The sequence below is a fragment of the Somniosus microcephalus genome, chromosome 3 (genome assembly GCF_052327205.1).
Source record: "Somniosus microcephalus isolate GS21.2 chromosome 3, FLI_Smic_1.0, whole genome shotgun sequence".
In the NCBI taxonomy this organism is placed as follows: domain Eukaryota; kingdom Metazoa; phylum Chordata; class Chondrichthyes; order Squaliformes; family Somniosidae; genus Somniosus; species Somniosus microcephalus.
In genome coordinates this window covers 289001372-289073120 of record NC_140989.1, presented here as the reverse complement: position 1 = coordinate 289073120, position 71749 = coordinate 289001372, and the positions used below count along the sequence as shown (strand labels likewise).

The 71749-nt window shown below is 44.4% G+C and overlaps 2 protein-coding genes across 4 annotated transcripts; one reads left to right on the top strand and one right to left on the bottom strand.

Moving 5' to 3' along the window:
* Positions 1-19804: 19804 nt before the first annotated feature.
* On the top strand, positions 19805-21146 carry insl5a (insulin-like 5a). 2 transcript variants are annotated; one of them, XM_085977718.1, is made up of 2 exons: positions 19805-20114; positions 20638-21146. In XM_085977718.1, the coding sequence occupies exons 1-2, from the start codon at positions 19919-19921 to the stop codon at positions 20883-20885; spliced, it is 444 nt and encodes a 147-aa protein (XP_085833844.1). In that variant the 5' UTR covers positions 19805-19918; the 3' UTR covers positions 20886-21146. The 2 variants fall into 2 exon arrangements, with proteins under 2 accessions (XP_085833844.1, XP_085833845.1); XM_085977719.1 differs by having other exon boundaries at positions 19812-20114; positions 20641-21146.
* A 3979-nt stretch (positions 21147-25125) lies between these two features.
* Positions 25126-69259, bottom strand: dynlt5 (dynein light chain Tctex-type family member 5). 2 transcript variants are annotated; one of them, XM_085982726.1, is made up of 5 exons: positions 69177-69259; positions 66823-66947; positions 35433-35524; positions 32256-32380; positions 25126-27256 (listed from the first exon to the last, which is right to left on the bottom strand). In XM_085982726.1, the coding sequence occupies exons 2-5, from the start codon at positions 66933-66935 to the stop codon at positions 27053-27055; spliced, it is 534 nt and encodes a 177-aa protein (XP_085838852.1). In that variant the 5' UTR covers positions 66936-66947; positions 69177-69259; the 3' UTR covers positions 25126-27052. The 2 variants fall into 2 exon arrangements, with proteins under 2 accessions (XP_085838852.1, XP_085838853.1); XM_085982727.1 differs by lacking the exon at positions 69177-69259 and adding an exon at positions 67699-67794.
* Between the last annotated feature and the right edge of the window lie 2490 nt (positions 69260-71749).

Genomic DNA, 71749 nt, shown 5'->3' with positions numbered 1-71749 from the left:
GAGCGAATGGGCTACACCCATTGTTCCTGTCATGAAGCGTTCGTTGAGCAACAAGCCTGGGGAACCTGGGAAGGTTCGCATCTGTGGCGATTTCAAGATCACTGTTAATCCAGTTCTTCACACGGTGCAATATCCGCTTCCGCGGATTGAAGATATCTTCGCTTCGCTGTCTGGCGGAAAGCACTTCACCAAGATAGACCTGGCGCAGGCGTACCTACAGATGGAAGTTGATGAAGCGTCACGACAGTATCTCACGATCAACACACACAAGGGCTTATATCAGTATAATAGGCTGGTTTTTGGAGTGGCATCAGCTCCAGCGATTTGGCAAAGGGCCATGGAGCAGGTATTGCAGGGAATCCCAGGCACACAATGCTACCTGGATGACATCCTGATTACAGGAGATAACGATAATGATCACCTCGCGAATTTGGAGCAGGTGCTCATCAGATTGAAAGAATATGGGCTAAGAGCTAATCGCCAGAAATGCGAGTTCTTTCAAAAGCGAATCTCGTACTGCGGCCACATCATTGACCAGGAGGGGCTCCATAAGTCCCCTGACAAGATCGAAGCTGTAGTCAAGGCTCCAGCACCGGAAAATGTATCCCAGTTGAGGCCATTCCTCGGGTTGGTTAACTATTACCACAAGTTTCTTCCAAATTTATCCACGGTGTTACACCCACTAAGCACGCTTTTGCAAACGGGAATACCATGGAAGTGGAGCAATGATTGTAAGCGGGCTTTTCAAAAGGGCAAGGCATTGATCACCTCTAAGGAAGTGTTGGCTCACTTTAACCCAACGCTACCTATTCGCTTAGCTTGTGATTCATCTCCATATGGTATCGGGGCAGTGCTCTCACATAAGTTTCCAGATGGCTCGGAAAGGCCAGTCGCTTTTGCATCCAGATCATTGACCTCCGCTGAGCGCAACTATGCTCAGATAGATAGGGAGGCTCTCAGCCTCGTGTGGGGAGTTAAGACATTTAACCATTACCTGCACGGCCAAAAGTTTACGCTGCTGACAGATCACCAGCCGTTGGTTTCCATTTTCAACCCTAAGAAGGGTGTTCCGGTAATGACGGCGCAGAAGCTTCAGAGATGGTCCCTTTTCCTAGGGGCACAGCAATATGATATTGAGTTCAAAGGTACAAAGCAACATGGTAATGCTGATGGGCTGTCGCGCCTGCCACTACCTACAGCGGTAGAGGCACCGGCAGTTGACCCTGTCGAGATATTTCACTCGACCATCATCGAATGCTTACCAGTCACCAATGCGGGTATTGAGAGAGAGACCCGAAATGACCCGACACTGTCTCGGGCCTACGATTTGACAGTGAAGGGATGGCCAGCATATGGCGAACCACTGTTACCAGCATTCTCAGCCAGACGAGAACAGCTGTCCGTATGTCAAGGAACATTGATGTATGGAACAAGGGTGATTATTCCTCCTAAATTAAGGGAGAGGGTTCTACAAGAATAGCACGAAGGTCATCTGGGGGGAGTCAAGATGAAAAGCCTTGCTAGGGCTTATGTGTGGTGGCCAGGTATAGACAAACAAATAGAGGATCTGACTAAAAGCTGCTCAGGGTGCCAAAAAGTTCAGAACGCACCTCCAATTGCACCGCTGCATCCGTGGGAATGGCCTTCAGCCCCATGGCAACGTGTGCATATCGACTTTGCAGGTCCATTCATGGATTCCATGTTTTTGATAGCAGTAGACACACATTCTAAATGGCCAGAAGTGATTAAGATGTCGACCACTACCTCTGAGAAGACGATTGCAGTTCTAAGAACCATATTTGCAAGGAATGGATTGCCGGAGCAAATATGTTCAGACAACGGACCACAGTTCATGTCAGAAGAATTCCAGAAATTCATGAAAAAAGAATGGGGTGAAACACTATACATCTGCCCCATATCATCCGGCTACAAATAGGTTGGCCGAGAGATTTGTACAAACGTTCAAGAAGGCAATAAAGGCCATGAGTGAAGATCATATTCCACTACAACACAAGGTGGACAATTTCCTAATGGCGTATCGAAACGCCACGCATGCAGTGACAAATCAAAGCCCTGCCATAATGTTCTATAACAGAAGGTTGCGGTCCCGGTTGGATTTGTTAAAACCAAATGTGCGACGGGAAGTCGAACACAAGCAATTCCAGCATGTAAATAAAAAGGCCACTCGTAGTTTTGAAATAGGACAACCAGTGTTGGCCAGGGACTATAGGGATGATAAATGGCAACCTGGGACAATTTGTGCACGACAGGGACCTTTGATGTACACGGTAGACGTTGGAGAGAACGTAATACGACGTCATGCTGACCAACTTGTGGAATCGAGAACAAGGGTCGACCCCATGTCTACGGCAGAGACACCAGTTGAAGAACTTATTGAGCCTATAGCATCTACCTCAGACTCGAACGTATTGGATGATGTTGAAACCATAGGAGATCAATTGGATGAGTCACCCCAGCAACGGGAACCAGAGATCCCTGAAAGGCGTTATCCGGCCCGGATCAGGAGGCCTCCTCAGAGACTGAATCTTTGAACAGTTCTTGTGTGTAAATTGTATATATGTATAATATCCATGTAGTGTATTAATTGGGGTGTCCACTGTTAAGCTAAAAGGGGAGGAATTGTAGTGTATGTAACCTGTACTACCTTAAGAGGATACCTTAAGGTGATGGACTACTTTTTAACGGCTCCTGTACATTGTAGTACCGGTGGTGACCACACCGGTATATAAACCCTGCGGAGCAAAGTGTACCTCAGTTCCCGCCCTGACCCTCAATCACTAAAGACCTGTTTACTTACTTCTGTTGTCTGTGTCCTGTTATTCATTATAACTGCACTTGTAAACACAGACTCAACATAACTTGTAGGGTAGATAAAGGAAAATCAGTGGATGTAGTATAGTTGGATTTCCAAAAGGCATTCAATAAGGTGTCACATAAAAGGTTGCTACGCAAGATAAGGGCTCATGGGGTTGGGGGTAATATATTAGCATGGATAGAGGATTGGTTAACGGACAGAAAAGAGAGTAGGGATAAATGGGTCATTTTCCAGTTGGCAGGCTGTAACTAGTGGAGTGCCGCAAGGATCAGTGCTTGGGCCTCAGTTATTTACAATCCATATTAATGACTTAAATGAAAGGACTGAGTGTAATGTATCCAAGTTTGCTGACGATACAAATTGGGAAAGTATGCTGTGAGGAGGACACAAAGAGCCTGCAAAGAGATATAGACAGGTTAAGTGAATTGGCAATAATGTGGCAGATGGAGTATAATGTGGGAAAATGTGAGGTTGTTCACTTTGGTAGGAAGAATAGAAAAACTGAATGGCCTAGAAATTCACTATGGCCCCGCCAGCTGGCTAGCGCCCAAAAGTTAGCGCTGGGCGCGGAGCCAGTTGCACCCGTCAGATATTCAGTTTTTGCGCCCCAAGTCGGAACCGGGCGCTATTCCAGGGTGTGCCCGCCCCCGCTTGGGGCGCTGAAACTGAATTTCAGCGCTCTAGGCGCCGCTGCGCCACCCGCTGCGGAGCGGCAGGCTGTGGTACTGCAGGCCTCCTCCTTCTCTTAAGGGGGAGGTGCCTGCAACGGGGAGATCGCTGCTGGATAGTGCCGGCAAATGAGCCCGGCACCATGGAGAAGTGCCGGGTTCGCGGAAAGCAGCCGGCAATGCCGCGGGGGGGGGGGGTGGAGGAGGCCGGGGAAGGAGGTGCGGGCAGGCGGCCGCCGAAAAAGCGGCCGGCCGCACCTCCACCTTAAAGCGCCCCACTAAGGCTACAGCACGGCCCCGTTTTCTGGTCGCTGTTTGCGGCCGCTGCGGAAGAGGCGGCCGCAACTAAATATGGGGATCGGGCCGGTTTCGGGGCGGAACCGGGGCACTGCGCACACCGATGATGTCATCGGTGCCGGCGCAGCGCTAACGGCTACCGCCGCCATTACCGCTGCGCTGAATATCAGCACAAACTCCTGTATTGGCGCAGAAGCCCTCTTTAGGCGGTAACTGGCCGCTAAGCTGGCAGCACCTTACTGAATTTCTAGGCCAATATTTTTTAAATGGTGAGAAACTATTAAATGTTGGAGTTAAGAAAGATTTAGGTGTCCTTGTACAGGAAACACAAAGTTAGTGTGCAGGTACAGCAAGCAATTAGGAAGGCAAATGGCATGTTGGCCTTTGTTGCAAGGGGGTTGGGAGTAAGGAAGTCTTACTACAATTGTACAGGGCTTTGGTGAGAGCACACCTGGAGTACTGTGCACAGTTTTGGTCTCCTTGTCTGAGAAAGGACACACTTGCCTTAGAGGCGGTAAAGCGAAGGTTTACTAGATTGATCCCTGGGATGAGAGGGCTGTCCTATGATTACAGATTGTGTAGATTGGGCCTATATTCTCTGGAGTTTAGAAGAATGAGAGGTGATCTCGCTGAAACATACAAGATTCTGAGGGGGATTGACAGGGTAGATGCCGAGAGGTTGTTTCCCCTGGCTGGAGAGTCTAGAACTAGGGGGCATAGTCTCAGGATAAGGGGTTGGCCATTTAAGACTGAGATGAGGAGGAATTTCTTCACTCAGAGGGTTGTGAATCTTTGAAATTCTCGACTCCAAAGTGCTGTGGATGCTCAGTTGTTGAGTATATTCAAAGCTGAGATCAATAGGGGGACAAATTTCCCTCCTTTGCGCCGCCCATGGAGGCGTTAATAGGGCGCAAAGACCTTTTTGCCCAGGCGCAAATCTGACCGTGTCCCCCGTCAAATTCCGCGGGAGGTTGATCGTGACATCATCTCCGGGTGCATCACCCTGGTAGCGCCCGGCACAAAAATTCCCCTTTGTCCCCTGCAGCAGCGCCGGGTGATGGCAATAACTACTGCAGGGGTCACGAGCAGGGCGACCGACCGCTAGCGGGGCAGAAGTTCGAGGTGAGCTGGCTGGCCGCCTGAATAAAAGTCGGATTTTTTAAAACCTTTTTTTTGCGCCTCCGGACGCGGGGTCCGTGCCGCAATCAAATTCAGGGAAGAGCCCCTGCAACGCGGCAGTGCCATGCTTGGCCACTCATGGCGCTGCTGAACACATCACCCTGGATGCGCTCCGGGTCATGAACTGCCCTTCCTCTTGCGCTACAAGAAGGAAATGGAGTGCTTGATTTATGAGAAATGGGAATTTTAGAGAGGCTGGAAGAGGTTAGCGCCTGGCTCTAACTTTTCCAGCTTTTCTGTTTTAGTGGGGCTCGAGGCGAATTTCTCCCCCAGAGAGTTTGGATCTAGGGTAATCAAGGGATATGGGGATCGTGTGGGAAAGTGGAGTTGAGGTTGAAGATCAGCCATGATCTTATTGATTGGTGGAGCAGGCTCGAAGGGCCGTATGGCCGACTCCTAATCTTATGTTCTTATGCACAGGAGCTATCGTATTACTAAGAAAGAACTGATGTCATTAAGGGTAGTTCATGGTTACAAACAGAAGGATTCTAATCAAGAACCTGAAAACATCCAAGTAAGAAAAGCTAGGACCAATTTCTGGTGGTAGGTGTGCGTGAATGCACTGATTGAAGACTTCACCAAAAGGTCTCATTTTACTGAAGAGGAGAGGCAGGTGCCTGTTTCAGTTCTGGCATTCCCATGGCATCTGCACATCTGATTTGGGGAAAAAAACTTAAATCCAGCCGTTGGCCTTCCAGGTCCCAATTCTGTTCTGCACTCCATTCCCCCTCCCACTCCCCCCACCCACCCGTACTCCCCATCCCCCCACCCCCCACTCCCCCATCCCCCCCACCCCCCCACTCCTCCCCCCCACCCACCCCTACTTCCCCCCATCACCCCCACCTCCCCACTCCCTCCCCCCACTCCCCCATCCCCCCCCCACACCCCCCCCACTCCTCCCCCCATTCCCTCCCCCCCTCCCCGCAGTGAGACCAGTTGTTCCCTTTGGGAGGCTGGTGCATGTCATCTAGTGGGACGTACTAGCAGGTGCCATGGAGGTTAATGAAGCAGGAAGTCCCTGTCCTTGTCCTCGGCCCCAGCCTCACTCTCTCTCTGACACAGGAACTATGCTTGGGGCAGGCGAGGTTCTACTTCCGGGGCCTTTTCCGTTTCTGTGGGCATGCACTGTGCATTTCTGGAATCTCTGTGCATCTGGCTAGATTTTAATATAAAATTTGTTTTTAACGTATTGACTTTATTTACAGAGGCTGGTGGAGGTAAGAGTGTGTTTACTGTCATTGTTGGATATGTATAAAGGGTTTGTCTGGAAAACAATAAAAAGTTATTCAAATATATTGCTCAGATAGAAACACTCTGTGAATTTAATCAATTTTCTGATTCTGTCTTGTGCTGTTTATCCTTGAAAATTTACAAAAAGAAATATTTATTTGTTATATTTTTGAGTTACTTTAGCCTTTTACTCCATATATTTTTGGCTTCTGTGTTTCAGAGTACTTTCATAGGTAATCCCAAGCTCGTACATCATCAAGACTGTTTCCACTTAACCTGATCTCTCGGTAAAATTCCTAGCATACCTGGGATAAGAAAAGAGAACTGTTTTTGCAGATTCTTCACCTACTGGTTCTATTCTGTGCTTCCACGTGATCCACCCTGTCTTTGAAAGTGGCAGAATAACATTATACTAGATTTTGCTTTGTCAAATAACTTTATTAAGCAGTAATAGAACAAACAAATAGCAACAATAACGAAACATATATTTTTAGTAGTTGCTAAACTTTACTTACTACTTGTATGGTAAAATGTAATGGTTTGCAACTCTTGTGCTAAAACTGAGTAATGATAACTTTTTATCCCGTGATTCTTTAATTTTTTTCTCACCAACTATGGAAGTTGTCTGATTTAATATCAGTCTATCTTCAACGGAACCACATCAAACTTTCTGATTTGATAAGAAATGGGCTGCTAAAGCAGTAACCAGAGCAAGTCAGAATTTAAATAACATATATGAACCAATCACACATCATATTTTTAATTAAATTAAGTAACTTGGCTCCTCCCTTAAGCAAAAGGCCCTGTGACAAACTGAAAATCTTTGCAACTTTGTATTGAGTTAAGCTGGGACACGATTTCTCTGAGTAAAGCTGTTTTTTAAATTAAGTACTATGACAGAATTAAAGGAGCCAAAACCAAGCAAAAGTTTAGACAAAAATGCTTCACATTTCCCATTGTACCTTGTGTATATAGAACAGAAGTGTCCACTTTAAAATCTGGAACAGGCTTTGGATGTTCAGTGTTACTGCAGTGATATTTTTAAAGATGTTAAATATTAATGATTCAGGTTTTATCACTAAGGAAGAAAATGTAATACCGAAGTAAGATAGATTTCCTTGCTTGAAGAAAGTTATTGCAATTTGTGTATGAAGGATTTATTTTTTTATCCAAAGCAACAGTAATGAGTGAAAGCTAATAATTCATGCAAATTATAGGTATTAACTAATGAGGGGAAGAAAAACAATCAAGTAATCAAGCAAAAATAATCTTTTGTTAATAATGGTTAGTAATCCATGTGGTCAGGTGATTATTTAAAAAAAATATTATATTGGAACATTTGATTTGGGACTTCGGAATTTAGATAAGTTGTGAGCTGTGTATATATATAGGACAGACAGAGCATGATCCTCAAAATATTTCCTATTCTTAATTAAATTAAGTGACTTGGCTCCTCCCTTAAGCAAAAGGCCCTGTGACCAACTGACAATCTTTACAACTTTGTATTGAGTTAAGTTGGGATATGATGTCTCTGAGTAAAGCTGTTTTTTTTAACTAAGTACTATAATAGAATTAAAGATGAATGAGTTACACTTTTTGACATCCATTCAGTACCCTTTCTTGGTGATTGAATTTTCATCTGGTCAACTTTTTTCTTTTTGTAAGATATTCATGATAATAATTAGTAGTCCTCTAGTGGCTTAATGGGTACCCGCACAGCATGGTTGTGGCACTGAGTCGTGCAAACCAGGAAGATCCCAGATTTGATCCCTGATCTGTGCTGTTAGTAATCTCAGCTAGAACACTGGTGAAGACACAATAATTAACCTAGGAAGAGGAACAATTCAGTCAGCTGTCTCCATCCTGATCACTACTTTATGGCCACTACTGGAAGATGTAAGTGTGTGAAATTGGGGAAGGACAGGACTAGATTTGTCTGTGATGCCCCACTGCTACAAACCCTGTGCACGCTCACTGTCCAGGTTCACTCATAAAGAATGGACACTTGGCAACTTGGATTAGTGCCTTCAGGAAAGGAGCAAAAAAACAAGGTTAACTTTAAATAAGTGAAAAAGTCTGTTGATTGGATGTTTCATTGGTATTCTTCATTATAATAGAAATCTATTCTTTTATTTACATTTGTTACATGTTTCCATTTAATCATATATTTTGATACTTGGGTTTTCCTAGCACCGGGAGAATACTCTGCGTTGGTTTTATAGTGCTCCTCATTTCCCTTTCTTGTATGCTCCACATTCTTCACCACATTATTCTTCATTGTTCTTTGCTTTAGTACAGCATTATTTTCTCTCTAGGGCTCTTCATTTTATTTATCTCCATTCATCTTTCTCTTTATTTAGCACTCTTCATTCCTCCATCTTTATTTAGCAGAATTCCATCCTTTTCATCTTTATTTGGCACTCCTCATTCCTAGATATTTAGTTCACTTCATTCCTTTTTCTCTTGGTGCTCTTAATTCTCTTTATTTAGCATTTTTCACTCCTCTTCCTTGCTATTTATCACTCCATCCCTCTTTCTTGCTATTTAGTGTTCCTTAATCCCTTTGTCTCATTATTTAGTATGCTTGATTCCTTGCTCTTCATTAAGTACTTTTCATTGCTTTCTCACTATTTACCATTCTTTATTCCCTCTTCCTTGTTCGGCCCCTGGTGCCTTGTGATGGTGCTCTTTCCTAAACCCTATTCGCCCCTCCTCACCCCCCCAATCCTTATCAAATACTTTCTTATTCCATTTCCTTTAAATTATGTTCTAGTCTCTGCCTCAATAGCCACTTGTGGTGAAGCATTGCATGGTCTAATAGCCCTCAGTGCAAAAACCTTCCTTCTCTCTTCCACTTAGTTCTTCCAGTGAGAATCCTCAGTACGGTTCTCTTGTTGCGCATTCGCCCACCAGTGGAAATAACTTTTTATTGTTCACCCCTCATAAAGTCCCCAGGTTTCACTTACCCCTTTACTGGCTGCTCCTCTCTCGATGCCACTCCCACTCACCACGTTGCTGCTGCTGACAGCTCTGCAGGAAATACTGGGCTCCATTCACCAGTCTCCCTCTCTCACTACCCCCACCACTGGAGCCCCAATCCCCCCGACCCCTATTTTCCAGTCTCCTTGTTTTATTTATTCATTCACGGGAGCTGGGCATCACTGGCAAGGCCAGCATTTATTGCCTATCCCTATTTACACTTGAGAAGGTGGTGGTGAGCCACCTTCTTGAACCGCTGCAGTCTGTGTGTTGAAGGCACTCCCACAGTGCTGTTAGGTAGGAAGTTCTAGGATTTTGATCCAGCGACAATGAAGGATCGGTGATATATTTCCAAGTCAGGATGGTGTGTGGCTTGGAGAGGAACTTGGAGGTGGTGGTGTTCCCATGCGCCTGCTGCCCTTGCCCTTAGGTAGTAGAGGTTGTGGGTTTGAGAGGTGCTGCCGAAGAAGCCTTGGCGAGTTGCCTCAGTGCATCTTGTAAATGGTACATACTGCAGCCACGGTGTGCTGGTGGTGGAGGGAGTGAATGCTTATGGTGGTGGATGGGTGCCGAACAAGCAGGCTGCTTTGCCCTGGATGATGTCGAGCTTCTTGAATGTTGTTGGAGCTGCACTCATCCAAGCAAGTGGAGAGTATTCCATCACATTCCTGACTTGTGCCTTGTAGATGGTGGAAAGAATTTGGGGACTCAGAAGGTGAGTCACTTGCCGCAGAATACCCAGCCTCTGACCTGCTCTTGTTGCCACAGTATTTATGTGGCTGGTCCAATTAAGTTTCTGGTCAATGGTGGCCCTCAGGATGTTGATGGTGGGGAATTCAATGATGGTAATGCCATTGATTGTCAAGAGTAGGTGGTTAGACTCTCTCTTGTTGGAGATGGTTATTGCCTGCCACTTGTGTGGTGCGAATGTTACTTGCTACTTATCAACCCAAGCCTGGCTGTTGTCCAGGTCTTGCTGCATGCGGGCACGGAGTGCCTCATTATCTGATGCATTACAAATGGAACTGAACACTGTGCAATCATCAGAGAATATCCCCACTTCCGATCTTATGATGGAAGGAAGGCCATTGATGAAGCAGCTGAAGATGGTTGGGTCTAGGACACTGCCCTGAGGAACTCCTGCAGCGATGTCCTGGGGCTGAGATGATTGGGTTCCAACAACTACAACCATCTTCCTTTGTACTAGATATGACTCCAGCCAGTGGAGAATTTTCCCTCTGATTCCCATTGACTTCAATTTTACTAGGGCTCCTTGATGCCACACTTGGTCAAATGCTGCTTTGATGTCAAGGGCAGTCACTCTCACCTCACCTCTGGAATTCAGCTCTTTTGTCCATGTTTGGACCAAGGCTATAATGAGGTCTGGAGCCGAGTGGTCCTGGCGGAACCCAAGCTGAGCATCAGTGAGCAGATTATTGGTGAGTAATTGCTGTTTGATAGCACTGTCGACGACACTGTCCATCACTTTGCTGATGATCGTGAGTAGGCTGATGGGGTGGTAATTGGCCAGATTGGATTTGTCCTCCTTTTTGTGAACAGGACATACCTGGTCAAATTTTCACTTTGTTGGGTAGATGCCAGTGTTGTAGCTGTACTGGAACAGCTTGGCTAGAGGAGTAGCTAGTTCTGGAGCACAAGTCTTCAGCACTACAGCTAGGATGTTGTCAGGGCCCATAGCCTTTGGTGTATCCAGAGCACTCAGATATCACAAGGAGTGAATCAAATTGGCTGAACCTGGCATCTGTGATGGCGGGGACCTCAGGAGGAGGCCAAGATGGATCACCCCTCAGCACTTCTGGCTGAAGATGGTTGCGAACACTTCAGCCTTGTCTTTTGCACTCACATGTTGGGCTCCACCATTATTGAGGATGGGGATGTTCATGAAGCCTCCTCCTCCTGTTAGTTGTTTAATAGTCCACCACCATTCACAACTGGATGTGGCAGGACTGCAGAGCTTTGATCGGATCCATTGGTTGTGGGATCACTTAGCTCTGTCTATAGCATGCTGCTTCCCCTATTTAGCATGAATGTAGTCATGTGTCATAGCTTCTTCAGGTTGGCACCTCATTTTCAGGTATGCCTGGTGCTGCTCCTGGCATGCACTTCTACACTCCTCATTGAACCAGGGTTGGTTGCATGGCTTGATGCTAGTGGTAGCATGAGGGATATGCTGGGCTGTGAGGTTACAGATTACAGTGGAATACAATTCTGCTGCTGCTGATGGCCCACAGTACCTCATAGATACCCAGTTTTGAGCTGTTGGATCTGTTCTGAAGCTATTCCATTTAGCACAGTGGTAGTGCCACACAACACGATGGAGGGTGTCCTCAGTTTGAAGACAAGACATTGTCTCCACAAGGACTGTGCAGTGGTCACTCCTACCTTTATATAGCGCCTTCCATGACCACCAGATGTCCCAAAGTACTTTACAGCCAATGAAGTACTTTTTAAAGTGTAGTCACTGTTGTAATGTAGGAAACAAGGTAGACAATTTTCACAAAGCAAGCTCCCACAAACAGCAATGTGATAAGGACCAGATCATCTGTTTTAGTGATGTTGATTGAAGGATAAATATTGGCCAGGATACTGGGATTAACTACCCTGCTTTTCTTTGAAGTAGTGTCATGGGACCTTTTACGTCCCCCTGAGAGAGCAGACAGGGTATTGGTTTAACATCTCATCTGAAAGACAGCACCTCTGAAAGTGCAGCACTCCCACAGTACTGCATTGAAGTGTCAGCCTAGATTTTTGTGCTGAAGTCTCTGGAGTGAAACTGGAACCCACAACCTCTGACTCAGAAGCCAAGGTGCTACCACCTGAGCCACAGCTGATACACGCATCTGTGACAGGTAGATTGGTGAGGACAAGGTCAAATAGGTTGTCCCTTGAGTTGGTTCTCTCACCACCTGCCACAAACCCAGTCTGGCAGCCATGTCCTTCAGGACTCGGCCAGCTCGGTCAGTAGTGGTGCTACTGAGCCACTCTTGGTGATGGACATTGAAGTCCCCACCAGTGTACATTCTATGCCATTGCTACCCTCAGTGCTTCTTCCAAGTGGTGTTCAACATGGGGGAGTACTGATTCATCGGCTGAGGGAGGGCCATAGGTGATAATCAGCATGTACCCATGTTTGTCCTGATGCCATGAGACTTCATGGTGTCTGAAGTCAATGTTAAAAACTCCCAGGACCATTCCCTCCAGACTGTACACCGCTGTGCTGCCACCTTTGGTGGGTCTATCCTGCTGGTAGGACAGCACATACCCAGGGATGGTGATGGAGGAGTCTGGGACATTGGCTCTCCCTCTTCCCTCATCCCTAACCCCCATTCCCCAGTCTTCCTCTCAACAAACCCTGGTCCCTTACCCGCAGTCCCTCTCTTCCCCCACCCTAAGTTCCTGTTGTAACAACAGAAAATGCTGGAAAAACTCAGCAGGCCAGGCAACATCCGTGGAGAGGAATTAGAGTCGACGTTTCGAGTGAACCCTTTTTCAAAACTGGAAAGGAAATGAAATAGATCGAAGGTAGGGCTGCGAGTTTTGAAAAAGGGTTCACCCGAAACATCGACTCTAATTTCTCTCCATGGATGTTGCCTGGCCTGCTGAGTTTTTCCAGCATTTTCTGTTGTTATTTCGGATTTCCAGCATCTGCAGTATTTTGCTATCGTACTAAGTTCCTGTTGACCCACTTCCAACCTGCACCTCTTCCTGCTCTGTCTGTCTCTGTTTCTCCAGCAGCTGGTCCCCTTTTCAGTCACCCCTAAGTGGGGCTGGCTCTCTGTGGCGGAAGTGGAGTGATGTCATTGAGTCGGAGGTATCTCTGCAGCAGCAGCTGGTGGTGTCATGTAGTGGGACATAAAATGTAAAGGTTTCAAGTTCTAGCAGCAGTGCCCGGGAGATTCCTGCCCCATTCTGGGAGACTTCAGAGCAATCCGGGATGGTTGGCAACTCTAGTTTATCTACATAATAACAGTAGACAGTACTTCAAAAGTAATCCATTGATTATACATAGATACATAGATACATAGAAGATAGGAGCAGGAGTAGGCCATTCGGCCCTTCGTGCCTGCTCCGCCATTTAATGAGATCATGGCTGATCCTTTAATTCAGTATCCCGTCCCCGCCTTCTCTCCGTAACCCTTAACCCCTTTTGCCCGTAGAAATATATCTAATTCCCTCTTAAATATATTTAATGAGCTGGCGTACACTGCCCTCTGTGGCAATGAGTTCCACAGGTTCACCACTCTCTGAGTGAAGAAATTCCCCCTCATCTCTGTCCTAAATGGTTTAGCCCTTATCCTTAAATTATGTCCTCTAGTTCTGTTCTCACCCGCCAAGGGAAACATTCCTTCTGCATCCAGTCTGTCTAGACCTGTCAGAATTTTATACACTTCTATGAGGTCCCCTCTCAATCTTCTAAACTCCAGTGTGTACATCCCTAAACTACATAGTCTCTCCTCATAGGTCATTCCCGCCATTCCTGGTATCAGCCTGGTGAATCGCCGCTGCACCCCCTCCATGGCAAGAACATCCTTCCTCAGATGAGGCGACCAAAACTGTACACAGTACTCGAGGTGTGGTCTCACCAGTGCCCTGTACAGCTGCAGCAAGGTATCCCTGTTCCTGTATTCTAACCCTTTTGCTATGAAGGCCAGCATACCGTTTGCCTTCTTGACCGCCTGTTGCACCTGCATGCTCGCCTTCAGTGACTGGTGTACAAGAACACCCAGGTCTCTCTGTACTTCCCCCTCTCCCAATCTATTGCCATTTAAATAATAATTTGCCCTCCCGTTCCTGCACCCAAGGTGGATAACTTCGCACTTGTCCACATTATAGTGCATCTGCCATTTATCCGCCCAATCGCCCAGTCTGTCCAAATCGCTCTGGAGCTTCCTGGTCTCTTCCTCTGAGCCCACCCCACCTCCTAGTTTAGTGTCGTCTGCAAATTTGGAAATGCTGCATCCGACTCCCTGATCCAGGTCATTAATGTAAATTGTGAACAGCTGGGGGCCCAGGACAGATCCCTGTGGTACCCCACTTGTTACTGCCTGCCATTCAGAAAATGAGCCGTTTATTCCAACTCTCTGTTTTCTATCTGACAGCCAGTTCCCTATCCACGCCAAAACTTTCCCCTTTATCCCATGAGCCTCAATTTTCCATGCTAATCTTTTATGTGGGACCTTATCGAAGGCCTTTTGGAAGTCCAGGTACACCACATCTACTGGCTCTCCCCCATCTATTCTACCAGTTACTCCCTCAAAAAATTCCAATAGATTAGTCAAGCACGATTTACCCTTTGTAAATCCATGTTGACTCTGTCCTATCCTGTCCCCATTTGCTAAGTGCTCCGCTATTTCATCCTTAATGATGGACTCCAGCATTTTGCCCACAACTGATGTAAGGCTTACAGGTCTGTAATTACCTGCTTTTTCCCTACCCCCCTTTTTGAATAGTGGGGTAACGTTAGCTACCCTCCAATCCATCGGCACTGTTCCCGAGTCTAATGAATTCTGAAAAATCATCCTTAGTGCATCCGCTATCTCTAGGGCCACCTCCTTCAGTACCCTAGGATGCATGTTATCAGGCCCTGGGGATTTGTCCACCTTCAATCCCTTTAGCTTCCTTAACACCATATCCTTAGAGATATTGATTTGCGTCAGTTCCTCCTTTGCCAATGTCCCTATTTTTCCCGATATCCCAGGGAGGTTTTTTGTGTCTTCCTTCGTAAAGACTGACCCAAAGTATGCATTTAGTTGATCTGCCATTTCCTTATTTCCCATTATATATTATGAAGTGCTTTGAGAACTCCTTAGGTCAAGAAAGGCAAGTTCTGTCTTTCTCATCATTTATTCACCTTTCCTTACATTTAGTGTGTTTTGTTCCTCTTTAGTGCTCTTTATCCCCACTATCTCTCACTTCCCTTAGTACTCTTCATCCTGCTCTATTTGGCACTCTTTATTTAATGCTCTTTATATACAGTATCTCTGACGCTCAGAGGCTGTTTCCCCTGGTTGGAGAGTCCAGAACTAAGGATAGGGTCTGCTTTTTAAGACTGAGTTGTGTTAAGTCTGTGTGTTATATTGAGAATTACTACACAGACCACAAGAGTAAAATTTAACAGGTCTTTACTAGTCGAAGGTCAGGGCGGAACTGCCCAATAAATCATTACACAGCACTTATATACCAGTGTGGTCACTACCGGTATTACAGTATACAGCAGCCAAGATAAAGTAGTGCAACCCTTAAAATAGTTCTCTTAAAGGTGGAACGGTTACATACACTACACTCTTAAAGGTGGAACGGTTACATACACTACAATCCTCCCTTTTTAGCTTCACAGTATATATATTCCCCATTAAACATAACATCATAACATATATACACAACTTCATGTAAAAACAGTTCACAGATTCAGTCTCTGCGGCGGCGCCTCCTGCGCTTCTTGACTCGGTCCGGATAACGCCTCGGTGGTGTAGTAGTTTTCGGTGGTGTAGTAGGTTCTTTTGGCAAGGTCGATTCGGCTTGAATGACAGTGTCGGGTTCATCTGGTTGCAGTATCACCGGATCGGAGGTAGATACTATGGGTATCTCTACTTCATCATTAGGCGTATAAAGTTGTGGTGTAGGTTGTCCCTTTTCGGATGACCCTATGATCTGGTCAGCATGGCGCCTTTCAGGGGTCTCTGGTTCTCGTTGCTGGGGTGACTCATCTAATGGTCCTTCACTGGACTTAACAGCTTGAACTTTCGTAACTTCAGAACCAGCATTGCTGACATCTAAAGGCTCGAGTACCTTGGGAAGTTTTTCTACTTCCAGACTGATTTGGCTCAGTTCGGAGGGACCACGTGCGTGACCTGGTAGGGGTGATAATAGTTCAGATGAGTCATCATCTTCTGCTTCCTCTCTATTGTCTTCTATTTCCTCCACCACTTCAGCTTTTGCCTCTGCCACCAATTTCCTGAGTGGCTTATTACTGCTGACACTGCTCACAAAAGGGTGCTCTTTCTTCTTAGCTTTCAACTGATCGATGAATTTGACATATTCCCTTTCTTGCTCAGCTTTGATTCGTTTGGCCTCATCGCGCAGACGGTTTGTGTGTTCCTGTTCCATTTTCTCAATCAGCTGCTTCTGCTGTCTTTCCAGAATCTCCCACTCTGTGTCAAAGAACTTTTTCGTTGCATTCATCTCTTGCTCAAAACGGCGAATCATTTGTTCTAATTGCTGTTGTAGTTTGAAATTGAATTGAGTTCGAGCCCGGTGTTCCTCAGAAATGTGTATGTCTGTAGACTGGACAGACTCAGAATTCTCTGTCAAACTATGTTGTTGTTGTTCAGTGGAATTCTGTTCTGATACTTTGTTCTCTTCTGAAGCATTTATGCACTCCTTCGTTTTTCCATCATTAGTCTGCAAGTCCATTTTAGACTTGTCTTTTGCACATGGGCTGGTCTTACCATCATCAGTTCCAGAGTCTGAGCTGATTGTCTTCACCGAGTTCTCACTCTCTGCTTTGTCACTGTCACTGCTGCATATGCCCTCATCCAGTACTCTGGACAATCGTTCAGGTTTGACATCTTTTCTTTTTCCGGAATCTACCGTCATTGCTTTTAGGGGGTGCCAGTCCATATTTATTTTCCTGATCCACTCCCGTCCCAGAAGTGGTGGACCTCCCTCAGGTAGTACATATATGTCCATTCCTTGGTGTTCTTTGCCCTTGTGTCTCACCTTGACTTTTATCTTTCCGATGGGGTATACTTTTTGCCCCGTGTATGTCTGCAATACTATCTCCGTATCCCGTAGGGGAATATGTGTGAATAACTTTTTGTAATCTTGCTTATTCATGACCGTCAACGCCGATCCGGTGTCCAATTCCATCTTCACGTGGACTCCTGCTATCCGCAGTGTGACCCAGATAGTTTGTCGGTCAGCTTCCTTACTCACATTGTGAATTCTCAGACTACCCAGTTCCTTGCTGTTGGAGTCTGAATCCGAATTCTGTTCATCCGAACTCTTCTCAGCCACCTTATGTACCTTTCTGCACTTTTCCTGCGGTGACTTTTTGTTGCTGGTCTTCTTTCTTGACCGGCATACTTTAGCTATGTGACCAAGCTTGCCACATTTTCTACAGTCCTGGTTTTTAAACCAGCATTGGTTCTGATCGTGTGTTGTCTTCCCACAACGATAACATTTAGTTGTACCCGAAGCCATTTGATCTACGCTGAGTACCGCTGCCTTCAGCTGCATTTCCGCAGTGCCTCTCGCTGCGGCTTCGTGCGATGCTGCAATAGAGACAGCCTTATCAAGTGTAAGATCATTCTCTTCAAGTAGCCGCTTTTGTGTTCCTTCTTTCGACAATCCACACACGAATTTGTCTCTCAGTGCCTCTGTCAGGCTTTCCCCAAACTGACAGTATTTCGCTAGCTTACGCAGTTCAATTAAGTACTCCGCGTTGCTTTCCTCTTTCAGTTGCGTTCTCACATAAAATTTAAATCGTTCCGCTAACATCAGCGGTGTGGGGTTCAAATGATCCTTCAGGACAGCAACAATATTAGCGAAAGTCTGATCCGCCGGTTTAGCTGGTGATAGAAGATGCTTCAATAGCCCGTATGTCTTTGCACCCATTGAGTTTAGTAAGGTTAGTGCTTTATCTTCATTTGATATCTTATTTGCCTTACAATATATCTCTATGCGTTCTACATACGTGGCCCAATCTTCAACATCGGGATCGAAATCGTTGATGTTACCACGCTTAGGCATCCTCGCAATCTTCTTGAGAGACAAAAAGAAATTTTTTCTTTTATTTTTTTTTAAATGGCGGTTTCCCGCGCTCGTCTTCTTCCCCCGCCTACGAAAATGGCGGCTTCCCGCGCTCGTCTTCTTCCCCCACTGGCTGTCTCTTGTCACTCCCGCTCGCTCGGTCTCGGTCTCCCTCGCTCGGTCTCCCTCGCTCAGTCTCGTTCTCCCTCGCTCGCACGGTCTCGTTCTCCCTCGCTCGCTCGGTCTCCCTCGCTCGGTCTCGGTCTCCCTCGCTCGCTCGGTCTCTTCTCTCTCCCGCTCGCTCGGTCTCGCTCGCTCGCTCGGGCTCTGTCTCTCCCGCTCGCTGTAATGGCGATTGCCGTATTGCTGCGTTCGCCCTCCCCAGCGGTTTTCAAATCGTGGCTCCCAGCCCCTCTTGCAGTCCGGTCCTTTCCCCCCCCGGCTGCGGCTGAGGTCTCTGCGGTTTAAAAAAAAAAATTCTCCCACGCTTACGCTGTCCCGGTCGCTGCGCCTCGCGGCCTCGGTAGCTGCCCGGCCTTTTTCACCGGTCGCAGTCGAGCTCTTTCTCGATGCTGTTGCGTCTCCCAGCCCGCTATTTTCTCCCGCGTCTTACGCTGTCCCGGTCGCTGCGCCTCGCGGCCTCGGTAGCTGCCCGGCCTTTTTCACCGGTCGCGGTCGAGCTCTCTCTCGACGCTGTTGCGTCTCCCAGCCCGCTTGTAGCCCGGTCTCTCACTCCGGCTGCGTTTGCATTCGCTGCGGTCTCTCACACCGGCTGCGTTTGCATTCACCGCGGCTTCCGTGCCTTACGCTGCCCCAGTCTCAGCGCCTCTGGCCCCGACTTCTGTCCGGCTCTTTTCCCCGGCCATGGTCGAGTTCTCCGCCCTTATATCCTCCGTTCTTCCCTCCCCTATTTCACAGCCAACGTGGCCGACTTGCTGCTCGTCGCTGATCGGCTTACCCACCACCGTGATAGAAGGGATGATCACTGCCTGTTGCTGATGGAAGGCTTCGTGTCAGAATTCTTCCTTTGCTCTGCAGACCCGAGTCTTCTCTCAGCAGAATGATGAGGGCGGATGCCTCTTCTCGACGCCCGTTAAACTGCCTTGGATGTATCTCTGCCGCAGGGTACGATCGTACTCGTCGCCACTGTTAAGTCTGTGTGTTATATTGAGAATTACTACACAGACCACAAGAGTAAAATTTAACAGGTCTTTACTAGTCGAAGGTCAGGGCGGAACTGCCCAATAAATCATTACACAGCACTTATATACCGGTGTGGTCACTACCGGTATTACAGTATACAGCAGCCAAGATAAAGTAGTGCAACCCTTAAAATAGTTCTCTTAAAGGTGGAACGGTTACATACACTACACTCTTAAAGGTGGAACGGTTACATACACTACAAGTTGTAAAGGAATTTCTTCACTCAGAGGGTTGTGAATCTTTGGAATTCTCTGCCCCAGAGGGCTGTGGATGCCGAGTCTTTGAGTATATTCAAGGCTGAGATAGATAGATTTTTGGACTCTAGGAGAATCAAGAGAAGTGGGGATCGGGCGGGAAAGCGGAGTTGGGGTTGATGGTCAGCCATGATCTTATTGAATGGTGGAGCAGGCTCAAGGGGCCGTATGGCCGACTCCTGCTCCTAATTCTTATGCTCTCTTCACGCTTGTTTAGTTCTCCTGGTTGCTATTTGTTTTAAGCGTTGTTTCTTTTATTGGACCCTCTTTAACGTAGCGTTTACCGAAGTGCTGGGTGCCGATGACGCTTGAGAAAATCTCATTAACAGCACATTAATTAGCAGAGTGACTGCAGAGAGGAACGGGAGGAGGAGGCCAGCCTGAGCAACATGATATAAAAGACGGGCTGGCGGCCACCGGAGCCCAGAGCGCGGCTTTTGCCACACGCAGGAACGAGCGGCTTCTATTTGGCGAGTGTCGGAGTCGGTAACCGGGAAAGCATGCGGTCGATGGCGCTGGCGGGGCTGCTGCCCCTGATGGCGGTGCTCGCCCTCTCCCGGGTCGGAGCGGAGCGGCCGCATGTGGTCAAGCTGTGTGGCCGCGAGTTCATCCGGGCGGTCATCTACACGTGCGGCGGCTCGCGCTGGCGGAGGGAGCCCGGGACCGGGGCGGCGCTTGGAGCCGCCGGGCTGCGGGGTGAGTGAGCTTCAGCTCGACTTTATTACAACCAAAACTCTCCTCATTAACCTGCATGAAATAGTATCTGGTCAGGGGTTGTCATTCATTGGCGACAGTTTGAATCTAACTTTGGCACTTTGAATGTCAATGCTGAAAAATTCAGTTGCTGTTTCATTGAATGTTATAAATAAGGATTTCCCCCTAAGCCTTTATAATGTGTTTTTAAAAACTTGAATGCAATTAGACCAACGATTTATTCACGTTACATTGTTTGAACAAATATCCACACTTGTGCCAGGAACGTTTGTCATGGAACTGAGGAGTTATTGAAAATTTCGATATGCATCGTCCAGAATTTTTCGTAGATTATTGTTTAGATTATATATACGTAACTAACATAAATTATAATAATTTACAACTTAAATATAGTATCGAAGTCATTGCAGCCGTTTTGAATGCGGTGTTCGGATTAAATTTCACTTTTTTAAGACGTTTTTGTCACCAAATCTCTTTAATGTTCTTTTCTGCCCTGGATCACCAGCAGAGGATCAGATGTCTCCGTTTATGGAAATTTCGGATTTCAGCAGCTTCCAAAACTGGTCCCCAGATTCCATCCAGAGATTGGCATCGTCCAGCGAGTTGGATTTGAGTTACAAGCCAGATCTGCTGGAAGAAATACTGGAGGCTTTCCAAAATCCATCACGGGACAAGCGTGAGTTGAGCCAACACCTCACCGCCGTTTGCTGTCAGAGGGGCTGCAACAAAAAGCAACTGAGCGCTCTCTGCTGAAGCATAGAGGAGATCAATGTCACACGCTCTCGTCTCCGGAGGCTTTTGGTGCATGATATGCTTAAATGAGTGAAAAAATGCAAAAGTGATACTTTTTAATAAGTGCAATTAATGTAGACGTTGATTATTTTTATTTAATGCAGATTCTGTGTACGGCAATTATTTATCAAATGCAAAGAAAACGGCTCATTTTAAGATATGAGAATGTGATGTATATATGTTAGATGTCGACTTTAACTAATAAAGTTATTGATAAACGTGGTGGAAATGTCAGGTGCATCATTGAAATCTGCTCACAACTTTTAATTCTTAAGTTGTGATTTTTGACTATATATGCATTTTATCAAAATATGCCAAAACCGCCGACTGATAACTGTCTTCGCTCATTTTCAAGAGCCTTTGACAATGCTGCAAAATATAAATCGCTTTTTTGAACTATGAAACGTTTTCTATTTTTTCCCCATCATCAGCAAACTGGGGCCAATAACTCATGGCACTAGTGAGTTATAAACAATTCATAGGTCAGTGAGGACACTGATGGGTGAGCAGCACTTGGTGTGAGATGGGAGAGAGGCAGTAGAGTTCTGGATGAAGTTTATGAGAGGCTGGCTAGAAGAGCCCTGCAATAGTTAGTCTAGAAGTGACAAAGACAGCCATGAAGGTTTCAGCGTTAGAGGGGCTTGACTAAAGTGGGAAAGACAGTCAATGTTAGGAAGGTGGAAATAGGTGATCTTGGAGAGGATATGGGGCTCAGCTTGGGGTAAAATAGGATGCCAAGGTTGCAAACAGCCTGCTATTGAGCAGAACAGTAAACAACCAACTGGGGTATCGGAAGCCCAAGTTATAAGATAAGGAAGATAGAATAGTTTTCTGTGGAAAAAAGAAAACTTCAAAATGACCTAACTGTTTAAGAATTATGAAAGGAACTGACAAAGTTGATGCAGGCAAATTGTTCACAATAGGGAAGGCACTATATGTTGGGGGTCACACCACTTCCCCTTCGCCCGGCAACTTCCTGTGCAAGCACAGGAGATGCAACACATGCCCTTTTACCTCCTCCCCACTGTCCAGGGCCCCAAACACTCCTTCCAGGTGAAACAGCGATTTATTTGTACTTCTTGCAATCTAGTATACTGTATTCGCTGCTCACGATGTGGTCTCCTCTACACTGGGGAGACCAAACGCAGATTGGGTGACCGCTTTGCGGAACACCTCCGTTCAGTCCGTAAGGGTGACCCTGAGCTTCCGGTCGCCTGTCACTTTAATTCTCCGCTGCACTCCCACTCGGAGCTCACCGTCCTCGACCTCTTACACTGTCTAATGAAGCTCAACGTAAACCCGAGGAACAGCAGCTCACCTTTCGATTAGGCACTTTACAGCCTTCTGGACTAACATAGAGTTCAACAATTTCAGATCATAACCTCCGCCCCTATCCCTTTTTTATATCTCTCTCCCACATGGCAGCTGTCTTTCATTCTGCCAGTGGATTTACACTTCATCTAGAGCCAGCTTTTGTTTCTTAACTTGTCCCATTACCATCTCCTTTTACCTTGCACCATCTCTTAATCTCTCAACGTCTCTTAATCTCGCCTACCTTCCATCCTATCACAGACCTTCCCTTTTGTTCTTTCCTCCCCTCGCCCCTTCATTTGCTTAAAAACCTGTTCCATCTCCAGCTTTTTCCAGTTCTGACGACGGGTCATTGACCTGAAACGTTAACTCTGTTTTTCTCTCTACAGATGCTGCCTGACCTGCTGAGTATTTCCAGCATTTTCTGTTTTTTACTCTATAAAATAAATGGTTCATGGTGAAAACAGACATAGGGTACTGCTTACTACAAACCACACAAACACTTGCCATTCAACCATGGAACATAGTACTGTACATGTATATACTTTAATATTACAAACATCAATTTAAGTGGCATTGTTCCTTAGATAGGTACCTAATGACCTATAGAAATTCTGTCTAACTAAAAGGATCGCAATGATCCACAGCATCTCTAGTAAGGCGATAGAACCAAGCAGCAATACACTTGTGACCTACTGGAGGAGGTATTTTATCGCTTTTTCATCATCAAAATGCAAAGCATTTAATAGTTTTATGATCCATAGTCAAATAGTTAATGTTTTTTAATAGGTTTTTTTCTCTGCCCTTCTTCAAAATACTGGCTAGGCCTTTCCATCATTCCCTCACTCTGAAGCACAGGATGGCCCTCTTCATCTCAAAGTGATCTCACTCTTTAACTACCTTTTTATTATGCGCTTATAAAAAGATCTTCTTTCCATTTTGTTAGTCTTTCATACTTCCTTTTAGCTTTCCTGATCTGTCATTTGTAAAGAAAGACTTGCATTTATATAGCGCCTTTCACGACCACCGGACGTCTCAAAGCACTTTACAGCCAATGAAGTACTTTTTTTTTTGAAGTGGAGTCACTATTGTAATATGGGAATGTACCATTCTATACCATTTATAATTTTCAATTCCCCCGTCTTATCATCTGCCTTTGTTTTAAAAAAAATCAAATTTTTGCTGTAATCTCATTTTATCTATTAAATCCCTGACTTTGACATACCCGCTTTATTCGTAGTCAGAATGTAATTAACCCATATCTATTTTATATTTAAATGTCTTCCATTGCTTGTTCACTGTTAGATTGGTCATAGATTACTTGGTTGGTCACCTTTCATGCTGCTGGAATTCAGTGATTTCCAGTCCAACAGCTTTATCTTGGACTCCTCTTTTTATGCATCTTTCCATTGTGAAACTAATTAGGTTATGTCCACTATTTCCCACATGTACTTCTACCTTCAAGTCACTTACTCAACCTGCTTCCTTACCTAGGACCAAACCAAACACTGCATCCTTCCTTGGTGGACATGCAACGTGCTGATTAAGGAAATAGTTCTGCATGTGTTCTGAGAATCCCTCCGATTTGGACCAAAAACTTGTGTCTTCTCATCAACTTTAATGCATACCCAGGGTCTCCCATAACTACATCTTGGTTACCATTGAAAACAACTTGTTCACTGCAAATTATTCTTACAGCTGGGTTATAACTAAACCCAGAACTATTGTGGGTGCAGCCAAAGTTTTGTAGTATGCCTTATTTAGACACAACTGCATTTGCATTGCATTAGAAAATAGGGTGAGTTGGTCAGTGGTGTCTTTCTATACCTTTTATAATTTTCATTTTTCCATCTTATCCCCATTATATTGATAATTTACCTATTTAAAAAAAAAATCTATTTTTTGCTTTAATCTCTCTCTTTATCCACAAAATCCCAGCTTTTGACAGACCCCATTTATTCCTCATCTGAATGTATTGACCTGTACCTTATCATTGCATAGTTAAATATCTTCCGCCTGTTTGACTGGTCATCCCCAATATTCTCACTTCCTTATTTGAAGGCAGTGCCTTGGTTCAACAAGCTCTGGAAAGAGATCAGGAGCAAGAACAATGACTTACTTTCCCCCCCTATTCCACAGGTTTTGAGGCTAATTTTAGCATCCCTGCTACTGCCCACCTGTGAGCACTGAACTCAGCAAGACCACATATCAAACCTGGGTCTGTATGGCTCAGTATCACACCACGTGGTGTATTTATCCTTTGAGCCTTTAAGGGATATTGAGACACTTTTTGAAAAAGTACTTTGCCTCTTCCCCCGTCTCCCCACAGCACCCACCATGTCCAGTCAAGAAAATAGACAAGCTACTCCTAGGCTTCTTGTAATTTCCCTTAGAAGCTGTCTGATAATAGCAAGGGCAGCAATATAGGGAGGGGGTGCTCGGGTACTTGCCCCAGCAACATATCTTAATTCAGCCCCTCACCAGTTGTGGGAAGGGTCATGCAGCATATGTTGAATAGTTCCATCATACTCAACCACTTACATCATCCTTTGCAAAACTTTTGGGATTAAACACTTATGATTCTATTAACAGAGAAAAATCATATTTTATTGCCTCAAATGCTGACAGCACTTCATGATGTGCAATTTGCGCACTCACCACTGTAGAAATATGAAAATAAAACCATTTTTTCAATAGATTTATTTAAAAATCCAGATTTCAATATTTAGACTTGATTTTTCATGTTCATTGCAGTACATTTTTCCTCTATTTTATATCCATGGTTAACAAATGAGGCATATTAGGGTTGGTGTGATATAGAAATGAGGGCATGGTAGAAAAAACATTTACAAACTGTTTAAAGAGATTTCCTGATGGCTCAGTAGGTAAACACATTGCCCACTGTGGAACTGAACTCAGGAAGGTCGTGGGTTCCATCCCTTGCCTGCTCCGAGTTAGCTGACCTCAGCCAGAGCAGCAGAGAGTACTACAATTGCCTCAGCTAAGGAAGAAAAAAAGTCTGGCTTCACGACCCTGATTTGCATCCAATGACGCCTGTTGAAAAAAGTGTGTCCGTGAATCTCAGGTAAGGAAATAATTGGGCTTAGCTGGAATCCCACCAAACTGAATAACCTGGTCACCTGGGCAAGGTACAGGGGGGAGGTCAGTGTTATTGGAAATGTACTCCAATAACAGTGCCTTCAGAAGAAAAGAGAGAAAATTGAAAAATAAAAGGGCTTTTAAATAGTCCACTCTGTCTTTGTAAAGGATTGAAGGGGCAAGCTGGACACTCAGGGCTAGAAATTCGGTGCATTTGCGCCTCTCGTTAGCGCCTCTGGGGGGCAGCAATAGGGCGCAAATGACTTTTCGCCCGAACGCAGCGCTAACGACTCCTGCTAAATTCAGCAGGAGTTTAGCGGTGGCGGTAATGTCCCGCTCCGCTGCGCAGACGGTGACAACGTCATCACCGTGCACAGTGCCCCGTTTCCGCCCCGCCTGCAAAATTGGCCTGCGCCCCCTGAATCTGCGCAGGGTGATGACAGCGACCGATTCGGGGGTAGGAACGGAGCGGTAGGAGGCTCACTGGGCGGTAAGTAAAGGGGAGGTGGCAGCCGGGGGGGAAATTGGTCAACTTACTTGTTGCAGCCCGATGCGTCTTTCAACTCCTCGAGTGCTGAGCTGCTGACACGTCACCCCGCTCCCCGGTGGTCCAGGTAGGGCCCCGCAGAGTTGTGGGCTTGGGCCCTCCCCTTTAATGAGGGGAGGAGCCCTTCCATGCAGCAGCGTCACGTGGCCCAGTGCATCGCGCTGCAGAACGCACCATCCAGATACTCGGGGTTAGCGCTCTAAGAAGGAAGTGGATCTCTACCTCCCTCTTGGGGCACTAAAACTGAAGTTAGCGATCGCTGGCGCTATTTTTCGCCGGGCACTAAATTTAATGCCCAGGCGATGTTAGCGACCCAAAATGGTCGCCAACGAAGTTTCCCCCCTCAATTTCTTCCACAGCCATTCCAATATTATCTTCAACTATTTAATTAGGTAATAACATGCTATGCTATGACGGCTTAGAAACACATTAATGCCTGTTCAGACACATTGTTAAAATCTTTCTAAATGCACATTTTGTGTTCTTATTGCCATTAGTTCAAGGATTTATTGCCATTTTGAATTGTAATGGCATGAAAAATTTAATTTCTGAGGCTGAGCTCACACATCATATTTAACATGGGGATTTCAGCACACTGATGGGTATTTGCTGTGCAGTAACATTTCACTAATATTTCTCTCAAGACCCACAATTCTAACCGATGACTTCCTTGATAGATACTCTCAGCAAAAACACTTTATCAGTGTTAGCAATCAGATCTGTGCCTGCGATTCCTTACACAATGAGCTCTTGATTTTAATCATACTACTAAGTTCAGATTAGGTACTTCCACACAGGAAAATAAAAAATCAAGTATGGGACCAATAGCTGTTCATTAGTAAGGGCTTTTCAGTTGCTTATATGGAAGCTGGGATAACCCTGCCTCCCAATATTATTCTCTTGCCTTCCTTTGTTAGTGAGAAAAGGAAAGGGAACAAGACTAAATCCCAGCTCGGTTAACATCCCACAGACAGGACAAGAATGCAGCAAGTCTGCTGAGGCCCACAAATGAGGGCAAGGCAGGCTGCAAATGGTCCCAAACCATGCTGAGCACCACTGATGTCAAATAGCAGATATGATTTTTTTTTTTTCCTAAAAGACCTTGGAGTATGAGTTTTATATTTGGTACTATTATTTTTTACAATTTTTCACTATATTGTACAGGTACATTTCACTCAAAGTACACCGCATAAACATTAGCAACAGCAAAGAGCGATCGGTTACAGAAAGAGAAGGAAGAAAATGTGTCCGTGTTGGAGTCCCAGAGACAACGGCTGCCGATGCGCATGCCCTGTTCATTCAGCTGTCCAATATGGATTAAAACAATAATCTTGTATCGTGGAATCATGAGATCCTTTACTCGAGCTTTTATAACCTAAAAACGATAAGAATTTACGTTAAGCATTAAATACACATAGAATCCCCCTCCCAGCAACAGAGGACCATCCTGTCATTAATAAACTTGCAAAATGGGCATATAATTGGCAAATGAAGTTCAACACAGATAAATGTGAGGTATTACATTTTGGTGGGAAGAATTGAGAGGTCACTTATTACTTGGCGGGTGTGAGTCTAGTTGGGTTAGAGGAACAAAGGAATCTCGGAGTACAAATACACAAATCACTAAAAGGTGCAACACAGGTTAGGCAAGGCCATAAAAAAAGCAAACCAAGCACTAAGGTTTATTTCTAGAGGTATAGAATTGAAAAGTAGGGAAGTTATACTAAACCTGTATCAAACCTTCATTAGACCACACTTGGAATACTGCGTACAGTTCTGGTCGCCATATTATAAAAAGGATATAGAGGCACTGAAGAGGGTGCAGAGAAGATTTACAAGGATGATACCAGAAATGCAAGGGTATACATATCAGGAAAGGATGAACAGTCTGGGTCTCTTTTCTCTTGAAAAATGGCTGAAAGGTGACCGAATAGAGGTCTTTAAAATTAGGAAAGTTTTTGATAGAGTGGATACAGAGAGAATGTTTCCACTTGTGGGGAAGAGCGTAACTAGAGGCCATCAATATAAGATAATCACCAAAAAATCCAATAGGGAATTCAGAAGAAACTTCTTTACCCAAAGAATGGTGAGAATTTGGAACTCGCTACCACAGGGAGTGGTTGAAGCAAAAAGTATAGATGCATTTAAGGGGAGGCTGGACAAGCATATGAGGGATAAGGGAATATTATTTTTAATTCGTTTATGGGATCTGGGCTTTGCTGGCAAGGCCAGCATTTATTGCCCATCCCTAGTGGCCCTTGAGAAGGTGGTGGTGAGCCGCCTTCTTGAACCGCTGCAGTCCGTGTGGTGATGGTACTCCCACAGTGCTGTTAGGTAGGGAGTTCCAGGATTTTGACCCAGCGACGATGAAGGATCAGCGATATACTTCTAAATCAGGATGGTGTGTGACTTGGAGGGGAACTTGGAGGTGGTGGTGTTCCCATGAGCCTGCTGCCCTTGTCCTTCTAGGTGGAAGAGGTTGCGGGTTTGGGAGGTGTTGCCGAAGAAGCCTTGGCGAGTTGCTGCAATGCATCTTGTAGATGGTACACACTTCAGCCATGGTACGCCGGTGGTGGAGGGAGTGAATGTTTAAGGTGATGGATGGGGTGCCAATCAAGTGGGCTGCTTTGTCCTGGATGGTGTTGAGTTTAGTTGGAGCTGCACTCATCCAGGCAAGTGGAGAGTATTCCATCACACTCCTTACTTGTGCCTTGTAGATGGTGGAAAGGCTTTGGGGAGTCAGGAGGTGAGACACTCGCCACAGAATAACCAGCCTCTGACCTGCTCTTGTTGCCACAGTATTTATGTAGCTGGTCCAGTTAAGTTTCTGGTGAATGGCGATCCCCAGGATGTTGATAGTGGGGGATTCAGCGATGGTAATGCCATTGAATGTCAAGGGCCGGTGGTTAGACTCTCGCTTGTTGGAGATGGTCATTGCCTGGCACTTGTGTGGCACGAATGTTACCTGCCACTTATCAGCCCAAGCCTGAACCTCACCCAGGTCTTGTTGCATGCGGGCATGGACTGCTTCATTATCTGAGGAGTTGTGAATGGCGCTGAACACTGCAGTCATCAGCGAACATCCCCATTTCTGACCTTATGATGGAGGGAAGGTCATTGATGAAGCAGCTGAAGATGGCTAGGCCTAGGACACTGCCCTGAGGAACTCCTGCAGCGATGTCCTGGGGCTGTGATGATTGACCTTCAACCACCACAACCATCTTCCTTTGTGCTAGGTAATAGAGGGTAATGCTGATAGATTTAGATGAGGAAAGGCTCAAGTGGAGCATACGCTCCGGCTTGGACTGGTTGGGCCGAATGTCCTGTTTCTGTGCCATATATCCTATGTAATGTCACGTGGTGTACATGATGTCAATTCCTATTAACTCCAATTCCATATATACATAAAGTTTTCTTGAGGAAATGTGAGCCCAACGCTCTACCCTCCCTCCCATCATTTATCTTCCAATCCCAAGGGAGATTTGGCAAATGGAATACAATACTGGAAAGTGTGAGGTTATGCACTTTGGCAGGAAAAATCGTAGAGCAAGTTATTATCTTAACGGCAAGAAACTGGAAAGTACTGAATGAAGTACAAAGGGATCTGGGGGTCCTGGTGCACGAAACTCAAAAGGTTAGTATGCAGGTGCAGCAAGTGATTAAGAAGGCCAATGGAATGTTGGCTTTCATTGCTAGGGGGATAGAATATAAAAATAGGGAGGTATTGCTTCAGTTGTACAAGGTATTGGTGAGACCGCACCTGGAATACTGCGTACAGTTTTGGTGTCCATACTTAAGAAAGGACATACTTGCTCTCGAGTCAGTACAAAGAAGGTTCACTCGGTTAATCCCGGGGATGAGGGGATGGACATATGAGGAGAGGTTGAGTAGATTGGGACTCTACTCATTGGAGTTCAGAAGAATGAGAGGTGATCTTATTGAAACATATAAGATTGTGAAGGGGTTGGATCGGGTGGATGCGGGGAAGATGTTCCCAATGATGGGTGAAACTAGAACTAGGGGGCATAGTCTTAGAATAAGTAGTTTCCTAGAAGTAAAGGGAATTAAGGGTTACGGGGAGCGGGCAGGAATTTGGACATGAGTCTAGGTTCGGATTGGTCATGGCCCTGTGGGTAGCGGAGCGGGCCCGTGTAGCCTGATCCTGCTCCTATTTCGTGTGTCTAATTCTGTTAGATTCAGGAGATGGTTCGGTGATAGTGGATTGGCGGTTAGGATCAGATCAGCCATGATCTTATTGAATGGCGGAGCAGGTTCGAGGGGCCGATTGGCCTACTCCTGCTCCTATTTCTTATGTTCTTATGTAGCGCATGGCATATCTTTTCCGAAGGCTTTTCTAGTGCTACTATTAAGCAGAGTGCCAGAGGGTTTTATTTTCAATGAGATTAGCCCCGTTATGACTCTTGATTTTCACTACTATCCTACGGAGAAACACATGGGTTCAGTTTGGCCCGTTCCCCTAGTAGTGCAGACCGAGATCTCCAGAAACCAGACTAATGAGATACTGAACCTATGTACTACTCTTCTGCGATGCTTCAACATGCTGAATCATCCCATCAATAAAGTCTTCTTGTTCCTTTAAACTCCAAATTTGCTGTTTATACACATTTCCCCTCTATCTTTATTGTATTGAAATCAAGATTCATCGCTAAGCTTCCTATCCCATTTCATTCTTTTCTGGAACCTCAAAACTGTGGATCTCCTGAGTTTTCCTTATCCCATACAATAAACAGACTTTCAAAACCCAAGTTCAAATATGGTGCTGTCATTTGCCATGGGTCTATGCCCCTGGTCTAGTCGACTCAATTTATAAAAGCTTAACAATTTTGAACCTGTAAACTGTAAAGGTGTTCCATGAGAAACATTAATATTCTGTTCCTTGGTGTTTAGTGGCTTTGAGAAAACATGACAGGGGAGGAAGAAAGAGGGTTTGAGGGTTAATCATTTCAATAAATTACAGTTTTAAATCAATACTGTTAAAAATAACATTATGTATAATTTTCTGAACCTCAATAGATTTTAATGCAAAAATATGAGAACTTTGAACCAAACTTTGTCATTGGCGGTCAACAAGAGCATTTTAATTTTGTCTGCAGTTGTTTTTTTTCCTCTTAACTTCAGCAAAAACTTCCCAAAGACTTACTGCTTCTCCTAGAAGAGCAAGTACCCTCATTTCTCCCAGGCATGTAAAAATCCTGCAGGCAACAAACCATGCTCACTTTGGGTCATCAGAAGAAAGAAATCCCCAATCTGATTTTCTCTTCACATAGGAAGGTGCAATGACCCACACACCCAGCAAGGGACGTCAAATGTCAGTGTGCAAGACTCTGAATCTAATGCCAATTTGTGCTGAATTTTGGGCAGTGTTGTACTGTGGGTTGAAACTACTCCAAGCTCATTTCACCTAGGACCCTTACAGCAGCAAAGTGGAGACTTTCATCTCATCTGTGTGGGCTGAATTGAAACCAAGTTCTCAGATGTGTCCAGATGGTGGAGTTAATTAGCTCCCCCAACATACAATTTAAAAAAAAATCTTCAATTTTGGTTACAGAAATTGTCTATGTGCAGTCATAAATGAATGGGCAGTGACTGAGTGATTTGATGCTGCAGAGAACCATCCATAGGATATTGGAAATATTAACAAAAGTGAAAAGCCCTTTGAGCCAGAAAAGATAAACAGCTTTATTAAGGTAGAGTATTTCTGGTTCCAGTTACTGTATTAGTTTTAATATGAGCTTTTAGGATTCATCACTAAAGCTTAAAATAATTAATTTTGATTACTGGCAAGGGGGAATAGCTGGAACACAAGAATCATTAGCAATAGAAAAAAGATCTTTCGGCTCAACAAACCTGTCCCTTTTTCATAGATCAATTCTGCCTACCTTCCTTCTCATCATATACTTTCATCTAGTTGTCTCCTGAACCCATTTATAAGATTTAATTCAATACCCTTCCCCAAGACCTTATTCTACAATTTGTTATCGTTTTACTCCTGACTTTCTAATTTTTAACTTTGTCCACAACACGGCTAAAAATTCCTTAACTTTTCCTCAACTAAAGAGTTCTCATATCCAGAAACATCTTTGTTGTTTGCCTCAATATCCTTTCAAGGACAATAATATCCATCCTGTTGTTAGGTAACCAGAACTGCAGACAGTTATCCAGATGGGGTCTGGCCAATAGAGAATATGCATTTTCATTGTAATGTCACAAGCAAGCAATGACATTTTTTTTTTTTTGGATGTAACATCATGCTTCACGGTGATGTCTGTTGTCTCGGCATTTGGCAAAGATGGGGGTGGAGTAAAGGGTGGGGAGAAGTTAGGCAGAGAAGCAAAGCTTTAAATTCCACTTACTTCAGAGATGGTCTTAGTCATCTGCCTGCAGAGTTCAGGCTCATACTTCTCCTCCTGTAAGTAGTTAGTCAGTACATCTTTGAGAATATTGTTCACAGTGGCCCCTGGGAAATACTTTGAAGGACCTGGAAACAGGTATAATCTCTTTAAAATAATGAACAAACTAGATTGTTAACTAACCAAGTATATTATGGATTTAAAAGCATAAAGATGAAGAAAGGTCTAGGGAAAAAGAAACTTGTTTAAAATTACCCCTACATCTATGTAAAATAAAAGTTATAACAACACTAGTAAAATACTATTTGATCTCCCATGGAAGTGTGGAATTTGGGGCAGAACTCAGATCTGTATTTCTCTCAGTTGCACCCTTAGCAACGTTGAATGCCAGGGACATCTGAGAGTTAGAGAATCATAGAATGGTTACAGCACAGAAGGAGGCCATTCAGTCCATCGAGCCTGTGCCGGCAATCTGCAAGAGCACTTCAGCTAGTCCCACTCCCCCACCCTTTCCACGTAGCCCTACAAATTATTTTCCTCAGGTACTTATCCAATTCCATTTTGAAAGCCACGATTGAATCTGTCTCCTCCACCTTCAGGCAGTGCATTCCGGATCATAACCAGTTGCTGCGTAAAAAAGTTTTCCTCATGTCGCCTTTGGTCCTTCTGCCAATCACCTTAAATCGGTGTCCTCTGGTTCTTGACCCTTCTGACAATGGGAACAGTTTCTCTCTATCTACTCTGTCTAGACCCCTCATGATTTTGAACACCTCTATCAAATCTCCTCTCAACCTTCTCTGCTCTAAGAAGAACAACCCCAGCTTCTCTAGTCTATCCACATAACTGAAGTTCCTCATCCCTGGAACCATTCTTGTAAATCTTTTCCACACCCTCTCTAAGGCCTTCACATCCTTCCTAAAGTGCGGTGCCCAGAATTGGACAAAATACTCCAGTTGAGGCCGAACCAGTGTTTTATAAAGGTTCATCATAACTTCCTTGCTTTTGTACTCTATGCCTCTATTTATGAAGCCCTGGATCCCGTATATTTTTTTAACCGCTTTCTCAACCTGCCGTGCCACCTTCAACGATTTGTGCACAGATACCCCCAGGTCTCTCTGTTCATGCACCCCCTTTTGAATTGAGTATATTCAAGACAGAGATCGATAGATTTTTGAATATTAAGGGAATCAAGTGATATGGGGATAGTGCAGGAAAATGGAGATGAGGTAGAAGATCAGCCATGATCTTATTGAATGGCGGAGCAAGTTCGAAAGGCCAAATGGCCTACTCCTGCTCCTATTTCTTATGTACCTTTTAGTTTATATTGCCTCTCCTCATTCTTCCAACCAAAATGTATCACTTCGCACTTTTCTGTGTTAAATTTCATCTGCCACGTGTCCGCCCATTCCACCAGCCTGTCTATAGCCTCCTCACTGTTCACTATACTTCCAAGTTTTGTGTCACATACAAATTTTGAAATTGTGCCCTGTACACCCATGTCTAAGTCATTAATATATATCAAGAAAAGCAGTGGTCCTAGTACCGACCCCTGGGGAACCCCACTCTGTATCTTCCTCCAGTGCGATAAACAACTGTTCACCACGACTCTGTTTCCTGTCACTTAGCCAATTTCATATCCATGTTACCACTGTCCCTTTTATTCCATGGCTTCAACTTTGCTGGCAAGCCTATTATGTAGCACTTTATCAAATGCCTTTTGGAAGTCCATGTACACCACATCAACCGCATTGCCCTCATCAACCCTCTCTGTTACCTCATCAAGTTACCTCAAAAACTCAATCAAGTTAGTTAAACATGATTTGCCTTTAACAAATCTGTGCTGGCTTTCTTTAATTAATCCATACTTGTCCAAGCGATTGTTAATTTTGTCCCAGATTATTGTTTCTAAAAGCTTCCCCACTACTGAGGTTGAACTGACTGGCCTGTAGTTGCTGGGTTTATCCTTACACCCTCACAGCTTCGGGCTTCCAGTATTGCTAGGATCAATCGGAGCAGGGGTGCAGTGAGAGAAGAGAGTTAAAAAATGTAAAGACTAGTATCCCTAAAGAGATTACAGTCATTTAAAAAAAAGTAATTAAAATACTTTGTTAAGTCTAAAAAGGTGTGTTAAAAATAAAATCTACACAATTCACTTAAAGCTCAAAGCTTTTTCAGGAAGCTGAACAGATCTTAATATATGAAGTCACATGAAAACATAGTGTAGGCTATGTTTTTCAATTTAGTAAAGGCTAGTAACACAATGTAATCGATTGTCGATTATATTCTTGAAACAAGCAGAAGGAGGAATTACGTTTTCTTTTAAAATGTTGCTGGAGTACCTGAAACCTATGGGGCTCCTAATGCTGTGGCAAGGTGCCACAGCAACATTCTTTCCCCTCCCAATTGAAGCAGGTACTTCAGTTGCAAAATGAGTGACAACCACAATTTTGGACAGTTGTCAGTAGGTGGGCAGAAGTTCCACTTTGCACCCAAAGAGGCTGCAGCATTAATACATTTCCCATAGTTTATGCATTCTCCAAGAATCCTGGCTCAAAAGTTAACTCTATACTTAAACTTCAGAGTGTTCCTGGCGGCAACAGTGCCTTAGAGAAAACTTTCTGGCCAATGAAGCGTAATCACCAAACCTTGAAGCCGATATTCTATTGAGTGTTTTTGGATTGATCAAGAATGTTGAAATGCAGTAGATCTTGCATCCCCAACAAAACATGGAGGCCTGGCTTAAGTGCCAAGAACTTTTGTGATTACACTTGGTTTGTGATCTTACACAGGACTGACAGAGCAACTACTTTAAACTTGTAAAAATTCTGAATTAGAATGACTGAAATACCGTTGAAGCACATCCGTGGTTGGACAGTCATCACTCAACCTTCTCCACAATGTATAACTATCAGTTCAAATCTGCATCCACTCCAGTGCACAAATAAGCTTTCAGCACACTCTGCTACCCCTCAACATCTTCATTTTTCAATCTAGCTATTTTGGTGGCTTGGTTGATAGACTGCACAACCAACTGGGAACTACATTCAAATTGTGAAATCTCATTTAACTTACAAACATTAAAAAAAGGCTTTCATCAAATCGGTCCAGGTTGTAATCACTTACTCTTTTTTGTATGATTAACTTATGAAAAGCTCAAGAAGTTGACAAGCCTCAACTCACCTAATTGATAAGTGTTTTCCATTTGTAGTGTGGGGCGTGGAATGTCATCATGATGGCCTGGATCATCCATATAGGACACTGTACTCATGGAACTGTATAAACAAAGACAATATGAGTGGGGAGGAAGGAACGTTTTTTAATTAAAAAATGAGATTAAGTTAACTTCCATGTTAAATTATGTTATTCAAAGACAAACCGTGAACACGTTTTGAATTCTTTGGCCAATACAACAAAGGACATTGTGGGGCCAATAATGCGCTTCAGGCATGGTGGCCCTGGTGTAGAAGCACTGAATGCTCAGAACTTAAGGTAGGAAATGCCTAGAGTGCTAGAATCTTGCACACAAACTGTGCACAAGGCTCATTCAGGCACTGGTCGTTTAGCACCCATTGCAAATGCACACTACAAATACAGGCCGTGCAGAGGTTGTGTATGTTTTGCCCTGGGTGGCCTGAACCTTCCATTAGGCCTATCCAGGTTACCGCCTCCTCTGGGCTTTGGCTTCAGAAGGCCCATGTACTGCTGGTGCTGCTACCGCTGTTTTCCTCCCCACACCTATTCTCCATGAAAACAGTGCAGTCAAAGTGCCAATACAAATAATTGTATCCCTGCAAATTCAGCATTAACCCAGTACATCATGAGCAATGAAAGAACAACATTAAATATTCAAGTGAGCAGATCTCATGATCATGGAAGGTCAGCTCATTTACTGATGAAGGAGCAATTGTCCTAGCACTGTTGCTTCAGGATTGCGTAATTGCCCCCCTGTATCTGGAAAACTGTACCCCAGATCGAAAGTGGAAGCATGCAAAGTAATTGTGATGGGCATGGGCTCCCTGCTGCATTGCAACAGTAAATATTTCTGTATTCTGTCATGGTCATGTGAAACTATAGGTAGGCAAGGCACTGGAAGTTCAAAAGGGTCTCTTTTGTTTTGACCTGAGGGCCATTGTATGCAGCAATACACAGAAGTTGGAGTTAATGGAGGTTCAAAAGAGGGTACCCCCCACCCCACCCTCTGTTTACATCACTGCATATAAAGCGGATTTCTGTAATTACAACCATTAAAGGGGCACCATGCAGAGGGAAATTCCAAAAAGCTTTGTTTCAAGCCTAATCTAGTAAACATCTGTCCAGAGAGATAGAGCTGGTATCCGCATCCCCATCAACTTGGATGATTGAAATAATAGGGCTGAAGTTACATTGCCCTGGGAGCATAACTGGGTGGCAAAAATGGGACCCAGCTATGCTGGGTTGCTGCTCCATCGTTAGAAAGAGGTGAGACTAGTGGACTGACTTCATCCATTAGAATTCCCACCAGTTCCACCTCCATTTCTCTCACCACAATGTAGCAATGCATACTGGCTTTCCCGGATCCTGGTGGAAGTGGGGCACTGAAATGTGCAAAGACTAGTTTCCCTGTGGCAATCAATTGCAAAGTGTTGGGAAAGTGGCAAATTCAAAATGAGAGTTTATAAAAAAAAACTGGTGGCGGATTTCCCTCCACTTCCAAATTCCACTGTCTCCAAAAATGGTGTTTCTAGCTACCCAAAATATGCCAATTGCCTTGACCCCAGGGTTTGGAACAGGGTTCTGGAGTGTATCGATGGGCTGTGTGGAGGTGCCTGTCTACCAAGACCTACCCCCAGGAATTTCTAGCCAATTTATATTATAATTTTTGGCCTGTTGAGAAAGAACTGGGGATCCTTCAAAGAAGCTGGCCTCCACTTCCAAGGAAGTGAGGACTATGTCTTGGCAGCAGCCTGAGTTCATCTGCATTACTATGTAATGGTGGCGAGATAAAACTCCATAGGCGCAGTGCACTGCGTTTATGTAAAAGGTTAGCAGAGGACTCCGTTTAAAGATCCTGAAAAGGGGCTGCTTCAAGAGCTTTGACATTCTCAAGGCAGAACAGGAAATTGTGTGCAATTATAGTATTATTCTGCTGCATTCGAATTTGCTGTTTTATAAATATATTTCTTGTAATAAGTTTCACTGGTAGTCTAACCCAAACCAAATGTTCTCACAGGCTGTATTTTTCCACCTATGAAAGAGGATGGGAGTGCATGGTTGGTGACTCCAACAAAAAGGTAATTGTTAATCCTGCGGCACGCTAACTCATTCACTCTATATTTAAGGCTAGAAGTTTCAGATCATGCGAGATGCAGGTTGCCTATGAATGCTGCCTTTTGCAATGAACGAGATTGAAAAGTGTTGAGGTAGAGCCCAAATATTACAGAATAGTAATTACAAGATTGCAAAGACCCGGATAAGATTTTGAGAGCATTGGGTGGGGAGGATGGTGTTAGCTTGTGTTACCCGGTCTGGGTGTGTGCAGGGGGAGAGTTGCGGGAGGGGAAAGAAGACCAGACAGACGGGAACCTTTATTTGTTGATTACAGTCACACCGTTCTGGAAAAGGCCAAGCAGAGAGAGTGTGAAAAAAATAAGAGATGCTCCAGTGAACAATTTCTGAACAATATTGGCAGGTGACCAGGCAAATTGCTGCTCGCTTCCAGATAGCATGCACGAAAATCACAGTAAGGGCATACATTTACGTCGGGTAGGTTTGGGGCCTGATTTAGTTTAGAACTTAAAATTAAAATATTGAATGAAATATCCTTTATAAGTCATTTCAAAGCTATTTGTCTTAAGTGACAGATGGGGAGACTGATCAAAAATAGAGGAGAGTGAAGTGCTCCAGATAACCATAAAAAGCATCATGTGCAAACAATCATCAGACATTAGGAACACTTTAGTATAAAAATGTAGTTTTGAACTGTTGTTCACCCAAACCAGATCCATTCAGTTAGAATTTATGGCTAGATTACCCTGACCAATGCCAGGCACAACATTTAAGAACAGTGACTGTTAAATCCAACAAGTATTGCAGAGCCAAAAGAAATACAATTCAATATTGCGACCACTCACCACAACTAGAAAAATGCCCCCAAAATCTATTCAACTGTCTTGGACCGACAAAAATACAAGCAAATCAAGAAAATGCTTTGTTTTCAGTGAGATCATCTGCAGAAAATGGTGTTATCCGTTTAAAATAACATAACAATACATTACATATTAAACTCATCTCTGGTTGAGGATGCCACAGCTATTGTTTGGGAGAACAAACCATGGAAAAATTCTGTGACTTTCTTTTACTAAAATGGGTGAGGAGGACTAGTAACAGTTTAACAAAATGATAAATATTGTTTTTTTTAATTTATTATTTCCCAGTGCCCCAATGTTTTTACTGTTCCCTTATACTGTCTATTGCCGAGAGGGTTGGCTAGCAACCAACCAATTTCCAGGCATCTGTCAATTCCACTCTGAAATTGACTACAAACAGGCACATAAAACCAATTTCTCTCTCCCACTGTATGATGAAACAGCGGTCAGCCACTTGAGTGCTTACACAACGTGATGAGGACTGAGATCGCCAATTCAGGATGAGGGGGGAACGAGGTAAATGTTAACCTCAATTCAATCACTCCATGGCACTTTGTACTGGTGCTTCAAAGTGCTTTGTCGTCATGCTGACCCTACCTTTCACAGTGAAAAGTGACAATTTTGCTAAGTTGTTATGTAGGTGCATTTCTCCAGAGGGACGGAAAAAAAAGAGGAAGCATGAACTTAGACTCTCCCATGCTTCCCAATAACTGTTTACTGAGCATCTTTGACAAAGGATTGGTGGAATGCCCTCAGTAGTCAAGAATATTTTGTTAGTAGGAAGAGAAAGAAAACAAAACCCAACTTTACTTTCCACACAGGAAAAAGAAACATTAATAATAGTTCATATTTGTTTGGGATGAAGTCATAAATAGAGTCAATGGCCTTGGGAAATGTGAATTGGAGTCCATTGGAACAGTGTTCTATTTATTATAATCCAGTGTGAAATTCTTCCAAAATATATTAATTGCCTTGAGTCTTCCTCAACTTAAGACTGTTGAGTTGATTTTGCCATGAGCAACTCTTCCGCACGTTTCTGTATTCCTAGGTTATGGCGTGAAAGGTAGTCCTTTGAAATAGGCACAATGATGGTGGCTTTTCACTTCAGAGACCTGGCTTTCAACTCAGCCTAGATGAATGCATTATCTTGAACAGCTCAAACACCAAGATACAGAAGTTAAAATTGAGACATTAAGAGTAAAAAAGGAAATCAGGCAGACCTTTTTACCCAAAGGACAATAAGTTTGCAGAATAAGTTACCTGGAAAAAAACCACTAAAATAGTATAAATGGGTTCAAAAGACAACTGGATGTATTTCTCAAAAGAGATCAGATTGAATAATATTGTGGGGATGTGCTGTTGAGATCAAAAAAGGAAGGACTTCTGGGACCAAATAGCCTCTTCCATCCCCCAAAAATTGTATATATGCTTATAAAAGCTTCCTCTCTCTACTTGTTGTAAAAAATTAACATAAAATTAGTTCAGGCAGTCATAAACCCATTCACACCTGTTGAGTCTGTGTGTCCCAGTTATGCTTAGGATCAATCACTGGACACAGACAACAAGAATAACTTTTAACAGGTCTTTACTATTCGGAGGTCAGGGCTGAACTGCCCAGCAAATCCCTACACAACACTTATCACAGAATCACAGAAACCCCACAGTGCAGATAGAGGCCATTTCGGCCCATCGAGCCTGCACCGACACATATCCCACCCGATCCCCGTAACCCCTACACCAACACATATCCCACCCTATCCTGTAACCCCACGTATTTAATCCCCCTAACACTAAGGGTCAATTTATCATAGCCAATCAACCTAACCTGCACATCTTTGGACTGTGGGAGGAAACCGGAGCACCCGGAGGAAACCCACGCAAACACGGGGAGAATGTGCAAACTCCACACAGACAGTCGCCCGAGGCCGGATTCGAACCTGGGTCCCTGGCGCTGTGAGGCAACAGTGCTAACCACTATGCCACCGTGTGGTCACCACCGGTATTACAGTATACAGCAGCCAAGAGAAAGTAGTACATCTCTTAAGGTAGTTCTCTTAAGGTAGAACAGGTTACATACACCACAATCCTCCCTTTTTAGCTTAACAGTTATATCCCCATTTAACATAACATAATAACATATATATATATATATATATATATATATATATACACAACTTCATGCAAAACAGTTCAAAGATTCAGTCTCTGAGGAGGCCTCCTGATTCGAGTTGGATAACGCCTTTCAGGGGTCTCTGGTTCTCGTTGCTGGGGTGACTCATCTAGTTGGTCTCTTATGGATTGGACATCATCATCAGGTACATTCACTTCTGAGGTAGATGCTTCAGGTTCACTAACTTCTTCCACGGTTGTCTCTGCCGTAACCATGGGTTTGACCCTTGTTCTCTATTCTACCAGTTGGTCAGCATGACGCCGTATTACATTTTCACCAATATCTACCGTGTGCATCAGGGGTCCTTGTCTGGCCCGAATTGTTCCAGATTGCCATTTCTCGTTTTTATAGTCCCGGGCTAACACTGGTTGTCCTATTTCGAAACTCCGAGTGGTCTTGTTATTTATATGCTGGAACTGTTTGTTTTCAACTTCCCTCCGCACATTTGGTTTTAACAAGTCCAACCTGGACCGCAACCTCCTGTTATAGAACATCATGGCAGGACTTTGGTTTGTCACTGCATGAGTGGCGTTTCGATATGCCAGTAGGAATTTGTCCACCTTGTGTTGTAGTGGAATCTGATCTTCGCTCATGGCCTTTATTGCTTTTTTGAACGTTTGTACAAATCTCTCGGCCAACCCGTTTGTAGCCGGATGATATGGGGCAGAGGTATAATGTTTCACCCCATTCTTCTTCATGAATTTCTGGAATTCTTCTGACACGAACTGCGGTCCGTTGTCTGAACATATTTGTTCTGGCAATCCATTTCTTGCAAATATCGTTCTTAGCACCGCGATCGTCTTTTCCGAGGTAGTGGTAGTCATCTTAATCACTTCTGGCCATTTAGAATGTGCGTCCACTGCAATTAAAAACATGGAGTCCATGAATGGACCAGCAAAGTCAATATGTACCCGTTGCCATGGGGTTGAAGGCCATTCCCATGGATGCAGCGGTGCAATCGGAGGTGCATTTTGCACTTTTTGGCACCCTGAGCAGCTTTTCGTCAGATCCTCTATCTGTTGGTCGATACCCGGCCACCACACATAAGCCCTAGCAAGGCTTTTCATCTTGACTCCCCCCAGATGACCTTCATGCAGTTCCTTTAGAACTCTCTCTCTTAACTTAGGAGGAATAATCACCCTTGTTCCATACATCAATGTTCCTTGACAGACGGACAGCTGTTCTCGTCTTGCTGAGAATGCCGGTAACAGTGGATCACCATGTGCTGGCCATCCCTTCACTGTCACTTCGTAGACCCGGGACAGTGTCGGGTCGTTCCTGGTTTCTCTTTCAATACTTGCATTGGTGACTGGTAAACATTCGATGATGGTCAAGTGAAATAACTCAACAGGGTCAACCGTCGGTGCCTCCTCCTCTGTAGGTAGTGGCAGGCGCGACAGCCCATCAGCATTACCATGCTGCTTTGTACCTTTGAATTCAATCTGATATTGATGTGCCCCTAGGAAAAGGGACCATCTCTGGAGTCTCTGTGCCGTCATCACCGAAACACCCTTCTTAGGGTTAAAAATGGATACCAACGGCTGGTGGTCTGTCAGAAGCGTGAACTTTTGGCCCTGCAGGTAATGATTAAACTTCTTTACTCCCCACACAAGGCTGAGAGCCTCCCTATCTATCTGAGCATAGTTGCGCTCAGCGGAGGTCAATGATCTGGATGCGAACGCAACTGGCCTCTCCAGGCCATTTGGCAACTTGTGTGAGAGTACTGCCCCGATACCATATGGAGAAGCATCACAAGCCAAACGAATAGGCAGCGTTGGGTTGAAGTGAGCCAACACTTCCTCTGAGGTGATCAATGCCTTGCTTTTGCGAAAGGCCCTCTTACAGTCCTCGCTCCACTTCCATGGTACTCCCTTCTGCAAAAGAGCGTTCAGCGGGTGCAGCACCGTGGATAAATTTGGCAGAAACTTATGGTAATAGTTAATCAACCCTAGGAACGACCTCAACTGGGATACATTATCCGGAGCGGGAGCCTTCACAACAGCTTCGATCTTGTCAGGAGACTTATGAAGCCCCTCCTGGTCAATGACATGACCACAGTACGAGATCCGCTTCTGAAAGAACTCACATTTCTGGCGATTAACTCGAAGTCCATATTCTTTCAATCTGGTGAGCACCAGTTCCAAATTTGCAAGGTGTTCCTCGTCATCATCTCCTGTAATCAGAATATCATCCAGGTAACATTGTGTGCCTGGAATTCCCTGTAATACCTGCTCCATGGCCCTCTGCCAAATTGCTGGAGCCGATGCCACTCCAAAAACCAGTCTATTATACCGGTACAAGCCTCTATGCGTGTTGAGCGTGAGATACTGGCGTGACTCTTCCTCAACTTCCATCTGTAAGTACGCCTGTGCCAGGTCTATCTTGGTGAAGTGTTTCCCGCCAGACAACGAAGCGAAGATATCCTCAATCCGCGGAAGCGGATACTGCACCATGTGAAGCACCGGATTAACAGTGATCTTGAAATCTCCACAGATGCGAACCTTCCCCGGTTCCCCTGGCTTGTTGCTCGATGAACGCTTCATGACGGGAACAATGGGCATGGCCCACTCACTCCAGTCTACCTTAGACAGTACTCCTGAACGTTCTAGCCCTTCCAGCTCAGCTTCCACAGCAGGTCGTATCGCATAAGGTACCGGTCTGGCTTTGAAAAATTTCGGGTTTGCATGTTCTTCAACCTTGATGCTTGCCGTAATTCCTCTCAGTGTTCCCAGTCCCTGTTGGAACACCTCTTTAGCATCGTCCAATATTCTGGACAATCATTTAGGTTTGACATCTTTTTTACCGGAATCTACCGTTAGTGCTTTTAAGGAATGCCAGTCCATATTTATTTTCCTAATCCACTCCCGTCCCAGTAGTGGTGGACCTCCCTCAGGTAGCACATATAAGTCCATTCCTCGGCTTTCTTTGCCCTTGTGGACCACCTTTACCTCTATCTTCCCGATGGGGTATACTCTTTGCCCCGTGTATGTTTTCAATACAATCTCCGTATCCCGTAGGGGAATATGTGGGAATAACCTTTTGTAATCTTGCTTATTCATGACCGTCAATGCCGATCCAGTGTCCAATTCCATCTTCACTTGGACTCCTGCTATCTGAAGTGTGACCCAAATTGTTTGGAGGTCTGCTTCCTTACCAACATTGTGTACTCTTAGACTACCCAGTTCATTACTGCTGGAGTCTGAATCTGACTTCTGTTCGTTCGAACTGTTCTCTGTCACCTTGTGTACCTTTCTGTACTTTTCCTGCGGTGACTTTTTGTTGCTGGTCTTCTTTCCTGACCGGCATACTTTAGCTATGTGACCAAGCCTGCCACATTTTCTGCATTCCTGATTTTTGAACCAGCACTGGTTCTGATCGTGCGTTGTCTTTCCACAACGATAACATTTTACTGTACCCAAGACCATTTGATTGGTGCTGAGTTCCGGTGACCGTAGCTGCATTTCCGCCGTGCCTCTCGCTGCGGCTTCTTGCGATGCTGCAATAGTGACAGCTTTATCAAGCGTAAGATCATTCTCCTCTAGCAGTCGCTTTTGTGTTCCTTCTTTTAACAATCCACACACAAATTTATCTCTCAGCGCATCTGCTAGTCCTGTTCCAAACTGACAGTACTTCGATAGCTTACGCAGTTCAATTAAAAATTCAGCGTTGCTTTCGTCTTTCAGCTGCGTTCTTCTGTAAAATTTAAATCGTTCCGCTATCATCAGCGGCGTGGGGTTTAAATGATTTTTCAGGACAGTAACAATATTCGCGAAAGTCTGATCCGCCGGTTTATTTGGTGATAGAAGGTGCTTCAATAGCCCGTATGTCTTCGCACCCATTGAGCTTAATAAGGTTAGTGCTTTCTCATCATCTGGTACCTTATTTGCTTTACAATAAACTTCCATGCGTTCTACATACGTGGTCCAATCTTCGATATCGCTTTCAAAGGTATTAATGCTCCCATGTTTAGGCATCCTTGCAAGTTTTTAAATTTTTCTTTTTCTCAAAATGGCGGCTTCCCGCGCTTGTCTTCTTCCCCCGCCTACTAAAATGGCGGCTTCCCGCGCTTGGCGGTCTTTCCCGCGCTCGTCTTCTTCCCCCGCCGACTACAATGGCGGATTCCCGTGTTTGCCTTCTTCCCCCGCTGGCTGCAATGGCGATTGCCGTGCTGCTGCCGTTCTCGCCTCCCCAGCGGTTCTCAATTCCCCGACGCTGCTTTGCCTCGCAGCCCCGCTTGCAGCCCGGTCCTTTACACCGGCTGCGTTTGATTTCTCCACGGCTCTCGTGCCTTAAGCTGCCCCAGTCGCTGCGCCTCTCGGCCTCGATTGCAGCCCGGCCCTTTTTACCGGCCGTGGTCGAGTTCTCCGCCCTTATTCCTCCGTTTTCCCTCCCCTACTCCACAGCCAACGCGGCCGACTTTCTGCTCGTGTCGCTGATCGGCTTACCCACCACCATGGTAGAAGGGATGATCACTGCCTGTCGCTGATGGAGGGCTTCGTGGTCAGAATTTTTCTTTTTAACCCGGGTTCTCGATGCCTCCCGTGCGATGGTGCTCAGCAGGATGATGAGGGCGGATGCCTCTTCTCGACGCCCGTTCTGAGGACGAAGCTGCCTTGGATGTAAAACTGCCGCAGGGTAAGATCGGACTCCTCACCACTGTTGAGTCTGTGTGTCCCAGTTATGCTTAGGATCAATCACTGGACACAGACAACAAGAATAACTTTTAACAGGTCTTTACTATTCGGAGGTCAGGGCTGAACTGCCCAGCAAATCCCTACACAACACTTATATACCGGTGTGGTCACCACCGGTATTACAGTATACAGCAGCCAAGAGAAAGTAGTACATCTCTTAAAGTAGTTCTCTTAAGGTGGAACAGGTTACATACACCACAACACCAGTGCAGTGGGAATGTGGTCCTGAGGTTAGAGTGAAGGTACATTGCTGGGACTAAGCAGAGGGAGTTTTACTCGGCATATAGTTGTGCAAAAAAAAGTTCTATTCCCCATCCTGCACCACAATGAGAACAAATGCGTATAACTGAACATGATATAATTTATTGTATGGACACACAAGCCACTCGATTTGGATCAGGGTAGAGTTTCCATTTGTTTCCGCTAGTAATAGCGGTGCAATCTGAGCAGAATCGGCCGAACCAGAGCAAAAGATTGGGGCATTTTAAACGCAAGTGAATTATACCCAAAACCACTTACGTTGGTGTTTACGCTGGTTTAAGATTCAATTCGCCAGAATCAGATCCCGCTCACAAACTGGCCACGCTTCCCACATCAAAACTGCGAGATTCCAACGATTGCTCTGGTTCAGGAAGCCTCTTCAACTTGCGTTCATTTTCTTAGGCACACAGACTCGTAGGCACGTTTAAAAAAAAATTTTGTATCAAAAAATATTTAATTTAGTAAGAAACTGAGTAGCATAGACCAATGAAACTATTAAATGGTTAAATGGTTCAGTATAGTCATTTTCAGTGATTGGACACCCTTATTAAAAATGCTTATTTTTGATGATAAACCCATTTTCAGTTCAATTAATAAAACTGCACCAGGTTACCACTCAAAGACATCAAGGAATATTTTTTAATGGAAAGAAAAGAGAAACGATTATAATTCTATTACGCTGCCCGATTGTGCTGATTTATGGAAGATTTAAAGCGCATTTTGGTCACAGTTTCCCAATTGCACACAAAGTGGAAACTCTGGGCCAGAACTTCGGGTCCCCACGGGTGAGTATGCGCTGGGTACTCACGCGTAGGCCCAACGAAAGTGCCGGTTTCGTGCATGCACTGCGCATGCACGGGAAACCGGAACTTCCATTCCCTTAAACGAAGGGGTTCACAGGTCGAACACGTGCGCCAGAGAGGCAGCGTGTTCGCCTGGAACTTCCGTTTTTTTTGCAGGTTTTTCCGGGAGGGCAAGTCTCTAGCAGCTATGCTTTTAAAAAGCAGTCGCAAGGTCTGCTTTTAACAAGGTAAGTGGTGAATTAAGTAAAATAAAAAAAAAATTTCCACAGGTTTATTATTTTTAAATACTTTAAAGGTAAGTTTATTTTTAGCCCTGTTAGAAATTGTAATTAATTTTTTCAAAAATGTATAGTTTAAAATAGTTATTTTATGTAATTTATAGTTATTTTAAAAATATGATTTTTTTAAAAATTTATTTGAAGTTTGAGTTATGTTTTGGGGCTGAATTGTATTCATAGATTTGACAGGTCTTCCTGTCAAATCTATGAATACAGATTCCCTGCTACCATTGGCTCTGCATGGCCCACGTGATCCCAGGGGACGCTTCGAACTAACTGCACTCCTGGGATACGCAAGCACTGCGCGCCGGCAGTTGGAGCAGGCCCAGGATCAGAATCCCACACGGGCCCACAGCACAACGGCCGGCGCGCTAGGTAAGTGCAGGTCGGAGGCTTGCACCCGCGGGAAGCCTCCGACCCAAATTTCTGGGCCTCTAACTCCAACTTTTTGTGTAGGCTTTGTTTGCACTCATGTTATTGGTTGATACCTTGTTAGCCCCTGGGGAAAAGGGAGTCTAATCTCTTGCAGTGATACTTGACATTTGTATCATTGCTGTTGGTTTGTTTACTATCAAGTCAAGGTTTTCTTGTGTTTTTTTATTCTTTGCAGCTTCTCAAATGGTTCCCACGCATTTCACCAGCACTTTTTTCCAACATAATGGAGTACAACATCCCCAAAAAAGAACCAGCTTGCCACTTTACCAAATTAATGGCAGGGAAACATCACAGATGTTACTCACAGCCTGAATATATGCTAAGCAAGATGAAAAGGCAAGGATCTCCCAAGATTTTGCTAATGGGCTTCTCAATGTACAAGAGAGATGGCATGCACCCACGGCACTGGGGCACATCTGAGGCCAGAAAGATCAGTACAAGTGCTCCAGCCGTCTCCTGGAAAGATGCTTTAGGTGTCTCCAGTAGACAGCTGGGTTTTAAAGGTGTAGGGGGTGGTGGAGAGACAGAGGGATTTGGGGAAAACATTCCCGAGAGTGTGGGACTTGGGTATCTGAAAGCATGGCTGTAATTGGTGCAACAGGATGATGCAGAAGATGTCAGAGGCAGACGAACAAAGAGTTTTGGGAGGGTTGTAGCTGGTAGGGGTTAAAGAGAGGGGAGAAGCCATGGAGGGATAGAAATTTTAAATTTGGAGGCATTGGGGGGAACAGGAGCCAAATGTATGTCGGTGAGGACGTTATGGAGGATGGGAGGCCAACTAGGACACCATTTGGAATAAGCATGCGTCAGAGTTTCAGCAGCAAATGGCTGAGGCAGGGGTGGAAGTGGGCAGTGTTACAGAGGTGGAAGTAGATGGTTTTTGTTAAGGAAAGGAAATGGGGTCAGAAGCTCAGCTCAAGAGTCAAACAGGATGCTGAAGTTATGAACAGCTTGGTTCAACCTGAGACAGTGTCCAGGGAGGGTGGTGGAGTTGGTGATAAGCACAGAGAATGTGTGCTGGGGGCCAAAGATAACTGCTAAAGTCTCTCCAATGTTTAACTAGACATTTTCAAGACTCATCCAAGGCCAGATGCCAGACAAGTAGTGCAACAGCAGAGAGACAGTGCAGGGGTTGAAAAGTGAAGATGGCTGTTGTCAGTGTACATGTGGAGGCTGACCCAATGGCTGTGGATGATTTCACAAAGGAGCAGCATGTACATGAGAAAGAGGGGGCCAAGGATAGATTCTTGGGGGACTCGGGAGGCAGAAAGAGAAGCATTGCTAGAGATGCATTGGCTACAACTGTAGCCATTTCCCTCCAATTTAACTGACTAATTTACCCCTTTAATGTGCCAATATATTTTAGATAACTCTGTTACAGTACATTATGTCTATACCCAAGTTAGAAAAGTCACTGCATGGGATACAGAATACAGTTTAGGTTAACTCTTGCTGAAGATAATTGAGAAATGGCTTAGATTTCCTGAGGAAATGAGGGCAATATTGCAATACAGATGGTCTTTTATATATTCAAAATTATGAAGAACACAAGAAAAAAAATCAGGGATGAGTAAAGGTAATTCAGCACTTTCAAACTCATCTCCCCGTGCATTAACTCCCTCATCACCACATCTAATGGTACTTTGCTTCTATTATCTTTCTTGGTAAATATTTACAAACATTTATCTTCTTGAAGATATTTTTCCAGACATCCATTCTAAATTTACTTTTCACTGATTTCCATTCAAGTCTTCTGTCCATACACTTAGCACGGTAATGTTCCAAACAAGGCCATAATAAAACAGAAAATGCAGGCTACCAGAGTAATCAGGGGCTGCTGTCTTCTGCTGAAGGCACTTTAATAAACAAAAGGATTACATTTTCTATTTAAAACAGCTCAATTATAGGGGCCAATAATGTGGTCCCAGTGAATTGGCGATAGGATAGGATAGCTGTTCATAAGGTGTAGCATGTGCCTGTGCAGAAATAAACTGACTTTGCGAGATAATGCAAAATTAGCCCATTTATACATTTTAGTGACAATCCTGGCATGTAACACAATGCATTGGGAGTCCCACAGCTCTCGGAGACAGAGGGCTGGATTTTGCCATTGGTGGCGGGTCAGGTGGTCAGCGGGTCCCGCTCCCGCCTCCAATGTCAGGCGGGATAATTTAGCTATTTTGCCCTAATTGAGCAATTGATTCCCAGCGTGTGTGCACCCAATGAGTCTTTTGGGCCTGAAACTCGCCTCTGATGACGTCATTTATGCAGCTGCATTTAAGGGCTGCAAGCAGCCTTGGTTCATTTTCTACCTCAGAACTTTTATTTGGTCAACTTTGAACGGTTTTGTCCTCTTCAAATGTCTAGTTCAAGGTCCAAGGCCGCACCCCAGTTTGATGAGGACTCCCTCCAATGCTCTGGTGGAGGGAGCCAGAACTCAGAAGGAGGTGCTGTTTCCTTCCTCTGGGAGGAAAAAACCTCCCCAGCAGACAAAAGCTGTGTGGCTGCAAGTGGCATAGGAAGTCAGTTCAAGATCAATGTGCAGCAGAACCTGGCTGCAGTGCTGAAAGAGGTTTAATGACCTTATCTGCACAGGAAAAGTGAGTATAAAATCACCATTACCCTCAATCTGCTCCCCATCACCTCTCAGCACCAGCACTCTGCATTGTCAACCTCCTCCTCCACATCCCACTTTACCCTTACATCCCTTTCACCCTTAACCATCCCTCTCTCTCTATGTACACAATCACTTAACTATTCGACTATGCTGCCCTCACAGTCCCTATCACTGTGATGCTATGACAACAACTTACAACAGGTCCCTTGGTCTTGGGACCTCACTCCATCTTTGTGTCTTTCTAAGCATCTATGCTATGGATTCTCTACACTCACTCCTTCATTCTCACTCAAACTCCACTTGTGTCCCTCACTGCAGGAAAAGAGAGCCCACAATAAGAGGGAGAGGGCGAAGACAGGAGGCGGGCCACCCTCAATAGCCCAGCGCACCAGCGCTGAGGAGGCGGCCCAAGCGATCATGGGAGCCAAGGAGGATGTGCAAGTGGGGAACGGACAGACGAGCGCATCAGAGCAAGCTGGTGACAGAATAGTTTTGCATCTCTCTCACTGACATTGCATGAGTGACTGATATTGATTCTGATGCTCAAACAGATTGACTTGTGATCATCTGCACAATTCCATGTGCGTGCAACGTTTATATCACATGTCTAACTGATGCCTTTACTCCTCCACAGGACCATCGACAGCCCCCCTCCCCACTGTCCAGGAGGAAGAGCCTTGATCCAGAAGACTCCTCAGAGGAAGCTGCAACTTCTGAGGGCGCAGTATCAGCAGAATTAAGCGCACCCAGCACCACCGCAGACACTCACACCTCGGTGGGACCTTCGGGACATAGAGTAGTGTTGTCACCTGGTGTATCACAGCTCACAAGTGAGCATTAGCAGACGGTGGAGACAGGGACAGCAGTGGAGAGTCCACGTCGGAGGCTGCAGGACGCTTCCAGCTCCGCTCAGCTGCATGTGGACCCTGTGCCTCCGAATCCATCCAGAAGGAGAGCGGTGACTGAACTCCAGGAACAGGTGCAGGAGTCCTTGGCAGGTTTTGTCTCCAGGGTCACTGCGAGCGTGGAGCGGATGGAGGAGTCCATCGCTAACATGAGTGGAGCCTGTGTGTTGAAAACATGGTGAATGTTCAGAACAGACTGACATTTCTGGAGGAGCGATGGGCAGCTATGGAGCAGAGAAACCAGAGCTTCCTGGAAGTCCTCTGGAGTAGGACTTCCAGTGCAGAAACGGGTCCTCGTGGTCCCCCTGAAGTGCAGCAAGGTGCTGTCAAGCCACTTGCTAGCTCTGAAGTGGGGCTGACCCATGAGAGGGATGTTCACAGAATCACCAGTGCAGATAGAGGCCATTTCGGCCCATCGAGCCTGCACCGACACATATCCCACCCTATCCCCGTAACCCCACGTATTTAATCCCCTCACACTAAGGGTCAATTTATCATAGCCAAATCAACCTAACCCGCACATCTTTGGACTGTGGGAGGAAACCGGAGCACCCGGAGGAAACCCACGCAGACACGGAGAATGTGCAAACTCCACACAGACAGTCGCCCGAGGCCAGATTTGAACCCGGGTCCCTGGCGCTGTGAGGCAACAGTGCTAACCACTATGCCACCGTGCCCCCATGTTGGTGGCAGACAACAAGTGGGGGCTTCTCTCCAAGCGCTCACACTCCCATGCCACTGCGGAGCACTCGGTCAGTGCCCCACCAGAGTTCTCACCCAACTGAGATTGGCGTCTCATCCCCTGCACAGCCGTAGGAGGAGCAGACTGTTGGCGAGCCCTTACAGGCTCGCAACCCCAGAGGACACCCGCCAAAGGTGTTGAGGCAGGAGCAGCATGAAAGTGAGCAAGGGGCCTCCACATCTGCTGAAGCCACAGGGGAAGCACCATGTAGGAGCACACGCAAGAGGAAGATAAAGCACAAGTAGTCACAAGGGTAGTCACTTGGGTGTTCTGTTTTGTTTAATTGTTAAGTGCCATCCTTTATTGAATGTAATAAAATGAAGTGACGGCAAACTGTTGAAGTTCTGGGCTGTGTCTTATCACTAATGTTGGTTCCACATTGAGGGCTCAGAATGACTTGGATTTGCCATGATGGTGGTCAGTGTGATAGGAAGCCGCAGGTTCTTATCCATTATCTATGGTGTGGTAAGAAGGTGCCAGCCAAATGTGTCTGATTGGGCAACCTAAGCAAATCTGGCCAAGATGCGTGCATCCCTTGCAGCAATGTGCTCGCGTGCTGCTGCTGCTGGTTGATGCGCCTCCGCAAGGTCTTCGGTCTCGCTCTCCTCCTCCTCCTTCTTCTCATCCTCATCTGAGGAGGCTATGTGCTGAGCCACTTGTCCCTCAGGCAGCTGCAAGCCATGACGCTGAGCAAGGTTGTGAAGTGCACAACAGACCACGACGATTCTGGAGACCCTGGCTGCTGAGTACTGCAGGGCTCCACCTGATCTATCAAGGCATCTGAATTGCATGGTTTGCTCGATAATGGATCAGGTGGAAATATGGCTGGAGTTGTAGCGCTCCTCAGCTTCGTTGGAAGGCCTGAACGGCATCATTAGCCACGTCTTCAGGGGATAGCCCTTGTCTCCAAGTAGCCATCAGCAAAGTTGGTTTGACGGACTGAAGAGTGGAGGCACACTAGACTGCTGCAGGATAAGAACATAAGAAAATAGGAGGAGTAGGCCATTCGGCCCTTCAAGCCTGCTCCGCCATTCAACGAGATCATGGCTGATCTTCTGCCTCAACTCCATTCACTGGCCTTATCGCCATATCCCTTGATGCCCTTACTAGTCAGAAATCTATCGACTTCTGATTTGAATATACCAAATGACTGAGCCTCCACAGCCTGAATGGCCTACCCTTTATCCTGAGGCTGTGGCCCCTGGTACTAGACTCCCCAACCAAGGGAAACATTCTCCCAGCATCCACCCTATCAAGCCCTGTAATAATGTTGTATGCTTCAATGAGATCCCCTCTCATTCTTCTGAATTCAAGAGAATACAGGCCTAGTTTACTCAATCACTTCTCATACGACATCCTGCCATCCCAGGAATCAATCTTGTGAACCTTCGTTGCACTCCCTCTATGGCAAGTATATCCTTCCTTAGGTAAGGAGACCAAAATTGTACACAGTACTCCAGGTGTGGTCTCACCAAGGCCCTATATAATTGGAGTAAGACTGCTTTACTCTTGTACTCAAATCCTCTTATAATATAGGCCAGCATACCATTTGCCTTCCTAATGGCTTGCTGCACCTGCACATTCACTTTCAGTGACTCATGTACAAGGACACCCAGGTCCCTTTGAGCATCTGCATTCCCCAATCTTTCACCATTTAGGAAATACTCTGCCATTCTGTTTTTTCTACCAAAGTGGATAACTTCACATTATATTCCATCTGCCATATTCTCGCCCACTCACTGAGCCTGTAGAGATTCCCTTGAAGCCTCTTCACATCCTCTTCACAACAAACACTGCCACCTAGCTTTGTATCAGCAGCAATTTGGAAATGTTACATTTAGTCCCCTCATCCAAATCATTGATATAGATTGTGAATAGCCGGGGCCCAAGCACTGATCCTTGTGGTACCCCACTAGTCACAGCCTGCCATCCTGAAAAAGACCCGTTTATCCCTACTCTTTGTTTTCTGTCTGTTAACCAACTCTCAATCCATGCTAGAATATTACCCCCAATTCCATGTGCCCTAATTGTGGTCACCAACCTCGTGTGGGACCTTATCGAAGGTCTTCTGAAAATCCAAATCCACATCTACCGGTTCCCCTTTGTCTACTCCACTAGTTACATCCTCAAAACAGGATTTTCCTTTCATAAATCCATGTTGACTCTGCCCAATCTTACTATTAGTTTCTAAGTGCCCAGTTATTGCATCCTTTATAATAGATTCCAGTATTTTCCCAACTACTGATGTGAGGCGAACAGGTCTGTAGTTCCCCGTTTTCTCTCTCCCTCTTTTCTTAAATAGCGGGGTTACATTTGCTATCCTCCAATCTGCAGGAACCATTCCAGAATCTATAGAATTTTGGAAGATGACATCCAATGCGTCCACTATCCCAATGGCCACCTCTTTCAAAACCCTAGGATATAGGTCATCCGGTCCTTGGGATTTATCGACTTTTAGTCCCATTAATTTTGCTAGTACTGTTTTTTTACTAATAATGATTTCTTTAAGTTCCTCATTCTCACCACGCCCTTGGTTTTCTCGTATTTCTGGGAGGTTTTTTGCGTCTTCTTCCTTGAAGACAGAAACAAAGTATTTATTTAATTTCTCTGCCATTTTCTCATTCCCCATTATAAACTCTCCCGTCTCTGACTGTAAAGGACCTACATTTACCTTCGCCAGTCTATTCCTTTTCACATACCTATAGAAGCTTTTACAATCCGTTTTTATATTTTTCGCTAGTTTGTGCTCATATTCCATTTTTCCTTTCATTATCAATTTCTTGGTCCCCCTTTGCTGGTTTCTAAAAAGATCCTAATCCTCAGGCTGACCGCTTTTTCTGGCAACTTTATAAGCTTCCTCCTTTGGTTTAATACTAGCTTTAATTTCTTTTGTTAGCCATGGTTGGATCACTTTTCCTTTTGGGTTTTTATGCCCTAGAGGAATATATGTTTGTTGCAAATTATGCATTATTTCCTTGAATGTTAGCCATTGTATATCCACCTTCATACCTTTTAGTGTAGTCTCCCAATCTACCATGGCCAACTTGTCCCTCATACCCTTGTAGTTTCCTCTGTTTAGATTGATGAACGAGTCATGGCAACTGCCAGGGTACTTGGGGCAAGCATGCAAAATGTCCTTCTTTTGGTTACACACCAGCTGTACATTGAGGGAATGGAAGCCCTTGCGGTTGACAAAAAGAGCTGGATTGTGATAGGGTGCCTTAAGGGCCACATGTGTGCAGTCTACGACGCCCTGCACCCTTGGCAAGCCTGCCAAGATTTGCAAATCCAACCGCACGCGCGGTTGTACTTGCTTAATCCTTGGAGAAGTTGATGTAATTGTGCACCTTTGCAAAGAGGGCATCAGTTACCTGCATGATGCAAGTGTTTGTGGCCGACTGGCAGATGCCGCTGATGTCTGCTGTTGATCCTTGGAATGAGCCTGAAGCAAAAAAGTTGAGTGTGGTGGTGACTTTTATGGCCACTGGCAAGGGGTGTCCACCCGCTCCTCTGGGCTCCAGATCTTGGTGCAGCATTGCGCAGATGTCACCCACTACATCTCGCGAAAGTCTCAGCCTCCTTTGGCACTGCTGCTCAGTCATGTTGAGGTAGCTCATCCTCTGTCTGTAAACCCTGTTTTGGGGGTATCTCCTGCGGCGACGTGTTCCCCTGCGCTGGCGCCTTCTGGCCTGTGCAGCAGGTTGGTGCTCCTGTTGTTGCTGCTGCTGTTGTTGTTGTTGTTCCTGGTTCTGCTGTTGCTGGTCTTCGTCCGAATCAGAGGTCCAGGAGGAAAGGAAATAAATGGTTCCCATGCTGCTGGTATATACCTCAGTTGAGGAAGCACTCAGTCAAGGTGGGGAGAGGGTTTTCCCCAGGAGGTCACAGTGGAGATGGATCTCAGCTTCACTACTTCCAAAATCAGTTGACCTGCAAAAAGTTCTCCAAGACCTGAGAAAACAAAGTTCTGCCACCTGCAACTGATCCTTGTTGAAAACTCAGTTTTTATGGTGGAGCTGCAGCTGTTAGGAAGCCAGCCACTTGTGAACCTGACAGGATGAGCTTGTGTGTTTCGGGAGAGACGTGCAGCACGCTGGCATTGTGGCAAACTTTGAAAGGCCTCTCAAAATGGGATTATAGAGGTTGCTAAGTAGCAGTTAAATGCCTTAAGGGCCTATCCCGCCACTTGGAGGCGGGACTGAAACGGAGTCTGCAAGCCTGCATTTGGCAACATTGCACAGAGGCGGGTTGAAGGTGGGATCGGAACCCGCCACCATTTTTTGCAACTTTACCACCTGACCCACCTTCAAACCCGCCTCCTCGGGGCTGGCAAAATCCAGCCCAGAATGTCAGACGGTAGCAATGAATAAGCTGTTGGCTGTCCATATAGTGCCACCTCTTCTTTCCTCCAATTACCATGATAAGTAAATCAGGCCATAACAACCCATTTAATGGACAGGCAATTGAAAGTCAAACAAACAAAGTGAAGCGAAGCAGCAGCGAGAAGGATGGCCCTATTGAAATAGGCGAAAATTAACTTTCTGCTGTGGAACTTTTCCAGAAACGCTGTTTCAAATGGGCACCATGTGGCTGGAGCACTGCTCAGGTACCCCAGAAACATTAAGGGGAGGATCCCTCATTTACTAGGCTCCATAGTGAGCTCAGTGCACAGGAGATGCATTGGGGTTGAAATATGTCCTACACTCCGCCTGATATTCGTTTCCATTGAAGCCAATGGAACCGAATCGCCGGCAAAGTACAAAACAGGCTGCCGATTTGTTATTGTCTATTTTGCACTAACACAGAAGTCCAATTTCACCCCCTTTGTCTCCGAGCACTACAGATGCTTCAGTGTTGCAATATAACATGGTAGATGAACTAGGCACTGAGCAGAGCTCAGGCTTTAGTGACTCAAGGAGGAAAGTTGCTTCTCATGCGATCCTAAACTGAACATGTTGTTGCACTCTCGTTCTCATCCACGTTTTTCTAGCTCATATTTACTACTGTGCTCCTTTGTGACTCGAACACGTGTCTAGCTAACTACAAACCCCAATCTTTGGACAAGTTCTATGAAATCACCAACTGAAGAAGCCTATGGCAAAAGCCAAATGCAAAAAACTAAGCAATAGTTAAAGACTGCATCTAAAAACACAATAAATCTTCAGATCAGTCAGGAACTGGAGAAAACTTTCTATGGAATCCAAATTTGAAGAGCAAAATTTAAACCACGAGTCTCTGGATTAGCAGCTCAATATATTACTGTTGGAGCTACAAAACTAGTGCAATAGGAAATCGGTCAGCAATGCTGATAAAGTTCCACTCCTTTTGGAGGACTTCCAAGTTATTTGAATTTAAATCAGATTATTGATGTAATTTTACATTCATGTAAAATTGTGTGTATGTGTCTTGGGCATGTCAATACTTCACACTGGGCTCTTTAAAAAAATATAATTTATTTCCCACATCCTAGAGTATAGGCAGATTGGCATGCAGCCTTTAAACTCCAGCTAGTTAGGTTTTCAGATCTGAGTCAAACACGCTGATAATTAAACGTTGCTACACTGGTTATGGATGTAAAATAATTTACAATTTGAGTAATCACTTTTTTAAAAAACATTATATTTTGCTTATAGGGATTTTTCTTGTTAAGTGTTCACATTTTTGTAGTAATTCTTCTCCTCGGCCTGACACTTTTCAGAGGGTGCGTCAGTCTGCCGTCCCCTGTAATTGGGTGCTTTGTTTTTGAGAAACCTAGGTGAAGGGTTAAGCCCCGAGTGCAGGGTAACAGCATGTTTGAATGGAGAAGATGAAAAGATAACATAAATCAAGTGGTATTCATTAGTTCATCTCAAGTCCGAGTTTTAGCCACCTATAGACTGAAAGAAGAAAGGAAGGCTGAAAAAGAAAAAGAAAAAAAGACTTGCATTTATACAGCACCTTTCATGACCACCAGACATCCCAAAGCGCTTTACAGCCAATTAAGTACTGTACTTTGTGAAGTATAGGCACTGTTGTAATGTAGGAATGGCATGGAGTTTCATGCTTTTGAGATCCTGGGAAAGAATGAGGCAGAGTAGGAGAGTATTCATTTCAACATGAGGATGCAGACTGGAGGAAGTACAAGTAGTGATATATTTAGAGCAGTAATGGGCTTTGTATTAATGATAGAAGTATAGATATACACACACCTGCACATCATTTGTACACTACAATCTAGATTTGTAGCATTCCATTTATTTTTTTAAGCACTACATGCAGCCCAGTCCGAAGCTAGAACGGTAAATACTGCTGGAGCAGTGGCAAGGTTTGGTTGATATGAAAAGGCAGCAATAGACTCCAGTAATATCTGCATGACATTTGCTGAAATGACAGTTTATGAGCTACTCTGTTGTCTAACAACGCAGTAGATCTCAATGCAAAGCAAACATCAGCCATGAACAGACACAGAATCACGCACTAAACTCCAAGTAGTAAATAGTTACAATCTTCAAATGCTAATTTAATTTTATTTTGTGCCTAAAATCAAATTCCACAAAAATAATTCATAAACTTGGATAGTGGCAAGCTGTGTAAAAATAATGCATTTTGCTCTACGGTCTATTTCAAAAAAATGCCATTGTAACAAACTATTTATTCTAACATTTGTAGGGTTCACTGGGATTACTTTAGAAGTTATTTAATTTCCACAAATTTTCTTGATGGGAGGAAATTATCATGAGGATTCACTAATCTACAAAGGCAGGCATTTGCATTTGAAATTTTCACATGGCTACACTAAGTATTTTTTAAACTTCAATCTCAGTAAAAAATGAAAAGTTGGATCTGTGAGATTTTTGTACTACAGTATGTCGAACATTGCAGTTATAGACGTTGTCCTACCAAACTTAGGTTGTGTCTGGAGAAAGCATTTCAAGCTGTCTAACACTAGTTAAGTTGTAGGTGAAATACCCTAAGAATTGCCATAAATATATTTTCAAAGTGGATTCAGTAGTCAGACTGAATGCTAGAAAAAGGGCTAATGCTAATTAAACCGTGGAGGCTTACACAAAAAAAAAGCATTCCTTACCAGGGATAGAAGACAAGCCAGTAAGACCACTGGCCTAGAGACAGCTTGTTAAAGGGTCCATAAAGATGCCCTACTTTATCTGGACCTGTATGAGACCCTGTATGGATTAGGGAGTAAACAAGTGACCCATCATTGATTTGGAGGTCATCAGGGGTACCAACAGGGCTGTGCAAGGGGATTAACATCAAAAGGGCAGAACTCTACTAATGCATAACTCAGATTGGTCACTAGAATTGAGGGGATTTCTTTGGAAATGAAGGATATAGAAGATGGTGTTTTTGACACTAAAGATCTCAATCCTCAGTTTAGTTCTAGTTAGTTTTTTCCTGCATGGACATTCTCTTCCTGCATGGACATTCTCCTGACATTGGGGGATGACCTGCAGCATAAAACAAAACTGCAATCATGACTTAAAACAATGGTGCACATGCATTTTCTAAATTACAGAAAATTGATAAAATTTTATTTAAAAATACAGGGTTTTTGTCAATGCAAATCTGCAGTGTTGTTAGCCCCCATCTCTTTTGCTGTTTGGAGTTCACACCTCTATTGTTGAGGGTTGAGCGCGCTGCATTCTGCTCTCACTCCCCTCAGACTATCTACTACCAATAACCCTTGTCGCTGAATGTCAGAAGTGCTAGGTAATGCCAAAACATAGTTCTCCTTTTTAAGTTTTATCTGTGTCCCTTGAAAAAGTTAATGCTAAAACCTCAAACTGAAACTGCTCAAAGTAGGAACTGAATGCGAGTAGATCAAACCAACAATTGCCCCATTCCCTAGTCTGGATTAATGCTCTAAATGAGCAGTATCACTGCACACTCATTTTCTGGGATAATGGGTAGAAATCAATGTCGTTGTGCATAAATATATGCAACAAAACTCTTCAAATTGCTCCTCAAATTTATCCAGTGAGTAGTTGAGCTATATAGACCAAGAAGATCTTAGATTCCAATTCTGATCTGTGCCGAGTTATCTGATCCTATTGGGCTCAGTGTCCATGCCTTTTGGAGGAAAACAAAAATCAGTCAGGGTTCCCGTTTACGTGCTTACAGGATTGGGTTTAGTTGCGATGTCCCTAGTGATCAAATCATCTGCAACAATCACCATCAATGTTCACACATGAAGAATGGTCACTCAGATGGGGTAGTGTAGGACACCAAGGACACATGGAACCATTCTAGAAAACAGTCAACAGGTTCAGGAGAGGTGAGGAAAATTAAGAAACCAGCAAAGAATAAATAGAAATATATGTAATTTAAAAAGAAACTGCCACAGCTGTAGGTTCAAAAATACTGTACAGGGAAAGTGGGATCATTCTCTGGAAACAGACCATTTCTATACAGTGTCCATAAAAGATTGACATTAGGTGCTTTATGGATTGAATTACATTTTCTTTAATATAGTTACAACACCATCTTCTGGCAGGAAAAGATACTAGAAGAATGAAAATTATTCCATTGAATTCCAATTTGTTTCTAAACCACAGAAGGACCTCAAAGTACAGATTTTAATGCCTGTGAGTGGCATAAATGAAACACTTTACATATAAAAGTAAAACGGAAGTTCCCCCCCACCATCACCATAGCTCAGTGGGTAAACAGGCCTCATGACATGGTATTGTGCTGTGCCAGGTGGTACCAGGACCAATTCCTGATCTGTGCTGTTAGATCAGCTCAACTGATAATCCAGAGTATCCCCTCCCACATCCCCCATCACTAATTTGCCAATCTGCAGAACCATCTCTCACTTACAATTTGCAAAGAAAAACCTGCCAATGGACTGTTCACGAAAGGGATAAGATGGGAAATTATAGGCCAATTAGTCTTACCTTGGTGGTGGTTTGTATTTACTCTTAGCCTTCCTAATCCCCCTTTTTGCTTCCCTTCAATACAGTTTATATTTCTTATAGTTTTCTTCTGTATTATCTTCCTTTCAGTATTTATCATTTGCCTGAAAAACAATTCTAATCAATTGATCCATGGAAGACCAGCCATTGATATATTCCCTTTATTCCTACTCAAAATGCATTTAACCTCTACCTTATTAATCTCAGATTTAAATGCCTACCACTGCTGGCACAGTATTTGATCTAACATTTTTTACAACCAATTAATCTGGCTTAGCCCACATAACCCCACTGAAATTAGCTAATTTGCAGCCCAATATCTTTAACTTTGACTTCTTGTCTTCTTCATCTATTTTCAATGTGAACCTGCTTAGGTTATGGTCACCATCAGGTTGCTCACTTCCTGCTCCGTTACCGTAAACCATATCTAGCACTGCCGCTTCACTTTTTGGACATGCAACATAGCGATTAAGGAAATAGTCCTGGATGCATTCTAAGAACCCCCCACCCATCATTTGGACCACAAACAATGGTCTCCTCCCAGTTCTTCTTAAGAACAAATTGCATTTATATAGGCCCAGAAATTCGGGTCTCCACGAGTGAGTACGCACGGGGTACTCACCCGTAAGCCCAATGGAAGTGCCGGTTTCCTGCATGCACTGCGCATGCACGGGAAACTGGCACTTCCGTTCCCCTGAAAGCAAGGGTTCAGAGGTCGAACGCGTGTGCGGGAGAGGCTGCGCGTGCGCATCGAACTTCGTTTTTTTTTTTAAAACAGGTTTTCCCGGGAGGGTAAGTCTCCAGAAGTTAGACATGTAAAAAGCAGGCGTAAGGCCTGCTTTTTACAAGGTAAGTGGTGAATTAATTAAAATTAAAACATTTTTTCCCCACAGGTTTATTATTTTTAAATACTTTAAAGAAAGGTAAGTTTATTTTTAGCCCCGTTAGAAAATTATTTTTTTCAAAAATTTAAATTATTGTTTAAAATAGTTATTTCATGTAATTTATAGTTTATTTTAAAAATGTGATGGTTTAAAAAAAAAATTATTTGAAGATTTAGTGATGTTTTGGGGCCGTAGTATTTCTAAGTTTGACAGCACTTCCTGTCAGACTTATGAATGGAGCATTCCCTGCTCCGATTGGCTCCCCATGGCCCACGTGATCCCAGGGGACACTTCGAACTAACTGCGCCCCTGGGTTATGCAAGCGCTGTGCGCCGGCAGCTGGACCAGGCCCAGGATCGGAATCCCACGGGGGCCCACAGCTCAACGGCCGGCGCGCAAGGTAAGTGCAGGTCGGGGGCTTGCACCCGCGGGAAGCCCCCGACCCGAATTTCTGGGCCATAGTGTCGTTCATGACCTTATGATGTACCAAAAAACTTTAGAGCCAATTAACTACTTTTGAAGTGTGGTCATTATTGTAAGTTAGGGAAATGCAGCTGCCAATATGCGCACAGCAAGTTCCCCAAACAGCAATGAGATAAATAACCAGAAAATCTGGTTTAAGTACATAAGAACTAGGAGCAGGAGTAGGCCATACGGCCCCTCGAGCCTGCTCCGCCATTCTATAAGATCATGGCTGATCTACGACCTCAACACCACTTTCCTGCCCTATCCCTATATACCTTGATTCCCCTAGAGTCCAAAAATCTATCCATCTCAGCCTTGAATATACTCAATGACTGAGCATCCACAGCCCTTTGAGGCAGAAGATTCCAAAGATTCACAACCCTCTAGAGTGAAGAAGTTCCTCCTCGTCTCAGTCTTAAAAGGCCGACCCCTTATCCTGAGACTATGCCCCCTAGTTTTGGACTCTCCAGCCATGGGAAACAAGCTCTCAGCATCTATCCTGTCAGTCTCCCTCAGAATCTTATATGTTTCAATGAGATCTCTCATTCTTCTAAACTCCAGAGAGTATAGGCCTAATCTACTCAATCTCTCCTCATAGGACAACCCTCTCATCCCAGGGATTAGTCTAGTGAAACTTCATTGAACCGCCTCTAAGGCAAGTATATCCCTCCTTAGATAAGGAGACCAAAACTGTACTCCAGGTGTGGTCTCACCAAAGCCCTGTACAACTGTAGCAAGACTTCCTTACTCTTGTATTCTAACCCCCTTGCAATAAAGGCCAACATGCCATTTGCCTTCCTAATAGCTTGCAGTACCTGCATGCTAACTCTGTGTTTCCTGTACGAGATTGGTTGGTTTCCTGTTTCGTTGGTTGAGGGATAAATGTTGACCAGAACATTACGAGAATTTGCCCACTCTTCTTCGAATAGTGCCATGGGATCTTTTATGTCTACCTGAGGGGGCAGATAGTGCCTTGATTTGATGTCTTATCTGAAAGATAGTGCCTCAGACAGAGCATGACGCCTTTATTACTGTATTGTAGTGTCAGTCTAGATTGTGTACTCGAATTTTGGTGTGGATTTGAGGACATAATGTAGGATATTTAAAGAGCCATAAATTATGTTGTTAATCTTGCAACCCTCTCTGAATTGCTTTCAAATCTCATCTTCAATGTCTTTCCTACTGTTTGGTGGTCTACAGTGTACTCCCAAAATGATAATAGATTGCTTCTTACTTCTTCACTCAACCCAGATAAACTCTATCTGAGCACGACCATCATTATAACATTTCCTTTCTATGGTTCCACCTTTCTGTTCCCTCTTCTTGGACTCTCGAAAATGTTATAGCTAAAACTACTTAGTTCCCAGTCTCACTTCCAGTTGATACCGAGTTATTGCCATGGCTATGTCATCATTTTACCTGGGGGTAGTCAGTCGGCTGAAGAACAAAAAATGGTTTATAAAAAATGTTTTGTAAATTTGAGTAATTTGATTTCCTGAGTTGTTTTTTTCCAAATTGGTAAATTGCACTCAATCTTGTAATTATCAAACTCCAATTGGTTGCAGTTGAAAGGATTTTGAACATTTTTTTGGAGTGACTTGATTGGTTGAAGGTCTGCTTTGCTTTATTGATAGATTTTGATTGCACTCGTTAGCTGCTGAGCTGTAATTTACATCGGATCACATAGGATATATGGCACAGAAACAGACCCTTTGGCCCAACCAGTCCGTGCCGGCGTTTATGCTCCACACGAGCCTCCTCCCGTCTTTCCTCATCTAAATCTATCAGCATAACTCTCTATTCCCTTCTCCCTCATATGCTTGTCTAGCCTCCCCTTAAATGCATCTATACCATTCGCTTCAACCATTCCCTGTGGTAGCGAGTTCCACATTCTCACTACTCCTTGGGTAAAGAAGCTTCTTCTGAATTCCCTATTGGATTTCTTGGTGACTATCTTATATTGATGGCCTCTAGTTATGCTCTTCCCCACAAGTGGAAACATTCTCTCTGTATCCACTCTATCAAAATTTTTCATAATTTTTAAGACCTCTATTAGGTCACCCCTCAGCCCTCTTTTTTCAAGAGAAAAGAGACCCAGCCTGTTCATTCTTTCCTGATATGTATACCCTTGCATTTCTGGTATCATCCTTATAAATCTTCTCTGCACCTTCTCCAGTGCCTCTATATCCTTTTTATAATATGGCGACCAGAACTGTACGCAGTATTCCAAGTGTGGTCTAATGAAGGTTTGATACAGGTTTAGCATAACTACCCTACTTTTCAACTCTATCCCTCTACAAATAAACCCTAGTACTTGGTTTGCTTTTTTATGGTCTTGCAACTTTTAGTGATTTGTGTATTTGTACTCCTAGATCCCTTTGTTCCTCTACCCCAGCCAGGCTTGCACCTTCCAAGTGATAAGTGACCTCCCTATTCTTCCTACCAAAATGTACTACCTCACATTTATCTGTGTTGATCTTCATTTGCCAATTATATGCCCATTCTGCAAGCTTATTAATGTTCTCCTGTAACTTGTTGCAGTCCTCCTCAGTATTTACTATCCCCCCCAATTTGGTGTCATCCGCAAATTTAGAAATTATGTTTTTGATTCCAAAGTCTAAATCGTTAATGTAAATTGTAAACAAGTGGTCCCAGCACTGATCCTTGTGGAACACCACTACCCACCTTCTGCCACTGTGAATAGCTACCCTTTACTCCCACTCTCTGCTTTCTGTCCTGAAGCCAGCCAGCAATCCATTCTGCTACTTGTCCCCCAACTCTGCGTTCTCTGACCTTGTTCATCAGTCTATTATGGGTTACCTTATTGAAAGCCTTTTGAAAATCCAGCTAACTTACATCTACTGCATTACCATTGTCTACGCTCTGTTACCTCTTCAAAAAATTCAATAAGGTTGGTCAAGCAAGACTTTCCCTTTTGAAATCCATGTAATTTGATGAACATGAAATGAATCAAAAAAGTATGATGCCAAAGTTGGAGCGAATGAAGATTTGTGATGCCGAAGCCTGACAAAGGAAATGCACGTGATCACACTATTTTTATTATAGATATAGCAGAAACTTATTTATTGTTCCTTATCCTCATTCCTTCACACAGTAAACATTCCCCAAGACATCTGAAAAGTCCCAAAACTTCTACTACTTGCCACCCCATCCCGATGCTCCCACAACCAAAGACCACTGCCTCACAACAACCCTTCTAACTACTTCTAGGTGCCAACTCACCACTCCTTTTAGTCCTAGGGACCAGAATTCCCTACCCAGTACTCCCTGGCCTAAGGAGCTGCTTCAGTACCCTCCTACTACTCTGACACTCCACAACTTCCATCTTACTGCTAGCACACCCATCACCACTCTTCCAACACTCCAAATCACCCAACCCAATTGCTGCTCAGCATTACTATGACTCGGTGGCATAGTGGTTAGCACTGTTACCTCACAGCGCCAGGGACCCGGGTTCAAATCCGGCCTCGGGTGACTGTCTGTGTGGAGTTTGCACATTCTCCCCGTGTTTGCGTGGGTTTCCTCCGGGTGCTCCGGTTTCCTCCCACAGTCCAAAGATGTGCGGGTTAGGTTGATTGGCCATGATAAAAAAAAAAAAAATTTTAATTGACCCTTAGTGTTAGGGGGGATTGCTTACAGGGTTACGGGGATAGGGCTTGGGTGGGATGGCTGTCGGTGTAGGGACCGGGTGCTAGGGTTTGGATGATCAGCCATGATCTCGTTGAATGGCGGAGCAGGCTCGAAGGGCCGAATGGCCTACTCCTGCTCCTATCTTCTATGTTTCTATGTGACTCCTGCCTATCTGCTGTCTGGAACATTTTCTTATCTTCTTGTGTATCCTGGGCTTTGAAAATAGGTAAGAATTAAAAATGAGAATACAGCTAAACAAATCGAATAATTGAAAACTGACAATTATGTAATTTGAACCCCAAAATACAGTGGGAGTGTTAATAAATTTCAGTAACATTACCAAGGCCACTGATTTACCTTCTTTACAACAACTCATCCTCCAATTCACCACAAGCAGCACCATTGAGATTAGCTTCCATTAGCACAATGGTCCATCTACTGCACCTTTCCTGTCTGTCACACTCCAAGGGCTCGATTTTCATTGTGCCATGGAGTCGGGATTGGAGGCGTGTGGGGAGTTAAAATCCCAAAATCAGGGGGTCCCGACCCCATCCTGCCTCCATGCCAGTTTCAAAGGAGGCGGGTACCCGCCCCACACTGTGACCCGCCTACCCGAGGCGGGAAGGGATTAGTGCCAATTAGCTGCCTGTTAACAGCTAGTTAACAGGCAGTTTTTAGCCTAATCCCGATTTTTAAGCTTGAACTGTGGGATTCCCGACAGCTCCAAATCACACCAAGTTGGAGGAGTCGGGCCGTCGGGTTGAAGGGCTTGGAGGGGGTCGAGATTTCGGTGTTCAGGTGAGTGATGTGTGCATGAGTGCAAAGGTAAGTGTGTTTGGTGTGTCTAAAGTGATTAAAGAAGTGTAAATTACCTTTTCTTACCTTTTCAGCCTTCCTTCCTTTAGGTTCGGGGAGACCCTCATCTCACTGGCACAGAAAGCAGAATGGCTGCAAACTGTCAAAAGTGACAGCCTGCAGCTTTCTGTGCCGGCGAGATTTCTAACCGAGTCTGTGGAGAAGGACTCATGATAGAAGTAAGACTGTCAGTGTTTGACAGCTTCAAACAGCTGTGAAACACTGATATTTCATCTGTCAAAACGTCTTGACAGATGAAATTTCAGTCTGTGACGTCACCTGTTGCCGGGTGGCCCTCAGTTGGCCTGCTGAGCCCGCTGGGCGGGCTCAACAAGGTCAATCAAGTTAAAATCACATGGATTGGCCGCATCTTGATGGAGGCGGGACTACAACCCCGAAAGTTGTTGTCCTGCCTCCAACCCGACTCCTGAATGAAAATCCAGCCCCTAGTGTTACATTGAAATTTCTGTGTCACACTTCAAAGAAAAGTATAAAAGTAACAAAGGAATTCTCTCTGAATGGTATGAAAGTGTCCGGTGTTTATTTAACTACAATTAGATAGCCTTAACGGAACACACAGGTATGCTTTTGCACAACAATAATAAAATCTGAACAGTTTGATGTCTTTCCTAGTGACAGGTTTCACAGTAATTTACTATCAAAAGGTATGTTATTTGCCAAGGTGTGTGATGTAAGGGAACCCTAAATAAGAGTGGAGAAAAAACCTTAAAAAGTGACTAATCAGCCTCAACAAATATTTTAAACAGATGACTTACTCCTTTTGCTTTCCCATATATTCCTTTGCTTTGACATCATGGCTGCTCAGTGATGACAAGCTGCCTCTCTTTTTCAGTAAGCGAACTGCCTTGTCTTTTGCGATGTCAGACATGATAATGTTCACCTGCAAGCATAGATATGCCAAATATTACATAAACTTTTTAAAGACAGGGAACATCCAGTAGCCCAGAAACTGTGCTGGTACGAGATTGCTAAAATTAGCCCAATTAAAAAGGTCAAAATAAAGAAACTAGCTGTCCCACAGAACACAATGGGGAGTGGGAGGGGTGGGGAGAAAGAAAATCAGCAGGGATTCTATTCATGTAAGCTACCCAGAGACCCCTGCTGGAAAGGAGGCATGTGGCTACTGGGCAAAGCCAGTATTGGGCTCAGGGGTAATGCCCCACAAATGAATAGCCTTCTGACATTCACTGTCTAGGCTCACACGTGAAGAATGGCCATTTGAAAATAAATGGAATATGTAATCAAATGAGACCCTCTGCTGTCTAAATGTGCTTCAAGGCTTCAATTGTTGTCCCTTCTAGGCTTCCTTTAAACACCACAGTGCCACCAGCTCTTGATGCTGGCAAAAACCCAAGAGTAAATTTGCTGGATTTGCTAAAATTGGCTGCTGAGGGGACCCAGTTAGCTCTGGCAAGTTTACTCGAGTGGAGTTAGCTCCTGTACCTTGCCCAATTTTAATAACTGTCCACTTTATAGAAGGGGCCACTGTATGGCAATTAGAAACAGGGTTTTCCCCCTCCTCCCACCCAGGGATGTTGAGGCAAATTGTAGAGCCCAGTGCTGTCCTGGCTGAGATTAGCTAACTTAGCACAGATGAGGAAGCAAATCTGAGATTCTGCTGGTCCATTTACCAAGTCATTGCAGGAGTCTTTGGAGAGGCATTTTCAATGTGAAGTATCTCTCTCATCCTTGAATCTACCGAAGCTACAACCTTAATGGAAACCAACTTTGAGCTACAATCTCTCAAAAGTCCATCATTTTAAGTCTAAAAATTGGCAGTGTTGCTTAATTGATGATATCAAATTCAAAATATCTATACTGGAGCAGTCAGAGACTCTGCAGAGATTATGAAAATAAGAAAACTTAAGGGGAGTAAAAAAAATATTGATAAGCTCACCAGATAGTGATTTTTATATAGAATGAAACATTTTGTAGAAAGCAAAGTTGTGTATGTAATTAGGTATTTCTTATATATTTTCTGTGTCATTGACTTTCTCTCATTTCTCAAGTTACCCTTGCTGCATAGAATAGAACTCACAATCCTTGGATGAGACAAGGAACAACTCCATTACAACTGATCCATTTTCTGGGTCAGTCAGAAATATCAACAAATAAGTAGGAAGGGTTAGATTCTCTCTTTTCCCCCCCCCCCCAAGAATCAAATGCACCCTTGCAACATTAAATCTTTCTGCTCAAGAGTAGGCCTCAAGGTCTCTATTTGCATACAAGGCTATGGACCAAATGCTGGAAAATGGGATTAGACTGGACAGGGATGGATGGGCGGCGCAGACACGATGGGCCGAAGGGCCTCTTTCTGTGCTGTAAAACTCTATGACTCTATGACTCTAAGGTCCAGCAATGGATTCCTGTGATTGAAAAGGTAGCAATACAGTCAGGGTTCAACTGTTGCTTTTCTCATGTGGGATAATTCCCTCCCGTCCCCATTAAAAAGGGATGTCGTCATCACCAAGGAAGCTGAGGAAATGTAAAAATTCAAATAGAATACTCTCTTCATGATCCAATGATAACACGATGTTGCAACTTATATAAGCGTTTGGAAAACAATATAAAAGGGGTTGCTAAATTCTAAAGAGGTGGTGCCTCTGTAAATGAGGGATTATATTTACTTAAACTTGTATGTTATCAAATTTAAACATACTTAAGAATAACGTAAATAACATCGAGGTTTAAAACTTTTAACTTAAAGTACAAGCTTCGAAGGGGTTAAGATTCGCTCAGGAGCTATGGTTCAGTCAACCATTACAAATGTTGTCGTCAACTTTAACTAGTCAGTGGAAGCAAAGCAGACGAGTTAAACACAACTAAGACAGCAGCTCGGAAAGGACAATTTGCAAAGATACATCAAGAAAACGGTAGTCTGAATTTAACCCTGGGCCTGCACAGTTATGGTTAAAGTTGATTCCAGCTCCATCGCGTTACACTTCTGATCAATCTCCACTTCGCGTCCAATTTTTCCGCTCTTGTTGCTAGGGGTAGGTGTATGGAATCCATGACTAATCTTTAACCTGTTTGCCTCTAGTTTTAATCCCCCCTCCGAAAAAATTATTGCACTTAATCGTAAATCTTGCCACCAGAAGAATTAACTTACAAGAAATTTACGAACAACCTGAAACCACTGTTTATTTGTCCAAACCTGTCCCTGGCAACGCGCTGGGATCTCAAATACCGGAAACAAAAACCAACTGGTCAGCCTCTCATCATTCAACCAATCCTAGCCTCTCTCAATGGGTCTATTAGTGTGCAGTAACCAATGGAATCTGCACCCTGCCACCTACTCTCACTATTCAACCAATCCTGGCCGTTTTAAACTGGTACATTCCTGTATTAACCAATGCGATTCTCACCGTTTTACCTTTCCCTTCAATCCCAGCCCATCTCCTATCGAACTATGTGGAAGGGTCCTCACCATCCGAACTAGCCTCGTATATTGCAAAACATCAAGATTAGAAAGACAATATAGGTAGAAGAGGGTAGAAATAATTTTCAATTCCATACCTAGAGTACAAGAGCAGAGACCTACGCTAGAAATAGTTTATTTAGATGTTTATTTGCCTAAAGCCAACGTTGAAAGCCTGGTCAGGTGTCGATCCGTAAACTGGTTTGTCCTGTTGCTTGCCTCATCCAATCTCTAAATTCACCTTCATATTACCTGCTATAAGGCTGCTGAACAGGTAAGACCAAGAAAGCTTACAATCAGAAAATGATCGTTGACCCACCAACTTGGTCCTTCCATTACAGACTTTGCTGAACCCATTTCATCTCCTGACAATATGTTCTCTAAAATTTTTCACTAACTTTTACAGTTAAATTGAACAAGTACTTCAGAATACCGATGTAACTACAATACTCAATTTTCACTAGTTGCTTTCAGTGACATTAAACTTCAGCAGCTCAGGAATCATCATTTATTTATACAATATTAGAAGTCTTACATATATATAGCACATGTTATATGCTTCCTTTAACATTTTTGTGTATTACTTCTGTGTCACTCTTAATCATAGATAGTTATTCTAACGCGCTTGATTCTTCCCCTATGATTGACATCCAGCCCTGAATTCACTTTCTCAACTTCGGCAGAAGCCTACGGACAAGTGCCTTAGGATGATTTACTACGTTAAAGGCGCTATATAAATACAAGTTGTTGTTGTATAAAAAAATAAAAGCAATTAGACTGCGCCAAACTTGGCCTAAATGTAGAAAACGTTAACATTTTTAAACAGTTATAATTAGGATAATTGACACTTTCTACCACTTGCATTTGGCCTTATTTTGGACAGCTGCAAAACAATCTTAGAATTCAGAAATAACAACAGGAAACGCATGAAAAACTCAGCAGGTCAGGCAGCATCGGTGGAGCGAGAAACAGAGTTCACGTTTCAGGTCGATGACCTTTTGTCAGAACTGGAGAAAAAGCAGTAAATGGAAAGCAAGTTTGGGGGCTGGGAAAAGGAGGAGGGAATGAAAGAACGAAAGGGAAGGTCAGTGATAGAATAGGGAACAGAGAGAGAGATCCCGGCAACAGAGAGAGAGGACATCGGAGCGGGAGGGAGCGAGAGAGAGAGGAGAGGAAACACCAGCTGGAGAGAAAAAGCTGGAGAGAGAGAGAAACAGAGGCCTGAACCGCGAGACCGGAGACCGGGAGGAGCAGCCCGAACCAGGACAATAAATAAGAGGCCTGGGGAGGGTGAACCCGAGAACGCGAGGCCCAGAGACCGCGGGATCGGAGACCGGGAGGAGCGGCCCGAACCGGGAAAACAAGTAAGAGGCCTGGGAAGGGCGAACCCGAGACCGCGAGGTCGGAGAACGGGAGGAGCGGCCCGAACCGGGAAAACAAGTAAGAGGCCTGGGGAGGGCGAACCCGAGACCGCGAGGTCGAAGAACGGGAGGAGCGGCCCGAACCGGGAAAACGAGTAAGAGGCCTGGGGAGGGTGAACCCGAGACCGCGAGGCCCAGAGACCGCGGGAACGGAGACCGGGAGACCAGGGCAGAAAACAGCCTGGTCAGTCAAAAAACCCGGGGGCCTGAGACCGACACGACGACACGAGGAGATCCGCCCAGAGCGCGGAAAGCGAATGAGTCCGGGGCACGGAGAGTGGACGAGTTTGGAACACGGAGAGAGAGAGCGAGTCCGAGGCCCGGAGAGCGAGTGAGAGAGTCGGAAGAGAAAAAAAAATAACCGGAGAAATAAGTTTTACCTAATTCTACCTAAGTTTCATTTTAGTTAAAGTTAGTTCGGAAAAAGTTTAATTTTATTTAAATACCTGAAAAAAGAACAACAAACCCGCGAGGAAAAGGAATAGAAACCCGAGAGAAACGATAAACTACCCGAACCAAGATCCTGTGAGAGAAAGAGAAAGATAAACCTTTAAGAACAGCTATATCAAAGATGAACCCCTGAAAAACTCCCAATTTTGGACCTAAAAGTGGGCTAAGGTGGAACACGACACAAAAAAGAGGGGAAAAAAAAGATATCTATCTGAGACAAAAAACAAACGACTACAATGAGCAGGGAAATGATATATCCTGAGCAATGCACAAAAAATAAAGCAAAGGAAAAATACAAGTACACAACACTAAAAAATAACCCAGAGATCCTCTACGTTGACTATACCACACACAAAGGGACTAAGCTGAAGAACAACCTCATATTCTACACCG

What these genes read in the sequence shown, in the direction of transcription:
- dynlt5 (XM_085982726.1), bottom strand. Translation starts at nt 66,935, where the DNA reads ATGTCTGACATCGCAAAAGACAAGGCAGTTCGCTTACTGAAAAAGAGA. An exon ending in GGAAAACACTTATCAATTAG is followed by an intron (nt 32,381 to 35,432) that starts GTGAGTTGAGGC and finishes ACCTGTTTCCAG; the next exon opens with GTCCTTCAAAGTATTTCCCA. An exon ending in TGACTAAGACCATCTCTGAA is followed by an intron (nt 27,257 to 32,255) that starts GTAAGTGGAATT and finishes TATCGTTTTTAG; the next exon opens with GTTATAAAAGCTCGAGTAAA.
- insl5a (XM_085977718.1), top strand. Translation starts at nt 19,919, where the DNA reads ATGCGGTCGATGGCGCTGGCGGGGCTGCTGCCCCTGATGGCGGTGCTC. An exon ending in TGGAGCCGCCGGGCTGCGGG is followed by an intron (nt 20,115 to 20,637) that starts GTGAGTGAGCTT and finishes CTGGATCACCAG; the next exon opens with CAGAGGATCAGATGTCTCCG.